The following is a 53,847-nucleotide window of genomic DNA, read 5'->3' as shown; positions in this document are numbered from 1 at the left end:
GATTAGAAAACTTCCGGGATATCATATGGAATAAAAATATATCCCAGATTTGTAGGGACTGATGGGATACAGGTTTTATACATATATATATGTGTGTGTGTGTGTATATGTATGTATGTATATATATATATATATGTACATATATATATATATATATATATATATACATATATATATATATATATATGTATATATATATATATATATATATGTATGTTTTCTGAGGTTTTCGCGGGTGTTTGTATGTAGGTCTTTGGTTGTTCGGGTTTTCTCCTGCGTAAAATTGGAAGTGACACTTCCAATTTTACGCAGGAGAAAACCCAAACAACCAAAGACCTACATATATACACACACACACACACACACACACACACACAGTATACTAAAAATGTGATCCCGAGTATATCCTGGTGTTCGACTATTTTCCTCAACACACACACTCACATATACACACACACACACACACATACATACATACATACATACGTACACACACACACACACACAATCAGCTCAAAGTAGCTATCCCAGTCCCCCTTCTTTGTTAGCAATCCAAAAATTTAGGAAATACACACACACACATACATATATATTAAAAAGAATATTAAAAATAGAAGCATGATTCCTGGGTGTGTACATGGTGAGAACAAAATATGATCACCAGGAAAAGTTAAAACTTCAAAAGTTTTAATATAAAACAGAAGTTTTAAATAAAAACATTAAAAGTTTTAATGTTAGGTTGCTAATTTTTAAAACTTTTAATGTTTTTATTTAAAACTTCTGTTTTATATTAAAACTTTTAATGTTTTAACTTTTCCTGGTGATCATATTTTGCTCTCACCATATATATATATATACAGAAAGTTTTTCAGCCAGTCTGATTGATTGTCATATACTCCCTTGACTCGGCTGACAAAGAGGGGAGGAGAGCCTGTGGCCTGGTGGTTAATACAACTGCCTAGCATGTAGACTACCCAGGTTTTGAGTCCCATAAAGGGTGTGGTTAGCTGATGAGGACAAATGAATCTGAAATACCTATACTAGTCTTCCACTTAAAATCTTTAACTCTTGTCAGCAAAAAGAAATCTGAATACACACACACAAACACATACATTTTAAGATTGGTGGACTTCAACTCCCAGGATTCATAGCTTAGCTATTCAAAGCATAACAGTCTGGGGGATTCTGGGAGTTGAAGTCCACTGGTCTTAAAGTGGCCAAGGTTGGCCATCCTTGTTATGGTAGAATTCCCTTATGGAAAACATATTTTAAATTAAATGGTTGTTTAGCTTATTTATTTGGCACACACCTTCTTTAAGACCCATGGACTTCAACTCCCAGAATCCCCCAGCCAGTTATGCTTTGAATAGCTCCGCTATGAATCCTGGGAGTTGAAGTCCCCCAATCTTAAAAGTGGCCAAGGTTGGACATCCCTCAAATACATAGTTAAACTGGGATACAATCGATAAATATGTGTGCCTTCTGGTCAGACCTGGCTTCTACTTGGACTTTCTGCAGGTTTTTAGCAAGGTTTGGACTGCCTTCTTCCCAAGAGTGAGAAGCAGGGACATGATGCTGTCAACCGTGGTCTTGTTTTGCAACCTGATTGGGAAGGATTGGACACTGATTTACGGTAACGCTCCTCCTTTTCATGACTGATTTGAATTGTTGGGGAGAGATGGTGGGCCCCGTCTCCTTGAATTCCTCTCTTAAGCTCTGCAGGGTTTGACCTTCTCTCCTTTTCTGCTTCATATCCACATGAAACTCCTGGGTGAAGTCATTGGTTGCTTTGTGGTCTGGTCTTCTTGCTGGCGACAGCCCAGTTTGGTCAAGGGAATCTAGACCAGTGGTTCTCAACCTTTTTAATGCCGCGACCCCCAACCGGTCGTAAGTCGAGGACTACTCAACCAGTCGTAAGTCGAGGACTACTCAACTGGTGCAGCACCGTTTGCAGACTGGGACTTTTGGCGGGCCCAGCAGGGCAGAGACAGCCTGGACAATTCCTATTGGCTTTTGAAAGCCAATAGAATTAGACTCTATTCAAGAGAGTCTATTCTATTGGCTTTCAAAAGCCAATAGACTAAAAGGGAGTAGCACAGCTAAGGAAAAGGGGAAAAAAATGGCGGACTGCATTGTTTGGCGACCCCCGTGAAATGGTCGTTCGACCCCAAATGGGGTCCCGACCCACAGGTTGAGAACCACTGATCTAGACCAAAGGAGGACTAGAATTCACAATCTCCCAGTTCCTAGCCTGTTGCCTTGGCCTCAAAGTAATTGTGGTCAGCTAGGATCAGTTACGTCCCAACGGGGCTTTTTCACGAGGCAACTGGACTTCCTTGTTTTTCTTTGAAGATGTTTCGCTTCTCCTCCAAGAAGCTTCTTCAGCTCCAACTGGAGGGTGGGGAAGGGAAGTCAGAGCTGAAGAAGCGTCCTGGATGAGAAGCGAAACGTCTTCAAAGAAAAACAAGAACGTCCAGTTGCCTCCTGAAAAAATACCTTGGGATAATCATGACTTGGACAACTGAGACTCTCCATAGACATTTAGGATCAGTCATATTAATAAATCTTGGGAGGAAGTCACTAGATCCTCTTTGGACGTGTAGGGAGGCACCTGAGGCGCTTTGGGCTGGGGGAGGGCTTAAAAAGTCATAGTGCTACAAAAAGCTATAAATATCTCACATACACACACTCCACACACTTCGTGGCTTTGTCCTGTGTTGAACCGTAACATGCGGCGATCCTAAAAGCTGCTACAGGTAGTCCTCAATTTAACGGCTACAATCGAGCCCAGGATTTGCATTGCTAAGCGAGACAGGGCTTTGCCCCCATTGACGACCGATCTTCTCACAGTTGTTAAGTGAATCCTTGCCGTTGTTAAGTTAGTAACACGGTTGGTAAGTGAATCTGGCTTCCCCCGTTGACGTTGCGGGTCAGAAAGCCGCCAAAGGTGATCACGTGACCTCGGGACACGGCAACCGTCATAAAGACGAGTCAGTTGGCAACTGTCTGAATTGGGGTCACGTGACGCTGGGGATGCTGCAACGGTTGTGTAAAAAAAATCATCATCACTTTTTTCAGTGCCGTTGTAACCTTGAACGGTGACTATACCTGTAGCACTGTGTATAGCTATCTCTCAGATAAACACACACGCACACACTTCGTGGCTATGTTGAGCCCTAGCATGGCGAGATCCAGTTGCCGTTCAAGATGGTCCCAGTTCATATTTATAAAAGGTATTCATTAACCTCGTTTGCAACATGAAACAGGAACTGGCACAGATTCAGTTCCTCTTTATTCAAAAGAGAGGAGATAAGAACTTGAATGTTGATTCACAGCTGACCCTGATCAAGCAGAAAACTTGATTTATGCTTCCATTTGGAAAGTTCAATCTTCAATCCTTGGATGGTTTGGGGGGGGGGAGAAAAAGAGAGCTTATTTCTGCTTTTGTATCTCTCACTCTGGAGATGATGTGAAATATTTCTGTCTCTATTCTAGCAAGGGCATCCCCACCACATATTAGGCCCTATTGTGCTTAATTACAACAGTAGAACATCTCACAAGACAGAGTGGAAGGCTGCCTTGGTAGAAGTCTCTGTGTACTTTGCTTAAAACATGCTGGAAAATAACATCCTTGTGAGCAGCGATTGTATATTTCTGTTCCAGGATGACATCTTTCCCTTTATATATATATATATATATAAGTGATAGAACTATAGGCGAGGATATATGTTGATAAAATCTGCAAGACGCTTTTCACCACCAATTCTTACACTTCCTCTTTAGTGGAGAGTTCTCTTTATGGAATTAATTTTCTAGAGTAATGAACAAGCAGGATTGTAATTTATCTGTTTGTAATCTGTGGAGTTGTTTCCTATAATTTCCTGTTTTGTTTTTTTTTTTAATGTTATACATCGTCCAGATTCTTCATGAGTCAGGCAGCTTTATGTATATGTTTATTAGATTTTTAATCCCACTTTTATTACTTTATAAGTAACTCAAAGTGATGAACACGCACAATCCTCCTTCCTCTCCTATTTTCTCCATAACGACAACCCAGTGAGGTGGGTCAGGCTAAGAATAAGTGACTGGTCCAAAGACACCCAACTGGTTTTCATGGCTAAGGCAGGAAGAGAACTCACATAAGCTAGCACTTTAGCCACCACACAATACTGGCTCTGAGCAGGGGGTTGGACTAGATGACCTCCAAGGTCCCTTCCAACTTTACTACTATTACTATCATAACTTTGACAAATAAATAAATGTATATTCCGAAAAACAATAACATCACTTACAAATCAGAGAAAACAATCAAGGATTTGTCCGATGTCAGATTTAAAAGAATATATTTTTCTGCCTCATCTGAAGATGGGGGGGGGAGAGATGAGGATCGGCTTGTTTTGGAGTGCACGCATACATTCAATTACAGCATCCAGAGGATACCAAAACCCATCTGCTTTTGTGTAATTGTTGCCAAGGCCACAAACATTTCCAACATCCAGAGATACGAACAGCTGCTGACAAAAACGCGTACATTGTGAACCTCGAGGGCTTAAGAGGGGATTTTTTTTTGTTTGTGTGTGTCCTTCTTGTTGTTGTCATCCGTTGCAGCTTTTGCCCTTGCAGCTGCCTTTTTCTCTGGCTGCGCGTAGGTTCAAAAGTGGCATTTGATTCCTTACTTGAGGCCATGGTGTCTCAAACACAATTATTTTCTATTCCCTTTAAATATAATCAAATCAAGAGTTAGCATCTTCTGACAGCCGACAAGCTCTGATTCACAGCTTCAGAAGCAGCTATAAATTGGGATGCGTTCAGGGTTAGATACCCCGACGGCCGTTCCCCAGTGGACAGAAGAAGCAGAGTGAACAGAGATGATTGCCTTGCCTCTACACCACCGATCCTAAGTCCTGTAATTCAAGCTAATTATTAACAGGGCTTCTGGAATCACAAGATTTTTTTTTTTTTTAAACTGAAGCTTTGATAAGACGCTCCAGGGATCAGGAGGCGAAGGAGACAAGCTATGCAGCCAGGAATCCAGGGATCAATTTTTGGCAGCCTCTAAACAAGAAATGTGACTTTTAGCATCTGCTCCACAGGTATACAATGGCTGGCTGGCATCTGAAGGGTCCTGCGGGTCTATGGGTTTTCTTTTTCATGCGGTCCGTGGCTGGATTTCACCGGAGTGGAATTTCTGTCTGGGACAAGGATCCCCATTTAAGTCCCGTGAATGAAACTCAGCTGTTCCTGCGCGACACGTTCCCTCCCAATTTCCTGTGGGGAGTGGGAACCAGTGCCTTTCAGGTGGAGGGGGGTCAGCAGGAGGATGGGAAAGGTGCTTCAATCTGGGAACACTTCCTCCATTCCCACTTCAGAGATGCCTACAGGACGGAGGGCTGGAGCGACAGCTACACCTTTCTGGAAAAAGATTTAACCGCCCTGAGTTTTCTGAGGGTCTCTTCCTACCACTTTTCCCTTTCCTGGCCCAGACTCTTTCCTACTGGCACGGTGACAGCCGTCAATCAGAAAGGACTCAGCTACTACAACCGTCTGCTGGATGCTCTCGTCCAGAGAGGCATTGAGCCCGTCGTCACCCTGTACCACTGGGACTTGCCGTGGGAACTGCAGGAGAGATACGGAGGCTGGGAAAACGACTCCCTGGTTGACCTTTTCAACGACTACGCCACTTTTTGCTTCCGAGCCTTTGGAGATCGCGTGAGGTACTGGATCACAATACACAACCCTTACCTCGTCGCTTGGCACGGATACGGCACAGGGCTCCATGCCCCCGGAGAGAGGCGCAAAGGCGCTGCCTACGTGGTGGGACATAACCTGATCAAGGTAGGGCAGGGAGAGGTTTATCGTGAGAAAGCAAGTGGCAGCAAATCCTAGCAGGAAAGGAAGGTGTAAGAACGAAAGAGGACAGTGGCTATCGGGCAAATAATGCTTCTCTGCAGCCTTTGCACACGAAGTGTAATTTCTTGCTTCCTTGCAATAATTTCTCTACATTTCTCGGGAGAAAATAAATCTACGGCTGGTCTAATTGCACCATAGAAAGTCAAGGAGATCACAAATCCATTGTTAACAGTGCTATCTTTTAGTGGGAACTCACCCCTTGACAAAACCTTGCTTGTCTGCTGGAAAGCTTTTAGTTTGTCCTTCCCTAATCAGAGTCCTAGAAATGTGGAATGGAGACCCCACGCCATAGCTGATTGCTCTAGAGTTCAAGCCAAAAGAAGCAATCACAAATACATTTAATTCTGGAGTGGTAACTTCTCATTCCAGATTTTTGTGCGCCCCCCCCCGCTGCTGATCTCACACATTCTTTTTTTTTCAAGATAAACATGTCAATATTTACCCACATCGATAGGACATCAAGCTCGTTCTTCAGGCATTTCTTTCATCTCGGTGAAAAGATTCACTCCCGCCCTTCAATTGTTTTCCCGAAAGATGTGCCTGAATGAACGTTGATCAAGTCAGAAAGCTAATTCAAAGATTGCGTGAAACCCATATCGTCATATTGTGTGTGTGTGTGTGTGTGTGTGTGTTTTTGAGATTTCTCTGCTGCCTTACTAGAGCGGACGTTTGGCGCCACCACACTGACATGGCATTATATGTGAACAGAGGGGTCGTAATCAGTAATTTATTATTTTCAAGGTAGCTTTTGCTACAGGTAACACTGCTTCCAATCCGATCTGAACTCTTTCTGTCCCTTATAATTACACTTCACTAAGGTGAACTTAGTGCAGGGGTTCTCAGCCTTGGCAACTTTAAGACTTGTGGACTACAATTCCCAGAATTCCTCAGCCAGCTTTGCTGGCTGAGGAATTCTGGGAGTTGAAGTCCACAAGTCTTAAAGTTGCCAAAGTTGAGAACCCCTGGCTTAGTGCCTCCGAAGGGAAAGAACAGCCACAGAGATATTGCCACTTTGTGCAACGCAATGACACTTCCTACACACAAAGCCCATCCTGCCAGTCTTTTCCCGATTCAAAACTGGTAGGTTTTAGATCTGAAGGTGGATCTTTACTTGTGACGTTTGCTTCACCAAAATTAGATCTTTGGTGCAAGAATACCGACACGTCCATTTCCGGAGGGCCCTCAGTAGCACAACTGGAGCTGTTCTACGGCTAGTCCTCGTCTTGCAACCGTTTGTTTAGTGACCGTTCAAAGTTGCAACGGCACTGAAAAAATGACCGTTTTTCAGAGTTACGACCTTTGCAACATTCCCCAGGATCAGGTGATCAAAATTCGGACGCTTGGCAGCCGGTTCGTAGTTACGGCGGTCGCCGTGTCCCAAAGTCACGCGATCCCCTCGGGGGACCTTCCGACGAGCAACGTCAACGAGGGAAGCCAGGTTCACTTAACAACTGAGTTTGACTCACTTACCGACCAAAGTGGTTCCCTTAACAACCGGGGCCAGGAACGGTTGTAAAAGGGGACAAAACTCACTTAACCAACGTCTCACTTTAACAAGAGAAACGTTGGGTTCGATTGTGGTCGTAAGTCGAGGACTGGGGAACAAAAGGGCTGATGATGCTGTTGACAGTCGCACTGCTAAAAGGTTGACTGGGTGAGAGCCTCAGAAAGAAGTCTAAATCACGGTCACTTCATTCCCTTTTAGCCTTTAAATCACCCTTTGTAGACAACAAAGTGAACACGCTCACGTGGAGGATAAAAATCTAGCCTGTCCCTTCATAGATCCCCCATTTTTCTCTCACGCTGCTGTGAAGGGTTCAAAAACAAAAGCCACCCCTTGACCAGGTGGTGGAAAATTCCAGGAACCATCCCCAGAAATATATTCAACCTTTCCAGAAAGAACGGTACAGCTGCCACAGGAAACAGATTTGTTGACTGAGCTGAATGAAGCCAGCTCAGTTGCCAAGTGGAAATTAAAACGCTTCCGTTTAAGTTGTTCAATTAATTAAAAGATGCGTGGTGGTGGCGGCTGTTTTTCTCTCCCTCTCTCCCTCTGCACAGGGCAGTGCTTACCCATTTTAGATGGTTCTTGAAAAAGCTAAGCGTGGTCAAAGATGGTTAGTACCTGGATGGGACACACCCCTCTAGATTGCCAGGGCTGTAGGTTCCACTTGTCCCATTCGTCATCTTCAGGCTGGTGTTTTCAGCTTCGTGCTTTGAGAAGCTAAGACCACACACTGCTCCTCGAAGCACGAAGCTGAAAACACCAGCCTGAAGATGACAAATGGGACTTCGTCGAAACGTCGCCAAGACACTTCCAATTTTACGTGGGAGAAAACCCAAATAACCAAAGACCTACATACATACATACATACATATACACACACACACACAACACACGCATACATACATACATACATACATACATACATACATACATACATATACAGGAAGTTTTTCAGACAGACTGGTCTGATTGATTACAGCTTGACATTTTTAACTGCTATACTGCAGTTATACTTTTTACAATCTCTTTTGCCTTGCAGCCCCCCCAACTAGGGGCATTAAGCAGGCTCAAGTCGCAACTGCGAAACATTTACAAATCCAAATTCCTTTTTCTGACAAAGAGTTAAATTAACTGGAGCGTTCGCGTTTGGTTCATGACTTCTAGGCAAGCCCCCTTGCAGTCAACAAAGACTTTGCCCTTGGCCTTTTTTGAGTTCCCTCTGAAGTTGCTTGCTGAGATCCTCCCCACCTGCCAACAGGTGATCAGATCAGATAAAAAAAAATTGTTTTGCCAACATCACTTGGACTTTTTTCTGAGCGTCTGAACTTGGGAGCACCTGACCGACTTCCTCTGGGTTTCGAAAGAAGCGGGGTCAGGCCTGCTTATCCTACTTAGCTCTTGAATGGGAGGCTCCAGAAAATAGTTCCTTTGTAAGCAAGAATCGTGGGGGGGGGGTGTTTCGCATGCAGGGGGAAGACCCCCCCCCAGAAAGCAGCAGTTGTGAAATCGCTTCCAGAATGTTGGGTTGTTAATTAATTAATAAGAGCAGGGAGGGTATGTATGCTTCGTTAGCGTAACCCCCATGCTGCTATTTGTTAAAAAGATACTAGGTCACAGAGTGTCCCATTGGATCATTTTTTTCAGAGATATTTCCTTATCTAGACAGAACGATTACAGGTGGGCAATGGGAACTTCCATCTTCTTGACAGCTTCCCCAGTGAGGTTTCTTGGAGTAGGAAGCCTCAGAAATCTTCCCTTCTTCATCTTCCCTTCCCCAATTTCCCTTTCCTTCCCCCCCTTCCCTTCCCTTCCCTTCGTCTTTTTCTCTTAGACAACAAGATACATTTGCTTCTTGTCCAGATAGATCTTTGGCACGCAAGGCGTCCAAGCCCTGTTCTTAAGTGAGGTGCTCCACCACCTCATCCAAACTGAAATAAATGATTAAACAATATTTGTGCAGAAGTGCTTATCAGCGACGCCTTATCCAATCGTGTGTTCTAGGAGTCCTGGGTCAATATTGGCCGGATAGGTGAGCATCCTAGCAGTTATCCCAGCTAGCATCTAATGCAACCCTCTAATGCCAGATGTGGGAAAACTCACCAACTTAGCTGCAAGTGGGAATTAAATAAAAGCATGGAGCGTAGCACAGTCAATATGAAGAGTTGCAGCCTTTCCAATTGATTATTCCATGGAAATTTTAAGATTTGAAATCACTTGAATACCAGTTGCGGGGGGGGGGGGGAGACTGAAGCAAAAGTGGACTGTTGTATCCATGGATCAGGTGTGGTTCTAGCAGGATTGTCCAGCTGAGTGACAGGGTACTGAATAAGATGGACCTTAGATCTATTAATGTTGTTATCAGCCGATTAAATATCAATCTTTCCTCATGGCAAATTCCCACAACCTAAATGCAGGCAACAGAATGTTGGGGATATAACCACAGTTGGTAGCTTAGCCCGCTGTATGAACTCGATCCATAGTAGGTTTGTTCAGCATATCTGTAACTGAGACAAACCATAGCTTGGCGTGACGTCAGCTATTCGAGACGTTTCTTACGCAAACAGAACGGAGTCAATTGGTTAGCCTCCGTTTTCTCTAGATTTTGCTGATAAACGAATTAGGAAAACAATCACTGCGTTTGCTTGTTGAGGCCTTACTTCATCTGACTACAGGACTTCAGGCCGATGAATGATTTACCTCTTATCCCAAGATATGGAACAAACCCTCCAGAGAAATCTCAAGGGATTGTAAAGACGTTGTAGGGCAGATACACGCTTCTTAGATTCTTGCCCACTAAACATTTCCCGCCAAGTAATCAAGTTGGGCGTTGATCGATGGATAAGCAACACCCATCCCTTCTCTGGGTAGACTGATCTTTCTGGGTGGAGCCAAGTCCAGATAAACCATCTAAAAAGGGTCTTATGAATAGACCAGCTTTGCTTCGTCGTACATTCTTTGATTCCACATCAGGCCCAAGCGGGTTTGAATTGTTCTTCTGCTATGGCGCTCCGGAGGTGGTCAGATTAACCCAGAACAAAGTAACTGGATGCTGAGTAGAGCTCAGAAGACTTTTGAACGGTCCTGACAAATGGGATGTGCGAAAAGCTCCTATTTTGGGATGTTTCTCGGCCATTTTTCACGATGCTCCATCCCGCCTTACTTTCCACCTCTTATTCTCTTCCTCCGTGGAAATGCGTTTTGTCAGGGAAGAGCACTTGTTTTGAATTGCTTACAATGTCATGCGGATAAGAGTTATCTTATAATCGTTGGAGTTTGCACATGCTCCACAGTTTCTACTTGGAGTAAGGTATTATCTCGAGTAGATTCTGGGCTGAGTTAGTTTCAATTGCAGGACGTGGGCTAAGTAGCCCAGGTCCTGTTGCAGAACAGGGAAGGCGGTGCAAGATAAAACTTTCGCCTTTCCTCGGGCTGTTCATCAACACTCAGCAGCAATTAACTGTTACACGGCGTCTTCCACTTAACACAGTACTTGAAAAGAGTTTCAGGGCTATAGTTGTATGCATGTGTATCTCAGAATAAGTGTTAGTATCTGCAGGAGTACTAATACACGAAATTCAGGGAATAAAAGATAAAGAGCTGAGGTGGCGTAGCAGTTAGAGTGCAGTGCTGCAGGCCACTTTAGCTGACTGTGTTCAGCAGGTCAGCGGTTCAAATCTCACCGGCTCAAGGTTGACTCAGCCTTCCATCCTTCCGGGGTAGGTAAAATGAGGACCCAGATTGTTGGGGGCAATGTAAATATATATATACATTGCTTACTGGTGTACACCGCTTAGAGAATGCTTGCACTTAAAGCAGTATATAAGTCTCGTAAATAAATAAATAAATAAATAACATGAGGCTCAGATTTTTCTTGCCAAGAAAATATTGCCATCCATTCTACCGTGGGATTGTGGTTTTTTTTTTTTTTTTTTGAGAAAATAGTAAGAATTTGAGCATGAACAGATTATGCAAAAATGAATGCAGTTGGTTATTAGGCTATGTTGCTATTGATTGATTATATTTCCATTGCTACTGAATATTCTCCCTTGTTCTCAAGATGTCAAACTGATGACGGATCAAGAAGCAACTGCAGGCGGGATTAATTTTGCGATGCCAAATTAATTTTGGCATCGCATCTCCCAGAATCCTTCCTCTTGCCCACGAGATTGGGAATTGCAGCCATATATTTGAAAGGCACCAGCCTCGGAGCGCCTCTTATAAAATCCGAGCGGAAGTACAAACTCAAGACTAGGTTGACTTCAATTCCCAGAATTCCCCAACCAGAATGCATTCTGGGAGCTGAAAGCCAACTTCTTAAAGTGGCCAGGTGTGTTAAGAGTACACCCACCACCTTCTCTCGGTTGGTTTCTGACAGCCCTTTTGTGTCTTTTTGGTGTGTTTGTGGGTTTTGTGTTAGTACCACTTGAGAGTGCCCTGGAAAGACCACACTTGGAATATTGCATCCAGTTTTGGTCACCACAATATAAAAATGATGTTGAGACTCTAGAAAGAGTACAGAGAAGGGCAACAAAGATGATTAGGGGACTGGAGGCTAAAACATATAAGGAACGGTTGCTGGAATTGGGTACGTCTAGTTCAATGAAGAGAAGGACGAGGGGGGACATGATAGCAGTGTTCCAATATCTCAGGGGCTGCCCCAAAGAAGAATGGGGTCAATGTATTTTCCAAAGGACTTGAAGGCAGGACTAGAAACAACGGATGGAAACTCATCCAGGAGAGAAGCAACCTAGAACTAAGGAGAAATTTCCTGAGAATGACAACAATTAACCAGTGGAACAACCTGCCTCCAGAAGCGGTGAATGCTCCAACGCTGGAAGTTTTTAAGAAGAGACTGGACAGCCATTTGTCTGAAACGGTCTAGAGTTTCCTGCCCGAGCAGGGGGTTGGACTAGATGACCTCCAAGGTCCCTTCCAACTTTATTATTATTTTTTCCCCCTCAAGCATTCAGAGGAGCAACATGTACCGTGTGCTATTTTCAGAAAGCACGGATGCAGAACTACTTACAGCATTTAATGAGCAGGGTGATTCATTTCTCCCTGATAGAAGCAGGATTATTCTCCACCCCAGAGGTTCACGTGGACATCCAAGACCTTAGATTAATGCTTGGAAAAAAAAGACGATGAGCTACAAGAGCTGGTACTAGCATTTTCCACATTTATCATCCTGAGATGTTTTCTCAAGGCTGACAGCTGGTCCTAGTTCTGGTTCCTGTTCTGCCACTCTTGAGCTGCATCCTGCTTCGGGGACGGAGATATATTACGCAGATAAAACGTGCAAAATAAATGTTTGCGCAGGCTCGCCTGGCTGACTCATGGATGTTGGAGATGGGGGCACCTGCCGTGTTTCTTTTCTATGTAGAGAGCGATCTTCTTTATCCAAAGCAAAAAGAAAAAAGAAACCCAAACACAAATAATCACATCATAGAAGATGTCTTTGCCTAGGGCAGGGGTCTCCAGATGTGACAACTTTAATGGCTGGCTGAGGAATTCTGGGAGTTGAAGTCCACAAATCTTAAAAGTGGCCAGGTTTGGCGACCTCTGACTGGGGGGGGGGGAAAGACACCAAATTGCTTCCCATAAATCAAATACATTTACCAGAAACTTTATACCTGTTCCTAAGTACTTTTTTGTATTTTAATAATAATAATAAAGTTGGAAGGGACCTTGGAGGTCATCCAGTCCCACCCCCTGCTCAGGCAGGAAACCCTACACCATATTGGACAAATGGCTGTCCGGTCTCTTCTTAAAAACTTCCAGTGTTGGAGCATTCACCGCTTCTGGAGGCAGGTAGTTCCACTGGTTAATTGTTCTCACTGTCAGGAAGTTTCTCCTTAGTTCTAGGCTGCTTCTCTCCTTGGTGAGTTTCCCTCCGTTTTATGCGCCCAGTAATCTTCACTTTTATAATCAGGGGCTCCTGAGGTGCTGAAAATGAAGCGGCCGTGTTCCTTGTTCACCTTTGGTTTTTAATTTATTTTTTTAAATTGCCTTGTAATTAAAAATTAATAGGTGGGGAAACCTAGCGTGCTTCAAAACCAAGAACAGGTTTCAAGTGGGAAAAAAAACCCCCCGCAACCCTGGACTTTTTTCTTTGAAAATATTACTTTAAAAAGAAACGCTGACGAGAAAGGGAAGAATCCTGGGAAATATAACCTTGAGGATGCTGCATTCATCCTCTAGATCAGGGGTTCCCAACCTCCGGTCCGTAGACCGGTACCGGTCCTTGGGCATGCCAGCAACCGGTCCGCACAAACAAGCAAAGCCCCATTTGGGTGCAGGCAGCACACAAAACCACACACTCTCCGGTCCGTGGAAAAACCTCTCACTACGGAACCGGTCCCTGGTGCCCCAAAAGGTTGGGGAACCTCTGCTCTAATTTGCAGTGCTTTTTTCAAACTGGGCAAATTTGTGTGGACTTCAACTCCCAGAATTCCCCAGCCAGCACCCATTCTAGGAGTTGGAAGTCCAACATCTTAAACAGTTGCCAAGTTCAAAAAAAAAACCCCGATCGAGTGTCCTCCACGTGTGCCAAATGCCACTTGGTGAGAATGCTGAAGAAAAGTTCTTAAAAGTCAAATATATCCAATAGCCCCATGAAGTCAGGGAATCAATACTAAAGGGAAGGGTTGATGTTTTAATTGTGACAGATGCAGGATTAAATCATGTGTACTAGATCAAGGGCTCTTCAAACGTGGCCCTTTTGTGACTTGTGGACTTCAACTCCCAGAATTCCTCAGCCTGGCTGAAGAATTCTGGGAGCTGAAGTCCACAAGTCACAAAAAGGGCCAAGTTTGAAGGCCCCTGTACTAGATGATGAGAAGATGCGGCAACTCTTCCCATTTGATTTAGATAAGATGTCCACTTCATCTGCCAAATTTTGTGGCCGGCAAATGTGTATTACGTGTACGTTACACGTAATTGTAAGTTTATTGTTCAGAAGCATTCTTGAGTCTTTCTGTAAAGGACGCCAAAGTGCCCTTCGATTGTGAAACAAGATGGGTAGCAAATAAATTCGATGAATGAATGAAGGTGGGGCCTGCAATAATCACAATAAACCAGTGATCTCCATAGGCCTGTCCTCACTGACAAGTTTATAGGCTTTTTTTTCTGCAGAATGTAGCCTGCAGCTTTACTGGTTAACTAGAATGCAGAGGAGGTATTAGTAATTTTGAAATTGTTAATTGCTTTATACTCTTAACAGTGTCTTATAACCCAGTTTGTTGTAGAACATAGCCAGTTTGATTGATCTCAGCAAGTTAAGATCAGACTGAATTAATAGTGGGCTAGGAAAACTGAAGCTGTAGGCTAAATTGTGAAGTTGAATAAACATCCCCAAAGAATACAGGGGGGCAACAAATTCCGTATTGTTGCCAAGAAAAGTATTTATTTATATTCCATATTTCTAAACTGCTTATCTCCCTCAAACCCGGATGAATGCGTGAAATCATTGAGGATCAACCTGGAGTTGAAGACTTTATTTTACATTTAGAAATCCGAAGTCTTTATCATAATCCTCCAGAGATCTATCAATAGATTCTTTTAATACCCGTATATACTTGATTTACCAGAGTTATTCCCGATTTCTGATTCCATTGCTAAGAATATGGGTTATTTCACGGAGAAATGTACCTGTCAACACAGAAATTGCTGATCAATAAAATCTTTCTATAGTGATAAATTCTACACGAATGAGCTAACACAGTGGTTCTCAACCTGTGGGTCGGGACCTCATTTGGGATCGAACGACCATTTCACGGGGGTCGCCAAACAACGCAGTCTGCCATTTTTCCCCCTTTTCCTTAGCTGTGCTACTCCCTTTTATTCTATTGGCTTTTGAAAGCCAATAGAATAGACTCTCTTGAATAGAGTCTAATTCTATTGGCTTTCAAAAGACAGTAGGAATTGTCCAGGCTGTCTCTGCCCTGCTGAGCCCGCCAAAAGTCCCATTCTGCAAACGGTGCTGCACCAGTTGAGTAGTCCTCGACTTACGACCGGTTGAGTAGTCCTCGACTTACGACCAGTTGGAGGTCGCGGCATTAAAAAGGTTGAGAACCACTGAGCTAACAGATGTATTATGCTTGAAGCTTTCGGACAATTAACTTGATAAACCGAACACTAGCTCATAAAATCCTATATCATAATAAACCTATTGGTCTTTGTGTTAGCTCCACTGTATCATTGACGATAATTAATACCTGGATTTGAGCGTTCGCATCTAAACAAATATATTTGCAGCTCTTCCAAAAAAACTGCAGCTAACCTCTGTAACACATTTAAACCCCGACTGTTATTTTTTTTTTCTCTCTCTCCCTTAGGCTCATGCAACAGTCTGGCACAATTACGACCGACATTTTCGACCCCAGCAGAGAGGTTTTTTATCGATCACGTTGGGATCTCACTGGGTTGAGCCGAGCAAACTCAATAACGAATCCGACATTGAAAAGTGTCAGCTGTCCATGCAGAAAGTCCTCGGCTGGTTTGCAAAGCCGATACACGGAGACGGCGATTACCCCGAAGAGCTGAAGAGGGAACTTCCCGCTCTGCTCCCAAAAGCCACGCCGACCGAAAGGAAATATTTTCAAGGGACGGCCGATTTCTTTGCATTTTCCTTCGGGCCAGATAACTTTAAACCTCCGGGCAAGGTGCCCAAAATGGGGCAAACTTTCTCCCTCGACTTGAGGGGAGTTTTGAACTGGATTAAAGCGGAATACAACCCTCCCAGGGTCCTGATTGCGGAAAATGGCTGGTTCACCAACAAAGATGTAAAAACAGAAGATACGACGGCGATTTACACAATGAAGACCTTTGTTAATAAGGTTTTGCAAGGTGTGTAAGGCGACCGGGGGGGGGGGGGAGAGATTCGAACGAGGGTCACTTACACGAGACAATAAGAGTCAACCACAGGCAGTCCTCGGCTTTTTACAACGGTTCATTTAGCGACCGTTCCAAGTTACAACGGCACTGGAAAAAAAAAGAGGGACTGAGGTCCGTTTTTCACACTTAACAATACTGCGGCATCCCCACGGTCACGTGATCAAAAATTCAGCCGCTCGACGAGCGACTCATAGTTACGACGGTGGTAGCGTCCCAAGTGACGCGGTCACGTTTTACAGCCTTTTCTGACAAGCCAAGTCAGTGGAGGATCCGGATTCACCTTACAACGGTGTTATTAGCTTAACGACTGCAGCGGCGCCCTTAAGAACTGTGACAAGTCGTAAAATGGGGCAAAAGTCACTTAACAAATTTAGCCATTGACATTTGGGGCTCAGTTGTGGCCGTTAAGTCGAGGACTGCCTGTACATAGGACGATAAATTCGTGACGGGTAGCTAGCTTTGCAGAATGTGTTTACAGGTAAGCATCAGCTCAAAGGCCGGCAGGTGAAATAGTCACCTGAAGCTTGCAAATTTTCTTTTCTCCCACTGCAGTCCTAAAGACAATCCCTCCAGTCCATTGGAAGGAAATACCTGGGACAAGTGGTTGATGATATATTAAGTGAGGTCATCCACGGGCCTTGAACTAAATTAAAAGCTCTTGGAAGCAATTAGTCTAGATCAGTGTCGCTTAAAAGTACGGTCCAAGGACTACTGCGGGTCCCCCAAGACCATCTCAAAATGTCTGCAGAGTCAAAGTCGTTTGTCAGATGTTGAAGATATTTGCAAAAATCTAAAACAATATCCCTCTTTCTCATTATTTGTTAAAAATATACGGTTTTTTTTTTAAAATGAAAAATACTTCTATGTTAACATCTAATAGTTTTTGATCTTTATCCGATTCAGCAAATGTTCTACAAATGTGTTTTTTTTAATGAAAAATACTTCTACGTTAACATCTAATAGTTTTTGATCTTTATCCAATTCAGCAAATGTTCTACAAATGTGTTTTTTTTTAATGAAAAATACTTCTACGTTAACATCTAATAGTTTTTGATCTTTATCCGATTCAGCAAATGTTCTACAAATGTTTTTTTAATGAAAAATACTTCTACGTTACTATCTAATAGTTTTTGATCTTTATCCGATTCAGCAAATGTTCTACAAATGTGTTTTTTTAAATGAAAAATACTTCTACGTTACTATCTAATAGTTTTTGATCTTTATCCGATTCAGCAAATGTTCTACAAATATTAAACATCAGAATGCCTCCTGATCCCTCAAGGGTTAATTATAAATCTGAGGGTTTATTTCTTTAAAAACCCAGATCGTGTCTGTTTTGATTTTTAATGTGCCAAACATTGATAAACATACGCTATGTAAACAAAAGCTGTTTTGGGGTCCTCCATAATAATTTTTAGAAGTGAGAAAGAGTCCCAATAGCAAAAACCTGAAGATAACACTGGTCCAGATCTTCGGTGATAAAAATTATCCATGCCTTCCTTAAATTGCTTTCCAGAAGTGGGGGGAAATAAGTGAAAAGATACGAGGTGGACCAGACTTAATGTGATCCCATCCAATTAGTCTTGAAGAAATAGCTGCCCATCAAAAAATAATCCCTTCGACTGGAACCAGGCAAACAAAGCAGGCAGTTGCTAAGAGAATTCCTTTGTCACCTTCCTTGCTGGCTTAACGTTTGTGATGAGTGCCAGGCGTGGTTTGTTAATTGGACAATTATTTTTTTTATTTATTTGCCTTGCGCAGCTATTAAATACGATCAGATTGAGGTGTTCGGCTACGTGTCTTGGTCTCTCCTGGATGGATTCGAATGGCAACAGATGTTCAACAACCGGCGAGGATTGTTTTACGTAGACTTTAATAGTAAAGAGAAGGATCGGATCCCCAAGTCATCTGCCTTTTATTATAAGCAAATTATTCAGGAGAACGGCTTTCCTGCGGAAGAATCGACCCGGAGTTTGCAAGGCCAATTTCCTCCGGAGTTTTGCTGGGGCATCACCGAATCAGTTATCAAGGTAAGCAACCTAAAAGCAAGCATCCCAACTATTTGGGATGGATAAAATTCATTAAAAACGTATTTAGAGTCTTCCCCAAGTGTTGCAAATATTAAACGTCAGAATGCCTCCTGATCCCCCAAGGGTTAATTATCCTTTATAAATCTGAGGGTTGTTTCTTTAAAAACCCAGATCGTTTATTGAGGTAGATGTCCCAAACCATAGGTTTCTAAGGTCTTTGCTCAAAAAAAAAAAAACAAACAAACAAAAAAACAAGACATACAATTAGGAGTAGAACATAAATCAGAAGGTTATATATGTGAAACACACATTCCTCAAATGCACGAGGCACAAAAATAGTTATTACAGTGTTTCTCAACCTGGACAATTTTAAGGCATGTGGTCTTCAACTCCCAGAATTCCACAGCCAGCATTGCTGGTTGTGGAATTCTGGGAGTTGAAGTCCACATGCTTTAAAATTGTCCAGGTTGAGAAACACTGACTTATTAGGTTGGGGCTGTAAAGAATGCCAGGTGAAAGTCTCAACACGCTAGAGAAAACATTCTTACCTTATAGATTATTCTTAGGGCATAAATATGTTCAAGAGATGGGAGAAACTTAACCGAGAACTGTATTACTCACCTCAGGCTTAGCAAGATAAGAACATAACTCTGGTGGAGTAACCAGTGGTCTCCCATCTCTCTTTTAAGACCAAGCAGTCTCTTCCAGAACAGGCTGAATACCCTTCATCTACCTCAGGGGTTCTCAACCTTGGCAACTTTAAGACTTGTGGACTTCAACTCCCAGAATTGCTCAGCCAGCTTTGCTGGCTGAGGAATTCTGGGAGTTGAAGTCCACAAGTCTTAAAGTTCCCAAGGTTGAGAACCCCGGATCTACCTGAAGACCAAAAAGACCTTGACCTTGCCTAGATATATGGATTTCTTGTCCTCCGTGCAGTAAGTGGTTGTGTTCAAACATTAATTCAGAACAACCCTCCCTCCCAACTTCATCTGCCTCTGATGGATGGGAGGCAAAACTGAACGTTATTTGCAGACTGACATCCCAGCTCATCTTTTTATATGGCCTTGTCTAGATGTATTGATCTCTTAACGTTCATCCAGGACTTCCCACCATAGTTGAGTCAGCAGATGGAGCAGTAGCTTCAGCGGTTGCCTCAGAAGGGTTGCACTTTGTCCATGCTAGATATCCTCCTCTTAAGACGCCACCCTATATTAGAGGAACTGACCGGGATGCTCTTCAGATCATGCTCTAACTGCTCTGTCTAAATCTAAAATATTGGGAAGGAGGAAAGCCACGTATTTATTTTATTTTATTTATTTATTAATAAAATTTATATGCCGCCCAATCCCTAGGGACTCAGGGCGGCATACAAAATTAAAACAATAAATATAACAATAAAATAAGTGCATTCATACAGCATGTCCCAATCGTATCCCGCCCCCCCCCCCCAGGGACATCAACCCCAGGCCTGCCGGAACAGGAGAGTTTTAATAGTTTTCTTGAAGGCCGGCAAGGTGGGAGTAGTTCGAATCTCGGGGGGGGAAAGTTGATTCCACCACGTCGGAGCCACCGCAGGAAAGGCCCTTCCCCGAGGGCCCGCCAGCCGACATTGTCTGGCCGACGGGACCTGAAGGAGGCCCAATCTGTGGGACCTCACCGGTCTCTGGGAACTATGCGGCAGTATGCGGTCCTGTAAGTAACCTGGCCCTATGCCATGAAGGGCTTTAAAGGTGATAACCAACACCTTGAATTGCGTCCAGAGACCCACAGGAAGCCAGTACAGCTCGTGGAGGATAGGTGACACATGGGTGTACCTTGGTGCACCCACAATCGCTCTCGCGGCTGCATTCTGAACCAACTGCAGCCTCCGAACGCTCTTCAAGGGTAGCCCCATGTAGAGCGCATTACAGTAATCCAGTCTTGAGGCGACAAGGGCATGAGTGACCGTGAGTAGAGCCTCCCGGTCCAAATAAGGCCGCAACTGGTGCACCAGGCGAACCTGGGCAAAGGTCCCCCTGGCCACAGCCGATAGATGTTGTTCCAAATTTAGTGGTGAGTCCAGGAGGACGTATGTAAATCAATATTCCTTTCTTAAATCTTAATTCTCGTTTACAGGCAGAATCCTTAGCTTCTTCTCCTCAGTTCTGTGACCCTAACCTGTATCTCTGGAACGTCTCCGGCGACGGAAAATTCTACCAGGTGAAGGGAGTGAGATTGAAAACCCGGCCAGTTCAATGCACGGACTTCACCAGCCTTAAAACACATCTTCAACTGCTCTCGCGAATGAAGGTCACTCATTATAGATTCGCCTTCAATTGGTCGCTGCTCCTCCCCAGCGGCGATCCCTTGTCCCTTAACCGCCAAGTCCTTCGGTATTACCGATGTCTGATTAGCGAGACGCTCAAGCTCAACGTGAAGCCCGTGGTCACCTTGTACTATCCGACCCACCAGTCACTAAGCCTGCCGGGTCCTTTCCTTCAACACGGTGGTTGGTTGAATCAATCCACCGTCCGGGCATTTACAACTTACGCCGAAAAGTGCTTCCAGGAATTTGGAGACCTGGTTAAATTCTGGATCACCATCAACGAGCCAAATCGGTTCGGTGAGGTTTACAACGGCAGCAGCAATGACACGTACCGGGCAGCTCACAACTTGCTGATGGCGCACGCCATGGCTTGGCAGGTCTACGATAAACGGTATCGGTCTTCCCAGCGGGGTCAGGTGTCCCTGTCTCTGCACTGCGATTGGGCGGAACCTGCCAACCCTTATCTCGATAGCCACTTGGAAGCGGCCGAGAGGTTCCTCCAGTTTGAAGTGGCCTGGTTTTTAGACCCTCTGCTGAAAACGGGGGATTATCCCCCAGCCGTGAGGAAATATCTCGGTTACAAAAAAGGCCAAGGCCTCTCCAGTTCCTTTTTGCCGTTTTTCACCAGGGAGAGAAGCAGCTGGTTCGAGGGGCTGCCGATTTTATCGCCGTGAATCACTTCACCACGAGATTTGTGGCCCACGAGTCGAAGAACGGGAGCCGGTATGAATTCGACCAGGACATTCAACTCGTGCAAGATTTCACCTACCTCAGTTCCCCCCTTCGCTCCGCCGTGGTGCCTTGGGGGTTACGCAAAGCCCTGAACTGGATCCGTCGGCGTTACGGCGACATGGACATTTATCTCACCGCCAGTGGGATCGAGGATCCGTCGAACGACAACGACGAGCTCCGAAAATACTACATCGGGAAGTACGTGCAGGAAGCGTTTAAAGGTGAGGAGATGGTGAACCGACGCTCATCCCGCTAATTCAGAAGTGTCCTGTGATTGGTTTAGCAAACTTGAAAGGGGGCTGCTTGACTGCATCTCCTTTGCGCAGAAGGGATGACACTGCTTCAAGGGAAGACACACTATTTTTATAGACTGGAATAATTGTTAGGTTTTCTGTAGCGTGCGGGTCTACTGCAGGGGTCTTCAAACTTGGCAACTTGAAGACTTGTGGACTTCAACTCCCAGAATTCCTCAGCCTGTCTACAAGTCTTAAAAGTTGCCAAGTTTGAAGCCCCCTGGTCTACTAAATGGCCATTTTTAGCATCAAAACATCACACTGGGGACAGGAATTAGAAGAGATCTGCTAGCAGTGTATCAAACCAACACATTTTCATTAAAAAGCATAACCTTTTGTAAGGAAAGCATCTTGATTATGGGTACACACAAGATAGATTACGGATACCACGTCAATTAAGGATTGTGGTTGTAATGGGTAAAAAAAAATAACTCAGCTTCCTGATTTTTGGCTGCTAGATTAACACGGCTCCCTCCTACAGTGTCTAAAATGGAAGCAAAGGATTCATTCACACATGTGCTGTGCTTGGCACAACAGTGGTGTGTTTGATTTGTTCTTTACACTTCAGTCCTAAATGAGGCTTCCCATCCCTACTGCTCTTCAGATGTGTTAAACGACGTGTGTTGTGCTGGCTGGATTATTGTCTAGCATTTCTGGTGAGCTGTAAATTGAAAAGGGTTGTTCCCATTATATTCAGCAAATCCAGGCCAAACATCACACACATATACGCACACCTTCCTTTACTACAGGTAGTTCATTTTTGTAGAATTGTACATAATCCTGCCCAAAGCAATTTTTTTTTTGGTCAGCTGTAAAGATGACTTCAGCAACTATGTTTTCCAAGTGATACTGTCAAATTATTTTTCATCATGCAGTTGATAACTTTCTAAAAAAAAAAAAAAAATACCAGACTATTCCATCCAAAAATATATTTAACTTGATATAGCAAAATCTACAAAACAAAAGCCAGAGCAATAAAATACAACACTAATACATTTTCAGCAATCGTATCTTTTTTATCACTTGGACTTTGAAATATGTGATCGGAAATCAAGACTAATAATGAAAGACATTTCAATCCAAACCAGCTCACAAGGGTTGATGTTGTGAAGATGGCTGGAGGAAGAAAAAAATAATAGGTGTGCTTGAATAAAGACGAGATAAAGACAGATAAAATAAAAATGAGAGGATGATAAGGCTGACTGCTCCTCGCTTTTAACAAATGCAAATGTAAGAATCTGATGCAAGCGGTTGAATAAAGGTATAGTTTTCTGATTATCACACTTTGTTCTACTTAGCAGAACGAGAACGCCCCCAGATAAAAGCTGTGAAGCTTTATGGAATCGCTTTGTACTCTAACTCAGCTCTGCTAGTGTGGAATAAATCCAGTGGTTTCAGTTAAATCTTATTGCAAAAGATTATTGTGGAAAATCATAGCAACTGAAGAATTGATTAGTCGGAGGAGAACGTGAAATTCTGCAAAAGCTTCTGTATGTAATTGTCAGGGATAAACAAACGGTATTAAAAGACGAGAGCAGAATAGAGTGAGAGAACAGGATTAAGAAGTGTCATACAAGCAAATACCAACAATCTTGTATGGTCAAAGCTTAACAAACCTTTAACCATTTCTGAGGATTACAGTTCTACAAAATGCCAGAATATTATAGGGCAGTGAGGCGACCTTTTAGAGGGACCGAATGCCCCAAAACCACCCCCCAAACCGTCCCATTCCGCCCCTGCCCGCTGGGTCACCCACCACCTCCACGGCCCGCCACAGATCACCAGCAGCCCAGCAGCGCCATGGTGCCAAGCCCTCCAACCCGCATCCTACAGCATCATCTTGCGTGTGACAGGGCTCAAGGGCGGAGTCTTGTCCGCTTGCCGGCTACCATGTCCTTGGCTGCGCTGCTTCCGCTGGGGGGGGCTGCTGGTGAGGAAGGGGGCCATGGGAGGCGGGGCTGGACGACGGTTGCGTGTGTGCCCACAGAGAGGGCTCCGGTGCCGCCTCCTGGGGCACGCGTTTGCAATTGGTTCACCATCACGGTTATAGGGTATACCAAGCAGTGCTCGAAGTAAGACCACAATGGAGCCAAAGTGTTCTGTGGCTCAAGACAGACATTTGTTAAGTGAGTTTTAACCCCATTTACGACATTTCTTGTCACCGCCATTAAGCGAATCCCGAAGCTGATAAGTTAGTTAAAACGACTGTTTAAGTGAATCTGGCTTCCCCATGACGTTGTGTATCAGGTGGTCGCAAAAGGGGGCTTACGTGACCGCGGGCAGTGCAACTTGTCGTGAACTAGTCAGTTGCCAAGGCTTTCAATTTTGGATCACATGACCCAACAGGGATGCTGCAGCCGGTATAAGGATGCTGCATCGTTCAGAAGTCCCTTTTTGGGAGCCGCCTGTAACGTTCGAACGGTCATAAATGAACTGTTGTTAAATCGAGGACCACTGTAACACACTTATTATTAAGAAGAGGAAGCAAATGATGAAAATGGCAAGCGAGAATGTTAAGAATCATTTTTTAAAGCAATGCTTTCTGCCTCAAAAGTAATCTATGCCGGCGTGACAAGAAATCATAATGAATTGGAAGCGTTTTCTCTTAATTCTTGAAAAGCTTCTAGAAAAAAAATGTTAATGTTATTAACACCAACAAAATACTTTTAAAAAAAAAACCTTACAGAAATTCCAGGCCAAGGTGTTCCTTCAAGAAAAAAAATGAGTTTACACCCATTTTTTTCCTTTCCAAATACTATGGTGATTCGGCTTTTCGGTTCACGCAGAAATACGCAATTAACGTGAGCCTTGTTGTTCCTTTTCAGCTTACCACGTCGACAAAGTCAACCTCCAAAGATACTTTGGGTTTATTAAGCCACGACGAAGGCGCCAAACCCCAAAATTGGATTCTACTGCCGAATTCCAGGACAAAGCTTCCGTCCAATTCTAAAACAACGCTGATCTGCAACAACGCTTCCTGCTGAGCCTGCCCATAAATGCAGCCCACACATGGAAACGGGCTTCCTGCACGCTCTGCTGATTCTCATCGGGAAAAGCAGCTTAATCTCCCTCGGATGCTGCCTTTTGGTACACTAGCGACGCTCAAGCTAGCGGTGCGTTTCATAAACGAAGACAAAGAAAAAAAGATTGGTCAAAATACTTCCATCACTTTCTTTGCCTTTTTGTTGAAACTAAAGCTAAGAAATCCCTAGCCAGATATAGAACGTTTTATTTTGTCCATTTGGCAACAAGGATCAGAAAAGTTAGCGGAAACACTCCATCTCTTGTTCCGCAAGATACTACCATCAGAACGCCAAAAAATTCAGGATTCTGACACAGAACAACACTTTGGGTTTTTACCAAGGATTCCCTACATTCTTATGCCCTGTCTTAAGATATTTCTAGCGCTTACTACGGAGAATATGGTGTCAGTCCACACACCTTATTCCTCTTCAGCCTCTGATTAATATATACAATTCCAGTCCAACAGACGCTATTCAAATATGTAAGGCTTGCACATCTCCACGTGAGAGCGAACTATTACAAAAGGATGCATGTTGGTTCGTTATTTAATTCGAATGCAACCAACGTGTTCTGGTGGGTCTGTTAGGGATAACTCGTGGTTCAGTTTGAAATGAACAAGATTTTTTAGAAGAACCGTGCACTTTTCAAGAAAGTCTTCGCCTTTCTCAAGTAACAATTCATCAGGGTTTTGTGTGTATGTGCTGTGGTTATTATAGATTGGAAACGTTACGATTATCTTTATTTAAGTTTTTTGCAATCACAAGTTGGTTAAATACCAGCATGTATTTAACATTATCACTATCTTGCCTCCCATTTCGTCTCTCGCCCCCCAAAAAATTCAATTAGGTAACGGAGTTTAATGGTGAGATGGTGAGATTATTATTCAACAGTTTCACAAAATAAGTGAAACAAAGCGGAGTTGGGAAAAGGACGGAAAATCTCCACATTTGAATTAAACCAACCAATTCCAGATTCGAATGGCTTGAAGATAAATAATATTACAACGGTCTTAGCGTGGGTGAGACTCTCACATGTAACTCCTCAAAGCAGTGTTCTCAACCTGAAGAAATTTTAAGGCATGTGGACTTCAACTCCCAGAATTCCACAGACAGCAATGTGGCTGTGGAAATTCTGGGAGTTGAAGGTCCACATGCCTAAAATTGTTCAGGTGAGAAACACTGGCCTAAAGTAATGAAAAACTTGAAAGGGTCACAGTGGCAACCTAAAGATACTTATCTTACCGTGTTTGTGTTGTGATGGGCAACTGAGCAGTCATTCTCAAAATTCACATCGGACTTCAAAGGCTATCCCATGCACAATCACAAAATACAGGATATTAAAAGATTAGGGTTTTATTTTTTCTTCAAACCAATCTGAGACTGTTCAGTTCAATAGAAAATTTGCCGATGTGTCATGTCCCAGTTTGGCCCATTTCAGGACCTAAAACATAAAAAAAGTTTTATTGTCGAAGCAGGAAAAAAAATCATCAAGAAAATAACTTTATTTCCATTCTCTGACAAACATATTCAAGCTAAGGCGATAAAGAGTACGTGCTGTGACATTTTATAGATGTCCTTTGCGTGTATGAGAAGCTCTTACATATATGTTATGTTCGTTCTGCTGCATTTTTGCTGTTTCCCATTTGTCCTTTTTGTGAATTAAAGGAAACCAAATGGAAAAAAAAAATATTAACTGATAGTATCGGTCTGTGACGTGAAATATATATCAGCAGATAAACTTCCCTATCAACAGATGGGAGTGGATATTTCAGGATTTTTCTAAATACTTGTGTTTTTCAACGATTTATAGAAACATTTTTTAAAGCAAGGGAAGGGCAGGGAGAACTTAGCCCCATTTCAACACACAAATGCTGAACAATCATCTCAGATGTAAATCATAATTACTGTTTAGGGTCCCGGGCGAGACAATATTTCTTTTACTTCGTCTTAACCAGGGGTAGGCAAACCGTGGCTCTTTTATGACTGTGGACTTCAACTCAGAATTCATCAGCAAGCTGGCTCAGCTTGGAAACCTCTCCCTTTCCCCTCAGCAACGGCTGGCTCAGGAATTCTTGGGAGTTGAAGGTCCAGAGTCAAAAAAGAGCCAAGGTTGCATACCCCTGTGTTAAACCATCAGGATATACATCAATTGCATTACAAATTTGGCAAGTCTCAAAAGGCTTATTAGAACGAAACATAAGGTCAATAGTAATAGTTGGATAGAAAAAGTCACAAGGAGCTGTAAGCAAGACCTGAAAAAGGTTGAAAAACAGCCAGAGGGCAATACAAAGGAGCCATCGTCAAGAAAAAAACTATTAAGTTGGTTCTGTGGTGGCCATGAATTGAATGAAATTCAATATAGCTTCATTTTCCCCTAGATCACGAAGAAAACTGTTGCAAGAATGGGTATGGCTAGTCTAGTGAAAAGGACTGGTGTGTGTTGTGTGTTGTTGATATAACAGTATTTCAATATATGAGGGACTGTCACAGAGAAGAGGGGTTCAACCTATTCTCCAAAGCACCTGAGGGCAGGACAAAGAAGCAAGGGGGGAGAAGAAAGAAACTCATCACAGGAGAGAAGCAATCTAGAACAAAGGAGAAACTTCCTGGACAGTCAAACAATAACAGTGGAACTCCTTGCCTCCAGAAGTTGTGAATGCTCCAACACTGGAAAGTTTTTAAGAAGAGACTGAACAGCATTTGTACTGAAATGCAGAGGGTCTCATGATGGAGCAGGGGGTGGACTAGAAGACCCAAGGTCCTTCCAAAGTCTGCTAATTCTCGGATCCACTTATATAGGTCTATAAAAGGGATGTTAAAGCCTCACCATATTCCAGGCAGTGGACTATTCGTAACATTGGGACTATACCTCCTCAAATCATCACGAGCAAGGTCATTTCAAATGGCCGTTAATTAATGCTTTCCTCACTGTCTATTTCAATCAAACACAAGCTAAATGAGAAGTAACCTTTCTCAATATTCACTTTTAGATGTGAAGAAGTCAATGTTGATGCCTTTCAACGAACTCTGTGTTTATGAGCAACCTCATCTGTTCAACATCTAGATCAATATGATATATATACACAGGTCTTTCGGTATTCGGGTTTTACTCCCACTTCAAATTGGAAGTGTCTTCGGCGACGTTTCAAACGAACGTCCTCATTATCATCTTCAGGGCTGGGTCTTCGGCTCGTGCTTCTAGGAGCACGAAGCCGAAGACACCAGCCTGAAGATGACGAATGAGACTTCGTCGAAATGTCGCCAAGACACTTCCAATCTGACACGGGAGAAAACCCAAATAACCAAAGACCTACGTACAAACACCCGCAAAAACCTCAGAAAACAAATATATATATATGGTAACTTACAAAAATGGCGCTCGTAAATCACTTGATGAGCAGGGTGTGTCTACTGTACACCAGACCCGAAAAATGATCTTATCACTTCCCCGCAGACTATTCCAGATTATTAAATCAGTCATCCAGCATGTATTCTAAACAGCTACGTCTAGTTGCTAAAAAATATCCTCAGAAATGGTCCAGTAACATACAGCATCTCAGAGGCTTGTGACTGAGACGAGTTGAAATAAAAATTCAATGAATGTCCCTGCTCTGAATAGCCAAACTTAATCCAGGATATTTTTGCTTATTTATATTTCATGTAGAGCACATGGAATTATGTTAAAAAAATAAAATAAAAGAATATCACTAACTTGTTATCGGGTTTTATTCATCTGCTTGTTGTACTGTTCCTTTCTCGGAGACGTAGATACCGTCCAAGAATTTTCTTATGTCTTTATTCTTGACAGTTGTGGCTTGCTGGATCAAGGCAGCTATAAAAAAAAAACAAAAACCAAAGACAGTCCTATTTAGCTTGGAAAGACAACATAGTTACCCCCTCCAGATTCAACAACTGATTTAACAAAAGCTAGGGCCACAATGAAATCAAATTAGATGGCAAAGCCAAATGAAGCCATTTGTAGCAAGATAACAATAAATAAAAAAAAGCACAGAAGTAAACATGAGGACACCCTGTTAAGAATAACAATAAAACTTCCCTGATCTTCAGATTTATTTAAACGGTTTCCAAATGCTTTGCATGACATAGCACAAACTTAGCAATGGGACAAAATGGAATATAAAGCTCAAATGACACACCAGAGTTAGATACCAATTCAATGTCATTTCCTTCAAGGATCAGTTCATCCTTCTGAGCTTGCGACACTGCACAATTAACACCTGAAGTAGGGAAAAAAAACAACATTTTAGAAAAGATTATCACTAAAAAAAGGGAAAAGAAAACGTGCTCAAAAAAGCTGATTTTCAACTTAAGAAAAATACATTATTCGTGCGCTCACTGTATTTTGCCTTTTTAAAAGCAAGAATTTGTTTCCCTTCAAAGGAAACTTCCTAGCAAAGCCAGAATAAGCATTACAAAAGTTCTCGTCCGCAACAAGTATGCATCACAACAAAGAACACGCTGTGCAGTATTCAAGCTATAAAACACCCAAGGCCATGAGTACCGCTTTGACAATTCCGTAGCTGTATCAAAATAAATAAAAAAAAATCTGTGGTTGACATAGTGTAAAACCTGTTTGTAAAACTAATGAAATCAGTTGTCTATCAACTTTTCAGACTATTCCAAGATTCCCCTAAAGCAGACATTTTCAAACTTGGCAAACGCTTCAGATGTGTGGCCTTCGACTCCCAGTTCGAAACACACAGATCTCAAGCACAGAAGAATAGTATAACAGTTGGAAGGGACCTTGTAGATCATCTAGCCCAGTGATGGCGAACCTTTTAGAGACCGAGTGCCCAAACTGCAACCCAAACTCCACTTACAGTCAGGTCCAGAAATATTGGGACATTGACACAATTCGAACATCTTTGGCTCTATACACCACCACAATGGAGTTGGAATGAAACAAACACAATGTGCTTTAACTGCAGACTGTCAGCTTTAATTTGAGGGTATGTACATCCAACTCAGGTGAATGGGATAGGACTTACAGCAGTCTGCATATGTGCCTCCCACTTGTTAAGGGACCAAAGGTAATGGGACAATTGGCTTCTCAGCTATTCCATGGCCAGGTATGTGATATTATTCCTTGCCTGGCCTTCAGGTGCTGTGGAAAATAGGTTGACCCCCCTCGTCTCTGTGTCAGCCCCCCAAATATTGGAAGACCCCCGCTATCCTGTCTCCCCTGGTCCTTCTCTTCACTAGACTAGCCATGCCCAGTTCCTGCAACTGTACTAGAATTCCCATCTCCCATTTTAACTCACGTCGAGGTTAACAAGCTCCTTACCTGCCCTCATGCGCACCCGTCGGATATATTTCTCCCCAAGGAAGTTTCGGATCTCGACCAGGGATCCACTTTCTTGAATAACTACATTGATGGGGAAGTGGGCGTACACAGACCTCATCTTATAACGAAAGCCCTGAAATGATACACACTGGTTACACACCGAAGAGAAACCAAATGTCCTACAATTTAGGATCCGGAAGATTTACACCAGCTCATCCAAAAATGGGCAGCTCCCCAGCTGAATGTAGCTGCATTGTCGTATTTGGCGCTTTAAGCTCAGTTTTAAGGAACTTACCAATGTAACCCCCTTGATCATGTTTTGCACGTGGCTGCAAATCGTGCGCACGGTTGCCAGCTCCTTTCTGTTACCCCACCATTTGTCAACACGCAGCTAAAAGGTTGAAAAAAACAGAAAAATTCATTGCAATTCCAGTATGTAAGTAAGTACAGTCTTTCTTCCCCCCTGAAAACGTTTACAATTCTGGAACATTTCACTACATTGGCAATTTTCTAGGCAATTTGCAACTATTTGTACATTTCTAATGAGCCAAGGTATTGTAACACTAAATTGTAATTACATTGTTAATTAATTTATAGATGAGAGCCCACACAAAGAATCAAACTTGACTCAATGGTAGCTAACAAAACTATTTGATTAATGAAGAAAAGGACGAGGGGGGGGGACATGATAGCAGTGTTCCATATCTCAGGGGCTGCCCCAAAGAAGAGGGAGTCAAACTATTCTCCAAAGCGCCTGAAGGCAGGACAAGAAGCAACAGATGGAAACTAATCAAGGAGAGAAGCAACCTGGAATTAAGGAGAAACTTCCTGACAGTTAGAACAATTAACCAGTGGAACAACCTGCCTCCAGAAGTTGTGAATGCCCCAACACTGGAAGTTTTTAAGAAGAGACTGACAGCCATTTGTCTGAAATGGTATAGGGTTTCCTGCCTGAGCAGGGGGTTGGACTAGATGACCTCCAAGGTCCTTTCCAACTTTATTATTATTACATAATGCATCTTTATTCCAATTTCAACCAAATGCTGTTTCCCGGGGTTATTTCCGCTACTTAAAAGAAAAATCAGGGGTGGACTCAACTTACGAAGAAAGATAAAACAATGCAGAAGTAAAAGGGAATAGACAGAGATCTCCTAAGACGGTGGTTCTCAACCTGTGGGTCGGGACCCCATTTGGGTTCGAACGACCATTTCACGGGGGTCGCCAAACAATGCAGTCCGCCATTTTTTCCCCCTTTTCCTTAGCTGTGCTCCTCCCTTTTATTCTATTGGCTTTTGAAAGCCCATAGAATAGACTCTCTTGAATAGAGTCTAATTCTATTGGCTTTCCAAAGCCAATAGGAATGGTCCAGGCTGTCTCGGCCCTGCTGAGCCCGCCAAAAGTCCCAGTCTGCAAACGGTGCTGCACCAGTTGAGTAGTCCTCGACTTACGACCGGTTGAGTAGTCCTCGACTTACGACTGGTTGGGGGTCGCGGCATTAAAAAGGTTGAGAACCACTGTCCTAAGACGTAAACTTTTGTTGGTGACTGAACTGTGACAAGACGCTGCAACGGATCAAATTCTGATCGGTGATCTAGACCCGAGTGGTTCCCTACGATCCATATCCCCAGCAAGCCACAGAGCAGAACATTCCCACAACGAGTCAGTTTGATCCACACCCGAGGACATGTTTGTCAACAAAAAGATTCCCAGCTGCAGAACACCTGTCACACTCTACTCACACAAAAAACGGGACCATTTCACTACACCAAAGACCGCTTCACAAAACGCAACACTTCTTTATCCAAAGCGCGCACGAGAACAAGAATATGGCTGCACAGCGAACAAATAACTGTGCAATGTGTAGATCAGTCCAACCCGTTGTCTTGACGGCAACTATTTCTGACATCACAATGACTTGTCGAGCTACGGCAACCGTAGCAGCTGCTTCCAACGATTTGCCAATGTCATTTTTTACATACTCAAGTTCAATATATTGTCAGTATCACAGGGACACCGAAGAAGGAATAATGTTCAGGAATTATTTGTCGTATGCTAAGAACAGGGGGTCTTCAAATGTGGCCCTTGGATGACTTGTGGACTGCAACTCCCAGAATTCCTCAGCCAGGCACACGTGCCTGGCTGAGGAATTCTGGGAGTTGCAGTCCACAAGTCATCCAAGGGCCACATTTGAAGACCCCTGGCTAAGGAGGTTAATTTCATATATACCATTTCCATATCCACTCAAAGTTTCACTAAATTGTGTCAGGAGCTGTTTCTACTTCAGGTTTCAGCAATCAATCCTCCAACGCTAAATCTGATCGATATTTGGGCTAGGATGGGTCAAACAAACAGCATGAAGGATGAAGATCAATATTTTCAAAAACCTTAAGAGGTGTATGTTACAGGTAGTCCTCAACTTACAACAGTTCTTTTAATGACTGTTCAAAGTACAACAACACTGGAAAAGGTGGCTTGGAACCATTTTTCACACCTACACCCGCCGCAGCATCCCTCTGATCAAAATTCAAATGCTTGGCAATGATGGTTGCGGTGCGTGCCAGGGTCACATGATCACAGATTCACTTTACAACCGTGTTACTAACTTAACTGCGATTCGCTTAACCAACGGTGGCAAGGAACTTCGTAAAACGGGGCAAAACTCGCTTAACGAATGCCCCCGCTTAGCCACAGAAATTGTGGTCGTTAAGTCAAGGGCTACTTGGACAAATATCAGTGCACTCAGACCGGAACACAAGTCCACGAAAAACGCAGAAGTATTACGCAAAACAAAATAAACAGCAAGCACGAAACTACCTGGCATTTGAGACACAACGAAAGCTACCTTGGGTCTTCACAATGACGACAGCGGCGCAGGGATTCGCAGGGATTTTTAAACACCGCAACTTAACCGCGCAGCAGGTTAAGTGTGGAATCTCTTGACATTTTTGCTCGCTGCCTTTCAAGCTGACATCTCCAAATATCAGAGTCTAGCCCAGTGGTTCTCAACCTGTGGATCGGGACCCCATTTGGGGTCAAACGACCATTTCACGGGGGTCGCCAAACAACGCAGTCCGCCATTTCCCCCCCTTTTCCTTAGCTGTGCTACTCCCTTTTGTTCTATTGGCTTTTGAAAGCCAATAGAATAGACTCTCTTGAATAGAGTCTAATTCTATTGGCTTTCCAAAGCCAATAGGAATTGTCCAGGCTGTCTCTGCCCTGCTGAGCCCGCCCAAAGTCCCATTCTGCAAACGGTGCTGCACCAGTTGAGTAGTCCTCGACTCACGCCCGGTTGAGAGGTCCTCGACTTACGACCGGTTGGGGGTCGCAGCATTAAAAAGGTTGAGAACCACTGGTCTAGCCATTCATAAATTATGAATTAGTGTAAGGGGTGATAGGAAATCTGGAAACCTGACACAACAGCGATGTGTTTCACGCCAGCCAAAGCATGAACGTTCAATACCTCCTCACCTTCTTGCGTTTTTTGCCCAAAAGGGAGAGTTCCACATTGATATGGTTGAAGTCCCTTTTCAAAGTTCCTCTGGGGCCTTTGACAGTAACTGTCCTCCCCTTCAGGATAATGTCGACTGGAAAAAAAGAAAAAAAAAAAACTACTTTCAATAAAACATTTAGACATCACAAATACTCAAATGAGTCGTATACGTATTTTTTTTTTCCTTTAAGAAAAGAGTTTTAGGAGAGTCACGAATTACATTCTTACCTTTCTCAGGGATGTCGACTGTTTGGTTACTAAGAATAGTCTTCATTTTTAATCTAGTAAAATTAAAAAAAGACAAAATGGAAAGTTAAGGAAGAGAATTCCCTTGTTTGTTAAAAAACAAAACAAAACTTCATCATTTAAAACACGGCACTTTGCAAAACTGCTGTTCAAAAACAAATTTCAAAGCCAAATTGCACTGCTGCACAATAGGTCTTTAATATCTTTTATTTTGGTTCCATTTTTATACAATTGTCCTACCAGCTACGTTTTCCTGGACCACCAATTCCAAAGATGATCTACAATTTTAAGCTCCACCCAAGTGTTTAAGCCCCTGCTGTTTTCCTAGATCTCCCTGTTATTAAAAGGAAAAATGGTAATATTGAATGGCTAGGAAAAAACACCCTCTTTACGATTTTAATAAAATGGGGTTTTACACATCCCTATAAAGCACACTTCAGTTAGTAAAGCTGTCTTAATAACAAACATCCAATATGTTCTTTAATTTTTGTACAGCAACTATAATTCCTTCATTGGATGAAACAACTGTGATTAAAGGCAGAGAGAGGAGAATGGTGGAAAAAAAAAGCTTTTGGACGTTGTGGGTCAATAAAATAACATGTAATTGTTCCAATGTTGTCATTCATTGCTCTTAAGGATCTCTAATGAATTAGGATTAAAATAATGAAGAGTTGGAAGGGATCCTGTAGGTCATCTAGTCCAACCCCTCCGACCAAGCACACATTCATGCACATACTTATGATCAGCCAGCTGGGGAATTCTGGGAATTGAAGTCCACAAGTCTTAAAAGTTGCCAAGGTTGGACACTCCTGCGCTACACCAATGCTCGCCTAGTATTTAGCCTATATTACAGCAACACTAAAGGGAAGGCGTCATTTGCTTAGGGTTATAAACAGGCAACAACATACAACAGCTTCGGACTCTTCTTTTCAGTGTTTCTCAACTTTGACAATTTTAAGGCATGTGGACTTCAATTCCCAGAATTCCACAGCCAGCAATGCTGGCTGTGGAATTCTGGGAGTTGAAGTCCACATGCCTTAAAATTGTCAAGGTTGAGAAACACTGCCCTAAATCATGGCCATTAAGTCACCCAGGCTGATTCAGCAGGTCGCGCAGGCGCAGATGAGGGGCAGGCGCGCGCGTCCCTCTCCAGTCCACCGGTGCGCGAATGGGGGGGGGAGGATTACTTCTGGGGGTCCCCCTCCGAAACCGCGCGGACCCCAACCCGAAAAAGTATCTCCGTTCCTAAGGCGGATCCCGTTCGGGCCTGGCCCGGAGCGTTAGAAGTACCCGGCGGGACCGACTTCGCGGATGGAGCCGGATTCGCCTTGCCTGGCTCCGGCGGCGAAAAAGCAAACCGGCCCTGCTCACCTTTCGCGTTGATAGGAAAGAGGAAAGGAAATGCGTCGTACGTCATCACGCTTTTAAAAGGCGCGTCGCGTCCTGATGACGGCACGCGGAGCTCGAGGGAGGGGGGGTCGAAGACTCGAACGCAGGCGCGATCAGTCGAGCGCCGGGCGGAAAAGGGAAACGTAGCCGAGCGCCGAGGTGGCCCATCGAGGGACTTCGGCCCGGAGACGGTGGGGCAGCGGCCGGGCGGAGAGGAGACCCGCCATGTCGCTGCTCGGTCGCGGACTCCCCTGCCTTGCCCTCGCCCCGAGGAGGCTGGTGGCTGGTGGCAAACCGGTGAGAGGCCGCTTTGTTTGTCTCCTTTCCCCCATTTCGCGGCTGCTGCCCCGGTAACCTTGGCCGCACAACGTCCCTGCGAGGTAGGAAGGGCCGTCCGGTGGCCCTTGGTGGAAAGCCGGCAGCGAGGAGGCGATCTGGGCTGATCTGGAAAGCGCAACGGGATCTAATCTGGGTTTCAGGTGGATGGAGCGCCACCAGGAGATCCCAGGGCAGGAAAAATCCAAAACATGCATTGGCAAACCTAAAGATGGGTCAGGTCCATGGAGATCCAGGCTGTGGAGGTCACCAGGGTTGGTGGGATTCCCTTCTGGTTGGAAGGGATTGTGGAGGAGGTGCCAGTCCAGGTAGTCTTTGACGACAACCGTTCGTTTAGTGACCGTTTACATTTACAAACAGTACTGAAAAAAACTGACTTGGGATCCTTTTTCAAACTTACGACCGTTGCAAGGACGAGGACTATCTTGTAACCCCAGTATACCCTTCTTCTCAACTGGGTAGGTAGGTAGGCGTGCTCAGTGGCTTATTGGTGGCTTAATTTGATTTATCAGCCATGGAGGGTTGGTTTTATTTAAACCATGGTTTACAAACTTTGGCTCAGCATGCTTTGTAAACACAGCCTCTGCAGGTAATCCTCCCTTTATGACCACGACTGAGCCTAAAGTGGCCCTTGCTAAGCAAGACAGCTGTTAACTGAGCTTTGCCCCATTTTATGACCTTTCCTGCCACGGTCGTTAAGTGAGTAACATGAGTCTCGCTTCCCCATTGGCTTGGCTTCACCAAAGGGGATCACATGACCCCCCCAGGACGCTGCAACAGTCATAAATACAAATCGGGGGACACTGCGACCGTCATAAATGTGAGTCAGTTGCCAAGCGTGCAAGTTCTGATCACGTGACCACAGGGATGCTGCAACCGTCATAAGTGTGAACCAGTCTCATGAGGATGCTCCAAAGGTCGTTAACTGTGAGAAACGGCCACAAGTCACTTTTTTTTTCATTTCGAACAGCCACTGAACGAACTGTTGTAAATTGAGGACTACACATACTTCACCGACACGCTGCTAGGGACAAAAAAAGAAGTATTTCGGTATGACTAGGAACGTGATCAATTCTAATTATTTGAGTGAAGCTTTTAAAGCTTTTCTTCTTAAAGCTACAGTATGGTTTTTAAAAGTGCTGTATCACCTTTGCGAAGGGATGACATTTGTTTTTTCCCCCACCAGGTGTTTGGAAACTGTTGGCATCACCAGCTGAGAATGTCGAGTTCAAATTCGTTGCTGGAAGCCCAGATGGGACTTTTGTTTCAAGAGGGTCCTGATTTGAAAGATTTTACCTCTGGGGAACTTTCCGACAAAACCAAATGGGCAGAATACAAAGGCAATTTAAAGCGCCAAAAAGGAGAAAGGTATGAAGAAAGATTCACTCTCGTTTGTTGTAAATCACCTTAATGTTCGGTAAACATCGTGTTGTCTCGGTTTATATTTAAAAAAACAATAACAATAAGTTTCTCTAATTCTATGGTCCCCATAATAGCTTTGCTTGATGTTCTGTTCTTCCAAAAATGTTCTCTTTTGCCATCCTTGAATTAACGCAATTCTTATTATTTGGATAAATAACAGTTAAATATAGACATTTTTCTAACATTTCTGCAAATAATAACCATGTTATGTGCTCCTGGCTGCTTTCCTTTGTGACCAGAGGCACGCTCGCCTGACCAATAACCAGCCAAGACACAGTGAAGGCCTTTTGTTTCGTTCATTGCAATAAGCTTGGTTCTCTCCAAAGTTTTAACCCAAAATATCTCCTCCTTTTATTCATCCCTATCACCGGCCACTACATCCCTCCTCTTTCCCCATTGGCGGAGGTAGTATGAGGTTACACTCTTTCCAACCACCTATACACATTTCCTGATAACATATTAAATCATATTCACATGTACAATAAGAATAAGAAAAATTAGACATTTAAATTATTTTAAACTCAGTAGATATTTATGTCCCCATTTTAAACAAATTGCTTTTCAGTTCAGTGTGCCTTTCTTCTTATCTTATTCAGCTTATTTTCCTATTCTCCAATCTGTCTTTTCCTGGCTAGCCATTTCATATATATTTTTATGGCTTCTCTTCTTACTTTCTCAGACCCAGCTATTTTTGCCTATATGGTTTATCTTACTTCTTTTATGTTATCTCTTCCTGACTCTCACCGTTTGTATTTTATTCTTCTATTCAATTAATTTCCATTGTATTGTAGGTTTAACTGACTCTGAAGATTTATCATATTGATGCATATTTATCAACCACTTTGATATAAAGCTTCTTTTCTAACTGATCATCTTGATTGCCTTGTCATAGATCCGGTTTAAAATTCTTATTTAAATTTGTTTTCCCCACAATATTTAAAATATTCTTACTGGTTAAGATTTTCATTACAGTATTTCAGTCTTTTTCCTCAAGACAGGCCATCCCGACACTTTTACATTTCTCATATCTTAAAAAAATAATAAAAAAAGAAGTCCACAAGTCTTAAAGGGGCCGTCATTCCCCACCTCTGTTTTAGCAGAATGAACTAAAATCTTCCTTATTTGAATGATATCCTATCTGTTCATTGGTGCTTTGTTTACTTAATATAAAATGGAATCTCTCTAAAAGGCATGTCAGGTCATTCTCAGCTTTACAACATTTAGTGTCATTTAGCGACTGTTTGAAGTTACAACATCACTGAGGAAAAATGACTAGGACTGTTGCAGCACCCCCATGGTCATGTGATCACCATAGAGACACTTGGCAACTGAATAGAGTTGGAAGGGACCTTGGAGGTCTTCTAGTCCAGCCCCCTGCTCAAGCAGGAGAACCTACACCATCTCAGACAAGTGACTGTCCAGTCTCTTCTTAAAAATCTCCAGTGATGGAGCGCCTACGATTTCTGGAGGCCAGCTGTTCCACTGGTTAATTGTCCTCACTGTCAGGAAGTTTCTCCTTAATTCCAGGTTGCTTCTCTCCTTGATCAACTTCCAACTTGGCGAACTAAATCAAGCTTTTATTTTTAGGTTACGCCTTCCTCCCTGGTTGAAAACGGAGATCCCGATTGGAAAAAATTACAATAAACTGAAGAACACATTGCGCAGCTTAAACCTACATACGGTATGCTCTCTGAGCTGGGTGGTTTTCTTGCAGACGTTTCATTACCTGACTAGGTAACATCATCAGTGCCAGAGGGGAATGGAATTTGTGGAGAGGAGGAGGAGGAAGAGAAGGAGGAGGAGGAGGAAGAGGAGGAGGAGGAGGAGGAGGAGGAGGAGAAAAGGACTGTGGGGTCCTTGCTGCTCTCTGAGCTTGGTGGTTTTCTTGCAGACGTTTCATTACCCAACTAGGTAACATCATCAGTGCTAGAAGGGTAAAGTAGGATTTGCCAAGGGGAGAAGGAGCAGGGGAGGAGAAGAAAGAGGATTCTTTGCCCCTTGGTCTTCTCTGAGCTTGGTGGTTTTCATGGCCCAGCTAGAAAACCCAGACATAGGGGAGAGAAAGCTCATATAGCTGCGTGGGAGAAATACTGAGAACTAGAAGGTTAACTTTTCGGAAGAAACAATGCTCCTTAGCTCCTGCTAATCCTGCTGTCCTTAATGATAGGTGTGTGAGGAGGCCAGGTGTCCCAACATTGGGGAATGTTGGGGAGGAGGAGAATATGCAACTGCTACAGCCACCATCATGGTAAGTTCATCCTCGGGCTCTGAAGATCCATTCAGAACAGGACGTCCACTTGCTCCAGGTCTTGTCTAGTGTAGTACAGATGGTCCTCAGCGTACAACCAAATTGAGTCCAACATTTCTGTACAAAAATAATGGAGTGAGAAGGGACGCTGAAGGTCTTCTAGTCCAACCCCTTGCTCAGGCAGGGAACCCTGTACATTTCCTGCTTAATAAGCGACACAGAATAGAGTAGAGTAGAGTAGAGTAGAGTAGAGTAGAGTAGAATAGAATAGAATAGAAAGATAGGAATAGAAGAATAGGATAGAATAGGAATAGAAGATAGAAATAGAATAGAATAGAATAGAATAGAATAAGAAGATAGAAATAGAAGATAGAAATAGAAGAATAGAATAGAATAGAATAAGATAGGAATAGAAGAATAGAATAGAATGGAATACGAATAGAACATAGAAATAGAAGATAGAAATAGAATAGAGTAGAATAGAGAATATAATAGAACAGTGGTTCTCACCCTTCTATGCGCGACCCATAATACAAGTTCCCCATGTTGGTGACCCCCAACCACTTATACATCACCGGGCGCCAGGGGCGTGGCCAAGAAAAGGGGAAAAAATGTCGGACCTGAGTGTTTGTGACCCCGTGAATGAAATGGTTCGTCGACCCCAAATGGGGTACCGGACCACAGGTGGAGAACCACTGGAATAGAATAGATAGAATGTGGAATGGAATAAGAAACAGAATTAGGAACAGGACAGTCAACCAGAATAGAAATAGATAGAATAGATAGAATAGAATAGAATTAGAAATAGAATAGAATAGGAATAGCGCTAGAAGGGACCTTGTCCAGCCCCCTGCTCAAGCAGGAGAACCTATACCATCTCCGACGGGTGATTGTCCAATCTCTTCTTCAAAGCCGCCAGTGATGGAGCACCCACAACTTCTGGAGGCAAGCTGTTCCACCGGTTAATTGTCCTCACTGTCAGAAAGTTTCTCCTTAATTCCAGGTTGCTTCTCTCCTTGATCAGTTTCCAACCATTGTTTCTGGTCCTTCCCTCTGGTGCTTTGGAGACTAGGTTGACCCCCCCCCTCTTCTTTGTGGCAGCCCCTCAGATACAGTTCTTAAGCGAATTTTGCCTGTTCAGTGAATGTTGTCCATTTTACAGCTACAGTTGTTAAGCACCTTATCTTTGCTTCATTCCCATCGTTGAAGTCAGAGATCTAATATCTCTGCTCTTGATGCCATCTGGTGTGGACGTATTTTGTTGATTGCCGTTTGAGATGCAGATGACTCAGATCGTTTTTCGGAAGGAAAAAAACCAAAACCTCGCTCTCTTTTAAAAAAAAATTAGTTAATGGGGGACACCTGTACGAGAGGCTGTCGCTTCTGCTCCGTAAAGACGTCGAGAAGTCCTCCTCCGTTGGACCCCGAGGAGCCGACTAACACCGCCGAAGCAATTGCCGAATGGGGACTTGATTATGTTGTGTTGACCTCCGTGGACCGGGATGGTAAGTTGTATCCCTTGACCTGCGAGGAAACACAACAATATCATACTGGTAGTCCTTGACTTAGGACCCACAATGGAGCCCAAGATTTGTGTGGCCAAGTGAGACAATTGTTAAAGAGAATTTTTGTCCCATTTTACGACCTTTCTTGCCACTGTTATTAAGTGGGTCACTTGTGTTCTGTCCCATCCTACGAGAGTCCTTGTTGAGCTCACAAGGAGAAACCCCTCTTCCAACAAGCAGGCTGGAACCGCAGGAAAAAACCAATCCCCTTTTATTATTCACAGACCTGAGTCCATGTCCAAGGCAAACAAAATACAGTTCACGGAAACTCGATTCCTCAACACGAACGGCTGCCTTTGGCAACCAGCACTTCCCACACCTTCCCTTTTATTATGCAGCCAAGGCGTGGCTTCCTAATGCCTTCTCCTTTGCCTTTGGAGCTGCCCCATTGCATCCCTCTGTCCTACTCGCTTCTCTTGCCTGTGCATTCGTGCATCCTGGATATCTCCCAGCTGTTCTTCAGCACTGTCCAACTCTGGCTCCCAGCACAGCTGTGTCTCAGCCTGAGCGCGAGTAGAGGGGCCAGGCTCCTCATTCAACTGTAAGTCTTGGAGTTCCTCAGAGCCTTCCTCTGACTCTGATGTCACTCCAGGCCCCTCCTCCTCCTCTGATTCCTCAGACTCAGCTGCCGGGTGTGTTACTAACAGACTCAGACAGGCTGGTGAAGAATCACAACAGATTGCACAAATTACTCTTGTATGCCCAAATACCTCAGATCTGCCTAAAATCTGTACAGGCAGTCCTCAACTTACAACAGTTCATTCAGTGGCCGTTCAAAGTTAGGACGACAATGAAAAAAGTGACTGACGACCGTTTTTCACAGTTACGGCCTTTGAAGCATCCCCCCCGGTCACGTGATCAAGATTCAGACGCTCGGCCACCGGTTCATATTTAGGACGGTTGCTGTGTCCCAGGGGTTGTGTGTGATCCCCTTTTGCGACCTTCTAACAAGTGAAGTTCAAGGGGGGAAGCTTAACAACTGTGTTACTAACTTAGCAATGGCAGTGATTCACTTAAGAACTGAAGCAAAAAAGGTCGTAAAATGGGGCAAATCTCACTTAAGAAGTGTCTCCACGAACAACAGAAAATTTGGGGCTCCATCGCAGTCGTAAGTAGAGGACTCCCTGTATGTGTCCTGTGTGTGAAATAACTCGAGCATTAATCTTTGCAGATCTTCCTGATGGAGGAGCCGAACACTTCGCAAAGACTGTCTCACACTTAAAAAAAAGGTAAAGCAGAAAATTTAAGAGAAAATTTTTATAAAATGTTTTATAGATGGCATTTGGATCCCCAAAAGTTGTCCCACATGTATCCGAAATTACAGCCCAAATGTTGGAGATGTGGAAATTTAGATGCAACTTATTTTCATATTTGGTGGACTTGTAAAGATATTAAAGCTTTTTGGATTAAGATTTGGTGGAATATTCAAAAGATTTTTAAGAAAAAGCTAAAGTTTACTCCGCAATTATTTTTGTTGGGTATTATTGTAGATTTGGATGTTAAAGAAACTAATTTGATGTTGAACTTCATAACTGCTGCAAGATTATTGGTGGGGCAATATTGGAAGAAAAACTTATTGCCTACTTTGGAAGAATGGATACTTAAAATGTCTAATTTAGCAGAAATGGCGAAAATCTCCACCTATTTGAAGGATCATTCACAAGAAAGATATATTATGGTTTGGAGAAGATGGATTGATTATATTCAGAAGAAATATGAGATTGAAAAGTATTATCTTGCTTTTGAATAGATTTTAGATAATTATTAATAGTATTAATGGTATTATTATTTTTGTCTTAATTTGTTAATATTTGTTTTGGAAGGAGTTAAAGTGTATTATGGTTTTGATTGATAGTTTAGTTGGTTTATGTTAGCTAGAGTATGTTTATTTGTTACCATGTAATCAGCTCTGGGCAGTGGGGGAGGGAGGGAATGGGTGGGTTTATATTGTAATTTGTAAAACTTTTAATAACAAAAAAACAAAGGTAAAGGGGTAATTGTGGATACATTGGGTGCGAAACTTCGAGATTGCCCGAAGCAGCCTTCTTTGTGCCCGTGTGAACATCTTCGTCTTTTGCAGGAATCCCCAAATTCTCGTGGAATGCTTAACCCCTGACTTCCGAGGAGACCTCAAAGCGGTGGAGAAAGTGGTTTCATCTGGATTGGATGTCTACGCCCACAACGTGGAGACCGTTCCCGAATTGCAGAGGTGATGAAAGGTGATCTTTCAGCCGGGAAAATGCCCTCGTTCGCAGGGACAGTTTGGTGGCGCAAGAAAGCTGGAATTAAATTGAAAATGTTGCAAGAAGCCAAAGGAAATGGAGGTTTTGGCTTGCCAGAATGGGTTTTATATTATCAAGCGTCAGTGCTAAAAAACGGATAACTCTTAGAAATAAAAGATTGCTGTAGTTGGAGGGACAGGACCTGCAGCTTGGTTGGCATGCTTTTTTTATGGTATGGGGAAAAAAGTAAAATACATAAATACTTCCAAAACCACTGGATTAGTAATGCACTATTAAAATGGGGAAAAAATAAAACGTGAAATCTATTTGAAAATTCCAGGATGGCTCTCAACAGCGGAAGCATTCGTACATCCCAATCTAGTCAGTCTCGATAAAATAGGGACCTATAAAGATATTCTAAATTCTGAAGGGAACTTAAAATCCAGGCAAGAGATGGCAAATCAGGGCATCGATTTAACTGGTGGTCACATTCACAAAGGCAAGTGAGAGACGGCAAAGATATTAAACATGGATGGATTTTATAAAGAGCAGATTATGTTTGACCAGACATTATTAACTTTCGGAGGGACACTTTGGTGAGGCAACCTGGCCGTCGTAAAAGCAGAAGCTGGATCGGACCCCGTTGACCGACTTACTGTTGTAAGTCGAGGACTCTGTACACAAGGAAGCCATCAGCCTCCTGACAGATAGCTTTCATTGTCTGTCCTAAGAGCCATCGATTCCACGAATTCGTCCAACTTTTTGTTGAAGCCGACCAAGTTGGTAGCCACCTCTCCTGGTAACCAATCCCAGGGCGACTGGGGAATTCTGGGAGTTGAAGTCCACCCATCTGAACGTTCCCAGCTTGAGAAACACTATTCTCAAAAGTTTTTCTGTTTTAGAGCAGGGATAAAACTTAGCCAGCAGGGCAGCAAACCTAAGATCCATCCAGAAGTTTATCTGTGTCAGGCTAAAAAAAAAAAGGTTGATTCCTTTTTTTTCTTTCTTTCTTGCAGACAAGTTCGGGATCCCCGGGCCAATTTTGAGCAATCCCTTTGCGTTTTGAAGCACGCTAAGAAAGTTCAGCCTGATGTGATTTCCAAAACGTCAATCATGCTGGGCCTGGGGGAGACTGACGAACAGCTGCACGACACCCTGAAAAGTAAGTTGAGAGCAGACGGGATATGCTGGGTGGAGAAAAATCAACTTGGCCGTTCCAACTGTGCAATCAATACTCCGCCCGTTTATGTGTGTCGTGTTCGGGATTCGCATTACAAAAAAACAGGCTTAGATTTTTATTTTTTTTTTACATCTTTCCTCCGTTTCATTTTTCTATCCCTTTGCGTTTTTTTCTTTTTCTTTACTTCTTATATTTTCCTTAGTTTGTATTAGTCTACCTGTATCTTGCCCTAGGCCAGGGGTAGGCAACCTTGGCTCTTTTATAAGTGGTGGACTTCAACTCCCAGAATTCCTGAGCCAGCCATGCTGAGGAGAAATGGAGAAGTTTCTAAGCTGAGCCATGCAGGCTCAGGAATTCTGGGAGTTGAAGTCCACGAGTCAGAAAGCGGCCTAGGCCAGAGTAGGCAACCTTGGCCCCTTCATGACTCGTGGACTTCAACTCCCAGAATTCCTCAGCCAGCATGGGGGAACTATGGCCCCTTCATGATTAGTGGACCTCAACTCCCAGAATTCCTGAGCCAACATGGCTCAGCTTGGAAACCTCTCCCTGTCCCCTCAGCATGGCTGGCTCAGGAATTCTGGGAGTTGAAGTCCATGAGTCATAAAAGAGCCAAGGTTGACTACCCCTGGTATAGGTAGTCCTTGACTTACAAAAGTTTGTTTAGTGACCGTTACAAACAGCACTGAAAAAAGTGGCTTAGGACCATATTTCTCACTTAACGACCATTGCAGCATTTCCAAGGTCAGGTGATCAAAACGCTTGGCAACTGACCCGTTTTTATGACGGTTGTGGTGTCCTGGGAAGCAAAGAGAGTGGGGGAAGGCAGACTCACTTAAAGTCCGTGGGACTAAGTTAACATTGCAAGGATTCACTTAACGACGGTGGGGGAAAGGTCGTAGAATGGGGCAAAACTCGCTTTACAAATGTCTCATGTAACAGCAGAAATGCCGCTCTAAGTTATAGCTGTAAGTCAAGGGCTACTTGTATTTATAACCTTTAATAAAATTATTGTTAAAAAAAAAGATAGGGAAAAAATGCCAAATCCTGTTCTGTCATTTACTAAAAGTCTTTTTTTAAAAAACACAACAAAAAATAGGATTACGCGAAGCTGATGTGGATTGCTTGACCTTGGGACAGTATATGCAGCCAACAAAACGGCATTTAAAGGTATTATATATATATTTTTAGAACTAATTAGAAGACGTAAGGCTGTTCATTGCTTACGATACTCTAAAACCCGTTGGAAAATATCTGGACTAATATTAATTGAATTAATATTAATTGTATCCAGTTTTTGGCCACCACGATGTAAAAAAGAGATTGAGACTCTAGAAAGAGTAAGAGAAGAGCAACAAAGATGATTAGGGGACTGGAGGCTAAAACATAGAAAGAACGATTTCTGGAATTGGGGATGTCTAGTTTAATTAATAGAAGGACCAGAGGTGACATCACAGCAGTCTTCCAATATCTCAGGGGCTGCCCCAAAGAAGAGGGAGTCAGGCTATTCTCCAAAGTGCCTGAAGGCAGGACAAGAAGCAATGGATGGAAACCAATGAAGGAGAGAAGCAACCTAGAACTAAGGAGAAACTTCCTGACAGTGAGAACAATTAACCAGTGGAACAACCTGCCTCCAGAAGCAGTGAATGCTCCAACACTGGAAGTTTTTAAGAAGAGAATGGACAACCATTTGTCCGAAATGGTATAGGGTTTCCTGCCTGAGCAGGGGGTTGGATGATCTCCAAGGTCCCTTCCAACTAAGAAGAAATTTCCTCAGTTAGATGGGGTTTATTTTTGGGGTGGGGCTCATATTTCGAGCGTCCTGCAAAAATCATGCTAGGGCTTATTTTGGGGGGAAACAGGTATTGTAAATTCAGATTGTCATTAAATGAACTTTTGCAAGTCCAGGAACTATCCGTATCAAAGTGCTTTTGCAAAAACAATTAACAAAACGATCCCGCTTCAGATTACCCACAACTCATCTGCTTTTGTAAACATGGTCATTTTTTTTTTCACCCCCAGGTCGAAGAATATATTACTCCGGAGAAATTTAAATACTGGGAGGACGTTGGAAACAAACTTGGATTTCATTACACGGCTAGTGGGCCTCTCGTGCGGTCTTCTTACAAAGCAGGTAAGATCAAGTCTTCCCATTAGCAGGGGCGCCCAGTCCAGACCAAGGTGCAAAGTGCGACATATTCCTCAGTGATCATTAATTAAACGATTCCTAGTAAATAGTATTTGGATTTCAAGGGGGCCATTTGCCATTGTCTGTTTCTCAGGGCGTAGAGAATGTGACTGGCTGAAATCCAGCTGCCTTCCATGCTTGAGGCAGGACTAGAACTCAGATCTTCGGGTTTCTAACCTGATCTACCACAGCAAAGTAGCCTTATGTTTTATTTCTACATACTGGTTAAGCAGGTCTGATATTTCAGCTACATTCCATGTTAATTAGATCCTCTTGCAGACTTCAGATGTCCAGTGTGCAGCAGACAATTGCCAGGGTTAATTTAGATGTAAATTGCTATATCATTTGCAATATTTGTTGTTAACATGCAAGCTTGGTTACAAGGGCCCTTTAAAATCAGAATATGTTCTTGAATGACGGATATATTTGAGAAGCTTAAAAATAGATGTTACATTTTTGAAGCATCCTGCGCGGTGTAATGGCTAATTTCTGAGTTACCAGCGGGGGATCTGCCGTGGTTAGTATTTAGGTTTAAAAAACCAAACGATGGTAATTTTTTGAAATATCCTTTTTTTTTTTTTGACTATGCTGAAACTTGCAGAAGCGTCAAATAGCACAGAAGCGACAAATAGCACAGATGCTCTTGGAATTTTAGTTTTTTTTCCCCACAAAAAGCTCCATTTTCATGTTTAGAATCCCTCCCTTAGTTGATGTTTCTCTGTATTTTCCCGTAATAATGAGGAAAAAAAAAGTACAATTGAAGATTTTGCCGCTTGGTTTAAAACGTCTGCTTTTGTTTTGGGGCTGTGCAGGTGAATTTTTCTTGAAAAACCTAATCCATAAGAGGAAGAAGAAGGACATCTGATGCATCCAAGGCCCACAAGAAGAATTCCATTCCTTTCCTTGTCTTCTAGATGGCTACAGCACAGATAAACCCAATTAACCAACTTGGAAGGCTTTTGCTGCTTTGTAAAAAAAAAGAATACAAAATATTTTATTTGTTCCTGGACCCTGACATGTTCCCATATTGTACACACACAATAAAATGTCACTCATTATCCATTATGCGGTATTCAGACATATCAAGAAAAAGAAGTAGAGCGAGGCCTGTACATTAAGGAATCCAAAGATTGATATATGCATTTTTTCCCTAGCACATCGATAATCATTGTTTGCTCCATTAACCCCATCCCGCTGTTAACCGTCTTTTCAATCACAATCCTAGTATTGAGCAACTCAAGTCATGATCACCGTTGGTATGTAACACAATAAATGTCTTTTCTCGCTGGACATAAATAGGATTAAAAGCACCTGCGCTGCAAATGATATTCTTGATTAAACTGTTGGATTGGAGCTCAGACGCAATATTATCTTTTTTACCCGCCCATCCCAACTAACAAGATCACTTTATAAAAGGTACGAATGAGTCTCTGAATCAAAAATGAAATCGACGTGCTAATTTAGAGGCAGTTTGAGAAAAAACCATCGCTTGATCCAAGAACTTCCGTTTTGATTACAAGCAGAGCAAATGTGTTGAGAATTACACAACGGTCCCATTGCAGTGACGGCTATTCCAATTTTGTATTTATTCCCTGGAAAACGGAAACATCCTATGGGTCATTATTTTACGTGTCCTAGTTTACTGGAACAAGCTGCCAATAAATAAATAAAAAATCAGATCCCTGACTGTGTCTTGTAATAAGGATGAGGAAAGATGGTGGTAAGATTAATATCGAAGACTCTGAACAATAAGCAAACATTCCCAGACATTTTAAGGATATTCTGTGTCCCAGTTCAGGCAGCGTGCTTAAAACCATATTTTGCTTGCTTGGTGTTGACTCATGGTATTGTACAAACTTTACCAACTTTGATTTATTCAGTAAACCACGGTTGCACTAAGTCAGAACTTAATATAGTGTACTAAAATCAGATCAATTCCATAGATGGAGGGAATTATAAATTTCCAATTCTTTTTTTAGTCACAGTACGAAATGCGTGCTTTGCTTAGCTTCTAAGATGCGCTTCCATAGAAACTTGAAGTGATGGCCAACGTATCAGCAGCTGAAGAGAAAGCAAAATTAATAAATTTCCTACTTGGGCCCTTCTCTGGAATAAGCATTATTTTTATGCAAAGAACCGCAACCATCATTTCATTAATGCCTCGGTTTTACTCATGAAGAAAAAAAAATATCTTCGCCGGAGTCTCTCCTATCTGATAAAGTCTAATTTAAACTTCCAACACCAACAATGTTCCGTGGTATAAATAGATGACTATCCATTAAATAGGAAATCTCTTAACTTTCTTCTACTTTCAACTGCCAAGACATAAAACTAAGTTCGTGAATCTCGCAAAAACCTAATCTTGAAGTTCGAAGCCGATGGGGTCGTTCTGTTAAAAAAAATATTAAAAAACGACGGCTGGGTAGTTCACGCATCATTGGTAGAAGTTACAATATTGGAAAAATAGACGTTATAAAACAGAATCTGGTTGAAAATGTCCCATATACAATAGTGCTGTACGATAATGGTTCGTATAAAAATCCCTTTTCCCTATGCAAAAAAATACTAAACTTCCTTTAGCCAGAGCTGAATGCGGTTAAGTGGGAGATTATTTAAAATCTCCTATTGAAATAAAATCATCTGAAAATGCTTGACTGAGGCTCAAAGGTGCCTGTTACTTTCTCCTGTTTTCCTTCTTATTCCAACTTTTCTGTACCAACGACGCCTATACCCTCGGCTTCTTTAGAGGAGGGTCCTGCAGGCTGAATTTTGGGATGTCGCCGGACGAAGCGAAGGGAATCCTTTTGGCTGATATCTTCTTTCCGATTGTCTCGACCTGAAGCAAAAGGAAAACGACACGCAGTCAGCTGACAAAGCACATCCTAAGGCAGTGATGGCGAACCTTTTAGAGACCTAGTGCCCAAACTGCAACCCAAAACCCACTTATGCATCATTGAGTGCTGGGTGGGTGTGGCCCATTGGGTGGGCATGGCCCATTGGGTGGGCGTGGCTGCAGTGGTAACAGCAGACTGGATGGGACTAAAAACTTCAATCAATCAATCAATTCCAACTTTGCAAGATCTTTTTTTTCCCACGAGAAGTTGAAATTGATTGAACCTTTTTTTGGAGGGGGGGCACACGACAGCGGAGGCTTAAAGCAAAAAGGTTTTATAGAACTCAGCTGAAGGCCTAGGACTGGGGCGATGGCGCGCGTGCCCACAGAGAGGGCTCTGAGTGCCGCCTCTGGCACTCGTGTCATAGGTTCGCCACCACTGTCCTAAGGCTAAGCTGATCTTCCCATTTCTGAAAATAATAATAATAATGAAATCCTGTCCTTTTTTTCTAAGGCCACCCAGAACCGGGAAAGAACCGTTAACGGCTTTGCCCGAATGTTGGTGTCAACGCTGTAAACATGGGGATGTTCCCGTTCTGACAACTGATGAAAATTGCAGCTATTTTCTCTTTGCTTTTAACATGCTTTTTCTGGTATTTAGAAATTAGGTGTAGAAGGGAATGGATGGGATGAAAGCTCAAGTTCAGCTAGCCATAATAATAATACCGTATATTCCGGCGTATAAGACGACTTTTGAGAGCGTCGAAACAGCCTCCGAACTCGGGGATTGTCTTATACGCGGAGTCGTCTTATACGCCGGAAACAAGGTAGTTTCTGGCGTATAAGACGACTTCCTAGGCATGCGACTTGGCGCCGATCGTCTTATACGCCGGAAATAACAGTTTCCGGCGTATAAGACGACTTTCTAGGCATGCGACTCGTGTTGATCGTCTTATACACCAGAAATACCGGTAGTTTCCGGCGTATGACTTTCTAGGCATGCGATTCGGCGTCGATCGTCTTGCAACCCGGCGTTGAACTAGGGGGTCGTCTTATACGCCGGGTCGCCCTATACGCCGGAATATACGGTAACAGCTGCTTTGTGGGAACCCAAGGACGAGCTGATAACGTTTTGGGAGCTGGGGAGAAAGCCTGTGTTTTAGGCTAATTGGAGAATGTGATTTATGACAGCTGATTGGGAGTGGGAATTGCACTTTGTATCCCGGAGGAAAGGAATTTAGTTTTGGGGTTCAACTACGTAGTGCCAATACTTTGTTTCCTGAATAAAATGTCTTTTAAGGAAGAATTTTTTGCCTTGGAAGTTCTTTTGATGGGTTTCATCTATGGGAACCATGATAGTTGGCTTATGGTACTGTACGAAGCCAACCAACGTTGATTTATTCAGTAAACCACAGTTACAGTAAGTCAGAACTTCATGTGGCGTACTTAAAAATCAGATCAATTCCACATGTGGAGGGACTTATAAATTTCCAACTCTTGTTTTTAATCACGGTATGCGTGCTTTGCTTAGCTTCTAAAGTGGGCTTCTGTCGAAACCTCTGGAAGTGATGGTCAACGAATCAGCAACTGAAGAGAAAGCAGAATTAATCATTTCCTATTTGGGGCCTTCTCTGGAATAAGCTTGATTTTTATGCAAAGAACCTCAACCATCATTTTTCATTAATGCTTCGGCTTGACTCATGGAAACAGTATGGAAGAAGGCCGTACTTGGAACCCGATCACTTGCAGCTTATTATGAAGATCGTCAAGGACTCTCCGCCCATCGAAGATAAAAGCCGGCTTCAGCATTCTCTTGTGAATGCGCTCGTAATCCAGCTCCTGTAAATAATGACCAACGATGTTTCAATGATGGCAACGCGTTTTGTGTTGGATACCCTTATGCGGAGCCTTGCTGTATTTACCTTAAACATGTCCCACTCCGTGCAAATTACTAGGGCGTGGGCCTCGTCACAGGCTTCGTAAGGGTCCTTGCTAATGGTGACCAGTCGGGAGACTGAAATGGGAAGACAAAGAGGGAAAGGTTGGCATCCAACCCTAAGCATCCATTGGCCAAAGAGAATCCCATTTAAGCGTTGATTTCACTGGGAGAGGTTGAAGCCCTTGACAGAAAAACAGAACTGGAAGGGACTTTGGAGGTCTTCTAGTCCAGTGGTTCTCCACCTGTGGGTCGGGACCCCATTTGGGGTCGAACGACCATTTCACGGGGGTCGCCAAACAACGCAGTCCGCCATTTTTTTCTCCCTTTTCCTTAGCTGTGCTCCTCCCTTTTATTCTATTGGCTTTTGAAAGCCAATAGAACAGACTCTCTTGAATAGAGTCTAATTCTATTGGCTTTCCAAAGCCAATAGGAATTGTCCAGGCTGTCTCTGCCCTGCTGAGCCCGCCAAAAGTCCCCTTCTGCAAACGGTGCGGCACCAGTTGAGTAGTCCTCGACTTATGACCGGTTGGGGGTCGCGGCATTAAAAAGGTTGAGAACCACTGTTCTAGTCCAACTCCTCCCCCGCCCTGTACAGACATGCCAACTTGATCAGACTTGGAAACATTTTTAGAAAGCTAATCCCACTCACCTTGGTCATCCTCTGACACCCCTGGGTGAGAGAGGTCAAGAATGATTTGCTCCTTCAGCACTTTGGGATCATAGATGTGGAGTCTGGCACCTTCGTCCATTAAGTATTTGCTGATGTAGATACTGGACGATTCTCTAAAAACAAAACGTACAACGTCCTGAAATCGCTAGCTCTGTGGACCATCGTCTACGCTTGGACCCAGGACACCTGGGTTGAGAAGGCAGGTAATTGTTACCCTCAAAACAGATGGGTATTAGGATAAGCACCCGCTGGATGTGATGAGATTTACTTCTGGGCAAAGCAACGAGTGCTTGTGTACCCCGATATAAATTCCTTCTGAGAAAGAAAGAAAGAAAGAAAGAAAGAAAGAAAGAAAGAAAGAAAGAAAGAAAGAAAGAAAGAAAGAAAGAAAGAAAGAAAGAAAGAAAGAAAGAAAGGAAGAGAAAGAATCCACTTCAGGCAGAGAAATGGAGGAAACAGGATGTTTTAAAGAGGAAGGAAGGAGGGAGAAAGACAGGAAGGAAGGAAGGAAAGAAGGTAGATCCACCTCAAGCAGAGAAATGGAGGAAAGAGAATGTTTTAAAGAGGAAGGAGAAAGAAAGAAAGAAAGAAAGAAAGAAAGAAAGAAAGAAAGAAAGAAAGAAAAAGAAAGTTCAGAGAATTTGCAATTAAAACTCTATCCATTTTTATCTATCATCTATCCATCTATCTATCCATCCATCCATCCCTCCATGTATCTATCACCTGTCACATTTTTAATCTAATCTTAACACACTGGAACTGTAAATGTAGTTTTGCAAACAAGAAATCAAAGTGGAATTATTCGTAGTAAAACATAAAACGAAACCCCAGCAATAGAATCAGGATAGATAACTTCCTGCTCGCCCTGTAATCCCTTCTAAAGTTTAAAGGAATTAAAAAAAAAAAAAGAAAACCAAGCACCTTGCTTACTTCAATCTCAGGGGCAAAGAGAAGGTGCTTTGGATCAGGGGTTACTATTTAAGCAACAGATCTGAATGCTCCGCTAGCCTGAGGGCCATAAACAGAAGGCGAAAAGTGACTAGCACCAAGTTCGTGGAGGTGATAAACGCTGGTTTTACCTGGTATCTCCTGTGTCCTTTTTGAACGCAAATCCCAAAATCGCAATCTTCTTATCGGTGACGGTGTTGAAGAGGCTATCAATGATCCGGGAAGCAAATCTCCTTCTCTGATAGTCATTCATGTCAATCACCTGCAATCATGGGTTGAAAAAAAAGAAAGGGGAAGAAAGAGATACAGCAAATGTTCCAGTATCTCAGGGGCTACCCCAAAGAAGAGGGAGTCAAGCTATTCTCCAAAGCATCTGAAGGCAGGACAAGAAGCAACAGATGGAAATTCACATCAAGGAGAGAAGCAACCTGGAACTAAGGAGAAACTTCCTGACAGTCAGTACAGTTAACCAATGGAACAACCTGCCTCCAGAAGCGGTGAATGCTCCAATACTGGAACTGTAAATGTAAATGACTGGACAGCCATTTATCCGAAATGGTATAGGGTTTCCTGTCTGAGCAGGGGGTTGGATTAGATGACCTCCAAGGTCCCTTCCAACTTGTTATTTAAATAATAATAATAATAATAATAATAATAATAATAATAATAATAATTATCGATCATCGCACAGTCAGCCAGATGTTCAGACTGGATTTGGCATTTTGTCTACCTATCGAGTCCTTACCCAGGACCTGGGATAGGCAGATGTGGATGTTTGATGGTATTACAGATATCGTTGCAGGATGGAAGCAGTTCCTAGTAAGGCTGCCTTTTGCAATTGACTAATAGCGAATTTGTCACTGCCAATTGTGTTCAAGTGGTGCTCCAGTTGTTTTGGGATTGCACCCAAGGCGCCTAGGACTATTGGTACTACCCTTGCTTGCTTTTGCCACAGTCTTTCTATTTCTATTTGTAGGTCTTTGTATTTTGTTATCTTCTCCAGTTCTTTTTCTTCTATTCTGCTCTCTCCAGGCACTGCCACGTCCACTATCCAGACTTTTTTGTCTTTCTTATCGACAATTGTTAAGTCTGGGGTGTTATGTTGCAGGTGCTTGTCTGTTTGAATTCTGAAGTCGCAGAGCAGTTTAATTTTATCATTTTCTATGACTTTCTCTAT

At 43.0% G+C, this 53,847-nt stretch overlaps 4 protein-coding genes across 4 annotated transcripts; 2 read left to right on the top strand and 2 right to left on the bottom strand.

Moving 5' to 3' along the window:
* The first annotated feature begins 3,895 nt into the window (after window positions 1-3,895).
* Window positions 3,896-24,619, top strand: LOC120309784 (beta-klotho-like). The gene is given in 6 exon segments (XM_039347342.1): window positions 3,896-5,835; window positions 15,751-16,261; window positions 18,071-18,339; window positions 20,455-21,268; window positions 21,271-21,597; window positions 24,495-24,619. Coding segments are annotated over 6 exon segments (2,781 nt in total). The 5' UTR covers window positions 3,896-5,100.
* Window positions 24,620-28,400: 3,781 nt separating this feature from the next.
* Window positions 28,401-35,178, bottom strand: LOC120309763 (60S ribosomal protein L9). The gene is made up of 7 exons (XM_039347308.1): window positions 35,105-35,178; window positions 33,716-33,768; window positions 33,466-33,581; window positions 30,293-30,388; window positions 29,998-30,130; window positions 28,850-28,930; window positions 28,401-28,524 (listed from the first exon to the last, which is right to left on the bottom strand). The coding sequence occupies exons 2-7, from the start codon at window positions 33,759-33,761 to the stop codon at window positions 28,418-28,420; spliced, it is 579 nt and encodes a 192-aa protein (XP_039203242.1). The 5' UTR covers window positions 33,762-33,768; window positions 35,105-35,178; the 3' UTR covers window positions 28,401-28,417.
* Window positions 35,179-35,231: 53 nt separating this feature from the next.
* On the top strand, window positions 35,232-47,633 carry LOC120309758 (lipoyl synthase, mitochondrial-like). The gene is made up of 11 exons (XM_039347294.1): window positions 35,232-35,419; window positions 36,645-36,826; window positions 38,468-38,561; window positions 39,048-39,128; window positions 40,477-40,633; window positions 41,865-41,922; window positions 42,774-42,902; window positions 43,932-44,077; window positions 45,192-45,262; window positions 46,115-46,226; window positions 47,093-47,633. The coding sequence occupies exons 1-11, from the start codon at window positions 35,348-35,350 to the stop codon at window positions 47,143-47,145; spliced, it is 1,155 nt and encodes a 384-aa protein (XP_039203228.1). The 5' UTR covers window positions 35,232-35,347; the 3' UTR covers window positions 47,146-47,633.
* A 113-nt stretch (window positions 47,634-47,746) lies between these two features.
* On the bottom strand, window positions 47,747-52,955 carry LOC120309771 (UDP-glucose 6-dehydrogenase-like). The gene is made up of 5 exons (XM_039347319.1): window positions 52,802-52,955; window positions 51,702-51,835; window positions 51,036-51,127; window positions 50,842-50,952; window positions 47,747-49,116 (listed from the first exon to the last, which is right to left on the bottom strand). Exons 1-5 carry the CDS (start codon window positions 52,921-52,923, stop codon window positions 49,006-49,008), a joined length of 570 nt encoding a protein of 189 aa, XP_039203253.1. The 5' UTR covers window positions 52,924-52,955; the 3' UTR covers window positions 47,747-49,005.
* Between the last annotated feature and the right edge of the window lie 892 nt (window positions 52,956-53,847).

Source organism: Crotalus tigris, unplaced genomic scaffold (genome assembly GCF_016545835.1).
Source record: "Crotalus tigris isolate CLP2741 ecotype Arizona unplaced genomic scaffold, ASM1654583v1 scf7180000017559.9942113025:1136094, whole genome shotgun sequence".
Taxonomy (NCBI): domain Eukaryota; kingdom Metazoa; phylum Chordata; class Lepidosauria; order Squamata; family Viperidae; genus Crotalus; species Crotalus tigris.
The sequence above is the reverse complement of the archived record's forward strand: the minus strand, read 5'-3'. Positions and strand labels throughout refer to the sequence as shown.

Coding starts and splice junctions, on each gene's coding strand:
- LOC120309763 (XM_039347308.1), bottom strand. CDS start 33,761: ATGAAGACTATTCTTAGTAACCAAACAGTCGACATCCCTGAGAAAG. Junction 28,931..29,997: donor ACGGGTGCGCATGAGGGCAG/GTAAGGAGCTTG, acceptor TCCCTACTTCAG/GTGTTAATTGTGCAGTGTCG. Junction 28,525..28,849: donor TGAATTGGTATCTAACTCTG/GTGTGTCATTTG, acceptor TTTTTTTTATAG/CTGCCTTGATCCAGCAAGCC.
- LOC120309771 (XM_039347319.1), bottom strand. CDS start 52,923: ATGAATGACTATCAGAGAAGGAGATTTGCTTCCCGGATCATTGATAGC. Junction 50,953..51,035: donor CGGAGTGGGACATGTTTAAG/GTAAATACAGCA, acceptor CATTATTTACAG/GAGCTGGATTACGAGCGCAT. Junction 49,117..50,841: donor TGCAAGTGATCGGGTTCCAA/GTACGGCCTTCT, acceptor CTTTTGCTTCAG/GTCGAGACAATCGGAAAGAA.
- LOC120309758 (XM_039347294.1), top strand. CDS start 35,348: ATGTCGCTGCTCGGTCGCGGACTCCCCTGCCTTGCCCTCGCCCCGAGG. Junction 42,903..43,931: donor ACCGTTCCCGAATTGCAGAG/GTGATGAAAGGT, acceptor TCTTTCTTGCAG/ACAAGTTCGGGATCCCCGGG. Junction 46,227..47,092: donor GCGGTCTTCTTACAAAGCAG/GTAAGATCAAGT, acceptor GGGGCTGTGCAG/GTGAATTTTTCTTGAAAAAC.